Here is a 72,089-nt window from a genome sequence, read left to right as displayed (position 1 = left end):
GTCAGAGTGATGGCTGATTTGCAGTAGCCTCTCTGACAAGTGCCATTCTTGTTCGCTGACTACGTTTGTTTGGGCTGTTGTTCCATATTTCTTCCCCTTTTGTATGACTGACTGCACTGAGCTCCATGGTATGTTGCCTTTGAAATGGCCTTGTATCCTTCCCCAGATTTGTGCTTCTCCACAATTTATTCCTCACTCATTTTGAATGCTACTTTGTCTTCATTTTACATTCGTTTGTTCACAGGAAAATCCAACCATATAGTTTGATATTATAGCGAGGGAAGTTATACAGTACCAGTCAAAAGTTTTGAAACACTCATTCTTTATTTTCATTTTTTCATTTTTTTTTTTATTTTTATTTTTTTCACATTTTTGAATAATAGTAAAGTCATCAAAACTATGGAATAACATAAATGGAACTATGGGAATTATGTTGTGACTAAACAAAATCCAAAATAAATCAAAACTGTGTTATATTTTAGCATCTTCAGAGTACTCACCCTTTGCCTAGAATTTGCAGAAATGTACTCTTGACATTTTCTCAACCAACTTCTTGAGGTATCACCCTGGGATGCTTTTTAAACAGTATTGAAGCAGTTCCCATCTATGTTGGGCACTTATTGGCTGCTTTTCTTTATTATTTGGTCCAAGTCATCAATTTCAAAAACTTTTTTATTTTTTATTATTCATTTTAGTTTTATAATGAAATAAATTAATATGGTGGCACAATTATATTTTTGTCTACAAAACTAATTTCAAACATTTAAGCATATGCCTTCAGATCAAAAGATTTTTAAGATCATGAGAAACATTTCAGTCAAGTGTTTCAAAACTTTTGACCGGTAGTGTATATGCTCATAAAGTAATTGAAATCAGCTGATCCACTAATTTTCAACACTAGTGGAGACTAGAGCAACAAATAAGAAGACAATATCTTGCACCTGAGCAAGTTTAACCTTGTAATTACGAAGGGTATGAATATTTTTTTCTTGTTTGTTTTTTTTAATGTTTTTTTTTTTTTTTAACGTTTTTTTTTTTTTTAAGAGGTTTTGGACATTTTTGTTGTTGTCATGATATACAATACAGCTGGGAAAAAAAATATACTTTAATATATTCTGAATGCGTAATCTGACATTATTTTGTCACAACATAATTACCAAACTGCGATTTGTTTTTTTTTTTATAGTTTTGATGACTTTACTATTATTCAGAAATGTGAAAGTAGTAATTAACTGTTCATACTTTAAAAATGCATGCTCTCTTTGCTTGACTCAACTGCACTTTAGTGTTTTCTCATTTTCTCATGACAAAAAAGTGTGTCTGAACTCAACAAGACACAAACAGGATTCTGCATCTCACCCACACGCTCGAGAAAAGTTTATCAATGTTCTCTGCTATCCATCCCACTCTGCTCTTGTTGTCTGACACATATCTGTTGATCAGAGAAGATGACAACATCAAACCCAAACTGCAGTTTTGAGCAGAATGCTTAACTTGCCTAGTTCGCTAAACCTACTGTATCAATCGAAGATAACGGTTGCGGGTTAAGGGTTTTTGTTTGTTTTTGTTTTTGTTCTTTTTGCAGCATTGAGTGTCTCTCACATGAAACTGAAACAAAATATGTTTACAAAAAATAATCTTTATTCACTCTTTTACCAAAGTAATGAAACATCTTTGTTAGAAGAACATTTTTTGTACATAATATGGAATTTTAAGTTTCAAATTACTTTAATCATTACTGTAATGTTCATGGCAACAAAAATAATTATTTAAAGGCATATTTGCATGCATGAAGATAGTATAAATAAAGCATAAAGGCAGTAATACATTTTATAACTAAAAATATGCTACATTTTGTAGTATTTCTATAATTATGTTTGCTAATGTACTGCATTAAACACGGCTAATGTAGTAATTTAACCATTCTAATCCAAAATCAACCAAATCAAGTGCAATTACCTGATCATCATAAAATTAAAACATTTTTCCTATCAAAAATATTTTGTGTATTACATTTTTTTTCCATTAACATGTCATTTTTATTTGCAATTTAAATATTAAATCTGTATTTTCCCACATTGTGCTCACTTTTAGAAGTGAGATGTAGGCATGTCATATGGTTAATACTTCTATAGTACATCACCACAAAAATGGTTAACACTCATAATGCAACAGCACTCATGTATATCACTGCAGTGCCGTGACATCTAAAGGAGATCCATGACATTTGCAAAGGTCATGTTCTCAAGCATAAATTCGGGTTATTCCCTCTAAATTTAGTAATATACTAACTTTTCAACAAGTTAAAGTTAAATACAGTGAAAATACATGAACGTTCCCTTTGTTAAGGGTTTATAAAGGGGTTCATTAATGATTCATGTGTTTACAAATGCATTATAATTAATTTATATGCTGTTATAACAACATACAAAAAAGAGTGCAATACCTGACAAATAGTAAGCAGTTTTACCTCACATTTTATACTAGCTAAGTAACACTCATTCATTTATTTATAAAGGAGTTGCCAACATTAGTAGCCTATGTACATTAAGCTCAGTATTATTTAATGGTTAATGGTACAAGTACTGTATGTACCCAAAATGAGTTATGAACTTTAAGAAAAGTTCCCCTTGAGGGTACCACCCCATTGACGGCTCTTGTACCTTAATTGTTTTATTCTGAGAGTACAGAAAGTCTTCCAAAAAGTATTTCATGTCAACTACCCATGCACATAAACACAGGACATGCTTAAAAACACTTACATCATTTAAACTGAAGAACTGATTTTGTTGAATCTACTAAATTTGCTTTCAGTTGACATCACACATAATAGAAAGCCATCCGTGACGCTCTCTAAATTTCAGTGATTGAATGGTTTATGCTGATTCTTCTGTTTAAAGCGTACATGCTTTTAAACTTGCCCTGGATGGCACAAAGGATGGTTTTCCTGTATGCACTGGATATGAAAAAAAAGACAATTGGATCTAGGCAGCTATTTAGAGTCGATAGCAGCAAGGTACCCTCATTTAAAACGTGCAACAATTGTTGGCTTTGAAGATCCCCGATCACATTCAGTTGAGCCAGAACGTATGGGATCCGTACTATATGGTAAGGCAAGAAGCACAAAGTAAAAATTGTCGGAATCAAGAAAGTCTTTGTTATAATCCTCTTTTTGCGACTTTGTGCCTTAGGATCGCCATTACCCATGGACATAGTCCTGAGTTTATTAGTAATCTTCCCATAAAAACAAAGAAAAGCCAGGTAAAAAACAAGGAATAACACCACTGTAGTCAGATTAATTGCACCACCGAGAGGACCCTTTCTGTGGAAGTGGAAGCAGATCTTGTCGCATGGATATTTCAGATCATTGTTTTTTGCGAAGAAGGGACTTGACCCTAAAATGAGCAGCACCCAAATGGTGTAGCTTGCCATTTGGCTCCATTTCGTCTTCTGGATGCGGAACACCCAAACGGGCTTGATGATTTTCAAGTAGCGATCCAGACTAATGAGGCTGAGGAACAGGATGCTGGAATACATATTGATGTAGAAGAATATGCCCACCACCTTGCACAGGTAGTAGGGACCTTCTTTGTTGTGGTAGTAGACCCGTAGCGGCAAACACAGGACCAAGAGGGTGTCGGCGAGGGCAAGGTGACGCATGTAGATGGACATGGAAGTGTCTGTGTGCTGCCGGAGGAAGAATATGTAGATGGTGACGGTGTTGCACAGCAGACCAATGCAACAGATGACAATGTAGCCAGTTGGCAAGAAGGAATTCAGTACACCATAATGGATCTCACAGGTTTCATTGGTGGTTAAATTGCCTTCCTGTAACATTGTGACAGCCAAAACGTGCTGTACACTTTAATAAAGGAAAGGAAATTAGTAAGAACTCAGGACAAAAATGGCACAGAACATGACAAAAATGCCCCAAAAAAGCCACCTCCACCAAATGATGTTTTCTAACATTTAATATGTTTCATTATATTTTACTACTCTAGAGCTATCTAGTTATGCCCTCAATAGGAATTTTTTTTTAAAACAAAAAACTCCTAAAATCTATTCCATGTAGGGTTGCCAACTTTTAGCCTCGCAAATATAGGAAGTTTTGGCTAAAATATGGGATGTCCCGACTAATATGGGTTCCATGGGGCAAATAGTACCCCTTAATAAAAAAGTTAATTTCTGACACTTGACACATTATGTTCCGTATTTCAACTCAGATTTTTACTTGGAATCATAAGGCTAAAAATCCCTACAGGCAAAAGTGTTGAACTGTTTTCAAATGCTAAACTCCCAATAAAAAAACAGCAGTCTTACCTGTGCTACCGGTCTGCTTGAGAAATGCAGAAACGACTAAGGGCAGTCTGTGCTGTGAAACTCCACGGCACCTGTGCAGGAAATTATGCTCATGTGTGATGTAGCTGTGCCTGGTCGCTGTGGTTGACAGTTCTGCTAACCCCAGCAGAAATGCAAAGAAATTATAATTGCTCACCTCACATCCACCATTCTTAGAGCCCAGGAATTGAGCTGGAAGTCTATTATGTCATGCTTCCCGAATACACAAAGATCCAAATTAAATATCCTTGTTCCAGATTAAAAAAAGCACAGATTAGGATCAACATATAACCTACATTTAATTTGACATCATTGCACTCACACTATTGCATATCTAATTTTATAAAACAACAGACAGTGTCAAGAAAAAGTATGTGAACCCTTTGGAATTTGCTAATTTTCTGCATTAATTGGTCATAAAATGTTATCTTATCTTCATCAAAGTCACAAGTAAGCTAAAAACACACAAAAAAATTATAATCTTTCATGTCTTTATTGAACACATCCGATTAAACATTCACAGTGCTGTGGAAAAGGTAAGTAGACCCTTGATTTAATAACTGGTCGATCCTCTTTGGCAGCATTAACCTCAACCAAGCGTCTCTGGGAGCTGTGGATTAGACCTGCACAACGTTCCGAAGGAATTTTGAACCATTCTTCCTTATAGAACTTCATCAGCTCAGCCATATTCTTAAGATGTCTGGTGTGAATGGCTCTCTTGAGGCCATTCCACAGCATCTCTATTGGGTTAAGGTCTAGGCTCTGACTGGGTGTCAGAGTTTTTTGCTTTAATGTTTTATTTTGGCCACTAGAGGCCCTCATTGTGTTTCATTTCAGTTTCCCGCCATTTTATCATGTGTTATTGTTTTCACCTGTGCCTCCTTCTGGACTGTGTATTTAAGTTGATCACTTCCTTTGTTTCTTTGCTTGGTTATTGATGTTCTTAGCCAGTTACTGCCATAAGTCTGCTCTAGTTCCAAGTACTAAACTTTGTAAGCCTTTTGGTTTGTTCTTTCCCTGTGTTTATTTATTTTTTGCTGTTTTTTGATGTCTTTTTCCTGAGTTTTCTGGAGATTTTTTTTTTTTTTTTTTTTTTTTTTTTTCCTTTCGGATCCTTTTCTAGACTAAAGATTTTTCTGTTTTTTTGTGATTTGTTGAGCCTAATTAGGTTCAACTCCCTTCTGTGGCTCAGTGGTAGACATTAAGACTCTTGTGCTGGAGACCCAAGTTCAATTACAGTCTCTGACACTGGGCCACTCCAAAAGGTGGATTTTCTTTTTTGAAGCCACTCTGTAATGGATTTACTTCCATGTTTAGGGTCATTGTCCTGCTGCATCACCCAACTTATACTAAGCTTCAGCTGGCACAAAGCCACCCTGACATTATCCTATAAGTTATCTTGATAAACTTGGGAATTCATTTTTCCCTCAATGATGGCAAGTGATCCAGTCCCCGAAGCAATTAAGCAGCCCCAAATCATGATGCTCCATCCACCATACTTCACCATAGGGATGATATTTTCATGTTAGTATGTGGTGCCCTTTTTACGCCATACGAAGTGCTGCATGTTTTTCCCAAACACATCAACCTTAGTTTCATCAGTCCACAATTTTTTTTTCCTAGTAGTGTTGTGGAGTGTCAAGGTGGTCTTTGGCAAACTTCAGGCACGCAGGCATGTTTTTGTTGGAAAGCAGTGGCTTCCTTTGTGGTGTCCTGCCATGGACACCATGCCTGTTTAATGTTCTCTATATAGTAGACTCATGAACAGAGATGTTAACCAGTTCCAATGATTCCTTCAAGTGTTTTTCTGTCACACTAGGCTTCTTTTTTTTTTTTTACCTCATTGTGTGTTCTGCAGTGTGCCCTTTGAGTCATCTTGGCTGAACGGCGAGTTCTAGGAGAGTAGTCACAGTACTAAATCATCTCCATTTATAAACAATTTGTCTAACTGTGGACAGATGAATATCTAAGCTCTTCGAGACAACTTTGTAACCCTTTCCAGCTGTATGCAAAGCAGCAATTCTTGATCGTAGGTCTTCTGAGATCTCTTTTTTGCGAAGCATGGTCCATGTCAGCAGATGCTTCTTGTGAATAGAAAACTCAAAATGTTTGAGTGCTTTTTATAAGTCAAAGTAGCTCTAACCCACACCTCCAATCGTTTCATTTACCCGTTCCAGCCGGAGTGTTCAAATTTGGGAATAATTATTCCCATGGTTCCTGTCTCAATATCTTCACCGTCTAATCACCGATTTTATTTCTGAAAACTGACAGATACTCATGACAATATAAGCTAAAAGCACATATAATTGGTTAAGGGGTTACTGGGCGTGAATAATAAATGTATCGTCATCAGCGTCATCCTCCATTTGCCTGAGCGGAGCCAGCGATTACCTCCAGTGTTGGATTTACTGCTTCAAATTGACAACTGAGGTGATCTTTTGAGGTAAGACAAGTTATTTAACATGTGTTGTCAATATTGTCTATTGAAAGTCAAAACGTTTTAGTTACGAAGCATTTATATGTAGGAGTAACATTAGTTATTTCTGGAAAAAAATGACATGAAGGTCAGCGTTCATCAGACAGGCAGCTAGCCTCTATTTTTAAGCACATTTCTGTGAAACTTGCTAAATAAACATTAGCTAGCAATACTATGTACATTTTTAGCTAAATATCAGTAACTTTTTTTGGCCAATTTTGTCGCTTGTGAAAAATCCGCCTGAAGCAATATGAGGCAGAGAACAGACGCTGTTCAGAATTTTTTTTTTTTTTTTTTTTTGACGCTGTTCAGACCTGCCTGGAAACTGGCCTGCTAGTTATATAAGTTATCTAGCTTGTTGATCTTCCCATGTAATAAAAAAATAAAATGGTAGATATCTTTTTTATAATTTAGCAGATAGCCTTACCCATCCATCACACAGACATCAAATCACTTTTTATTGTCACACAACCATATGCACAAGTGCAACAGTGGGTGAAAGTCTTGGGTGCTGTTCCGAGCAACATAGCAGTCGTGACAGTGATGGATACCAATTTACAATAAACATCAGATTTACACAACACAATTTACATATCTAATATACACAATTACACAACAATAATAATAATAATAATAATATACAATGTACAGTATACAATACACACAATATAGAATACACATACACAAAAAAAATTGTGTATAAAATATATTTAAAATATACAGTAGGTTGTATTGTACTGTATTGACATTCAGGCTGTCGGTTGATAGTCAGTTGCCAGTGTGTTGTTAAAAGAGAATATAATTTATGACAGTCCAGTGTGAGATAATAAGATTAATAAAGTGCAGTGCTGATGTATATTGATCGTGAGAGATCAAGAGTTCAAAAGTCTGATTGCTTGGGGGAAGAAGCTGTCATGAAGTCGGCTGGTGCGGGTGCTGATGCTGCGATACCACCTGCCTGATGGTAGCAGTGAGAGTAGCCCATGGCTCGGGTGGCTGGAGTCTCTGATGCTCTGAGCTTTTTTTCACACACCCTCCAGGACATATATACCAGGCGGTGTGTGAAAAAAAAGCTATACTATAAAATACTTTTTTTTTTTTTTTTTTTTTTTTTGTATAATATGTATTCTATATTGTTTGTATTGTATACTGTATTGTACATTGTATATTATTATTATTATTATGTGTATATTAGATTTTAAATTGTGATGTGTAAATTTTATGTTTATTGTAGATTGGTATATGTCTCACTGTCATGACTGCTATGTTGCTCAGAACTGATTATTTTAGGTTGTGTGTAGCTTCCTGTTCACAAGGAAAGTGTGAGAGTGCTGTCTGCATTTGGACATTCTGGTTAGTCTGCAAGCCTTTGGTGACTATTCAGTGTATGGATTTGTGAAGAACACACTGCTGGCTACCAATTGTTGTACTTTTTTTTTTTTTTTTTTTTTTTTCCTGTTGTAGAGATGAATAGAGACTATGGCTCCCTGCTCAGCACCCTCAAAAGGAGGAGGCAGCTGACTGCTGATGAGCTTAGGTTCATAGCAGAGGAGGACGTGGCTCATGAGGGCATAAGCACACAGGAGTAAGATCTGCTGGACCAGGAACTACTGCAGGAAGACCCGGACCACGAGGTGATGGAGGATGAGATGGAACCTGATCCCCAGCCAAGACCATCAACTGGGTATGTATGAATGTGTATGTATTGTTTCTATTTCTCATATGACTGATAGTAGACTCTTATATATATTCTGTTCATGCACTGTGATGGTTGTATTTACTGTAGATAGTTTGAAAGTTTGATTTTGTATGTTTTGCTGTGTAATTGGTGTGTAATTCTAATGTTCAAATTAAAGTGTGTGTTTTATTGAACACATAAAATGTGTATTTCAGTGTTTGTGTCCTTCAATTTCAGATGCAGTCTCAATTTATTATTACAGGTGCTCAAAAGGAGTATTTGAGGAGTGGTCATGTGAAATGTATCTTAACATTCTAAATGTTTGTTTTATTCCGTTTTCCCACTAATCACTAGAATGGTCATAACTTTTAAACAATAGATTATATTTCTAGTCTGTCTGCTATTCTACATTGCCCACAAAATTATGTATATTTCATACACTAAGTTTCCCTCTAGCTTGTAATTAAAATGGTTGAAAACACAGTTGTCTGAAGTATGGTGGCTGGAGAAGATTTTTGTAAAAGTTGCTGTGTGAAATCTTATTGATAAAGGATGATTAGCCTCAAATAATCATACATCTATTTATATCATTTGAAAGCCCTAGTTCTTCTCTTCAATATGGTATAGACAGTTCAGGTGTGTGATGTTATATGAATATAATATGAATTTGGATATGAATATCATATTTTGGCACAGAATGGAATTTTCTGAATTTTGGGCTCAGGCTTTAAAGGGTTAATTGGACACCAGGTTTGCCAACTTCTGACTCTAATTTGCTTTTGCTGACATCATTAGCCTAGGGATTCACACACTTTTTCCAACCAACACAGTGAATGTTTGAATGATGTATTCAGTATGTACAAAGCACTAATTTGTGAGTTATTCAAAGCATATTGTGTTTGTTCATTATTGTTACTTAGATTTAGATCAAATAAAGACAATTTTACACAAATGCAGGTAATTCCAAAGTGTTCAGTTTTTCTTGTCACTGTAGACTGCATTTTATGTGATAATGTTTCCACTACCTTATTTGTGCATGCATATTTTGCTGCCTTAAATCCTCTAAAACTATATAAAAATTTGACACAGGTCAGTTTGAAGAATATTTGATCTGATAAAACGTAGGTACTGTACCACTCAAAAATACTGCAATGACTGGTTATTGAGTGAATTGGGTCATTACCTACAAAGAATAGTTTCATCATATTATATTGATTTGAAAATATCTGAATGAACTTATGTTCTTACGGTGTGTTTTTAAAGTCCATAAGTTGTTAATAAAAATGTGTTTAAAGCAAAAAGGAAGTATATTTCTGTATTTCATGCAGATTTTGATGGAATTGTAGAATTTCAGATTTTTAGAACCTACAACGATTTAATTGTTTCAGATTAGATTCTCTCAGTCCTTTAAGCAATTAAGTAGCTTGCAAGTGTTTATTTGTTTAATTGTCTTATTTTTATTGTTATTATTATTATTTTTAATAACCAAATAATGTGCAAATTTTCTCCAGGGCAAACATGATGTCAAGACATCTCATATATCAGGGTTTTTTTTTTTTGAGTCAATGTATTGTTAATAATAATAATAATGCATATCATTTTTAAAGGTTACCAAAATGTATTAAATGCATGAATTATCGCAATTAATTTAATTTCAAACTTAATCACTAAATCTTTGCTTCAGGAATTAGGACTAATTTCTTCTATCAGTTCTCAAAACAACTCAAAGACATCAACCCACTATGCAAATGTGTCGGTTGCAAAACAGAATAAAGTAAATAATCTTATTGCAGGTTCTTACGTACAGTACAGGTTTATTAACAAGAGGTCATTTAGGGTCAAAAGACAGTTGTGATAAATTCCACACCACATTGCAAGTTCAGCTGGTGAAAGTATCTTGTAGCAAGTTGATATGAACTTTGTGGGCTTAACTGGTTTGAGCTGGATTGTGATTTTCATATTCCGTGTGCAGACACCAAAACATTTGCTAGATTTTTTTTGTAGGTGTACATAACATTATATAAATAGTATAATGCTGCTTATATGTGGAGTATTTAACCATACTTCAGCAGTTTTCAGTAAATAAATAAAATTGAAAAGCAAAAATATATTTGTACGAAGAAGGTTGTTTGATAACATTTTACATATTTCCTGGTTGTTGTGGCACAGGAATAAGTGCTGCATTAAAAATGTATATGCACTTAGTGTGGGTATATATTATCTTCTTTTTATGGAAAGTAAAAAAAAAAAGATAAATAATTTAGTCCGAAATAAATGCATTTTAAATTCTGCTTCCAATAAAGAGGCTAATATTTAAACCTTTTTCTTTCCATATTTATGATATTTTGTATGAGGTTACAGTACATATTAAACAGTGTACTGATTTAAACTGTTTACAAGTTTATATATTTACTTTAACCATAAACACAGAAAATACAAAATCAACTACAAAAGTCATATAAATTCAGTCATCAAAGGACAGCATACACCAAAACTATTTCCTATACATTAACTGCAAAGCTGCACAAGCTCATGAGTGTTATGTCCCACAGGATGTGACAAAAGAGCCCTGTATCAAAACCAAACATTTGCATGCCAGCCAAACCACACACTGCAGTCATATGAAGTTTGAACTTTCTAACTGTTAATGCTCAGTGCTAGAAAATGACGACCAGGTCACTGAAACCATTCCAACCCACGCAACAAAACTCCCCTAGATTCACTTATGATACAAAGTTTTTCAAGACCTTTAAAGGCAAAAGCATCTTGTTAATATCTTAAACATCTTAAAAACTGAGTGTTACATAAGATATGGGGATTTCATATATGACTATACACTGTCTTAAAAAATGGTTGAATGTCCAAATATCCATGCACAGAAATCTTTTGCATTCATTAAAGAAGAATGCAAGCAAAAACATTACTGTGCGATTTAAATTCTGCCTTCCAAACATTATATCGGTTCCACTGCAAACGATTCCACGCCAAATCTAAACAAGCCTTTGGAGGTGTCCTTGCATGTTTTCTCAACTTTACGTTGCATATCTAAATGAACACATTTTAATTATTATTTGAATTATCACTCTGTGTGTTCATATTCACAATGCAATCCACACATAATTGCAGAACAGACTACATTAGTGCAGTAAAGTAATTTTAGTTTCTTGAATCACTGTTTTACTCAACTTCAGAAATGTCAATACATACACCTTTGCTTTTGTGATAACTTTTAAGACGTTGATTCACAAATATAACTGGTCTAATGTGTTCCCACACATGGATGGTGTTGGTGATGTCGAAATTGCCAGAGTAAGAGTGCCATGTTTGTTTAGCACACCTTGCAGCACATGTCCATAATTCTAGAAACTCTCCCATAAGAAATGCCTGTTAAACTCAAACATACAGTATTTAAGACTCTCGTTGATGGCGGGCCTAGAGATCTATCAGCATCACTGGAAAAAACATGCAACTCCCTTTGTATTTTTACACTATGTTAATACATTTGCAATCCATGCTTCACTCAGATGATTAGACCATGCATTTTCATTATAATTATGCAAGTAACTAAACACTGCTGACATATAACTGTGAAATACTATGTGAATATCATATACAGTGACCTTCACTAATGATTGATTCTGAAAGTCATTCCTATTTCTCCCCAATTAGGAATGCCCAATTCCCAATGTGCTCTAAGTCCTCGTGGTGGTGTAGTGACTCGCATCTCAGTTGCCTCCGCGTCTGAGACCATCAATCTGCGCATCTTATCACGTGGCTTGTTGAGCATGTTACCGCGGAGAAGTAGCACGTGTGGAGGCTTCACGCTATTCTCCACGGCATCCACGCACAACTCACCACGCGCCCCACCGAGAGCGAGAACCACACATTATAGCGACCACGAGGAGGTTACCCCATGTGACTCTACCTTCCCTAGAAACCGGGCCGATTTGGTTGCTTAGGAGACCTGGCTGGAGTCAATCAGCACACCCTGGATTCACGACTCCAGGGGTGGTGGTCAGCGTCAGTACTCGCTGAGCTACCCAGGCCCCCAAAGACAATAGTTTAAAAGATCTATATTTTCTAAATAAGAATAATTCACACCATCTTTTTCTGCCATCTTGGACCATACATTTAAGTTACAGTTTAAGTTAAAGTTTCATCAAACTCTAAGTGTCTTATTTCACTCAGTAACAGACAAATATCAAGTAAAACACAAAAATTAATATCTCAATTCTCATCATTTGATTCATTAAAGGGTTAGTCCACCAAAAAATGTAAATTCTCTCATCATTTACTCAACCTCATGTCATCCCAGATGTGTATGACTTTCTGTCTTCTGTTGAACACAAACAAAGATTTTTAGAAGAATATTTCATCTCTGTATGTCCATACAATGCAAGTGTACAATAAATCTCCTCTCTGCCCAGTAGGTGGCGATATGCTGAAAGAATGTGAATTGCCAAAAACAAAAGAAGAAAGTGGAGATTTACAGTTAAAATGGACTTAAATATTGATCTGTTTCTCACCCACATCTATCATATTAGCTTCTGAAGACATGGATTTAACAACTGGAGTTGTATGGATTCTTTTATGCTGCCTTTATGTGATTTTTGGAGCTTCAAAGTTCTGGCCACCATTCACTTCCTTTGTATGGACCTACAGAGCTGAAATATTCTTCTAAAAATCTTAGTTTGTGTTCAGCAGGAGAAAGAAAGTCATACACATCTGGGACAGCATGAGGGTGAGTAAATGATGAGAGAAATTTCATTTTTGGGTGAACTATCACTTAAAGTTTTCTTAAACGCATAAGCAACACTAAATGGCATATATTATCTACTCAAATGCATGTGACATCAAATAAATGAGAGTTAGGTCAGAGGTAATCCAAAATAAATCCTATTAGATTACTTTAAAATACAATCCAAGAGATTAGTAATTTATGTTACTAAATACAATTTTAGTCATGTAATTTTTAATCAGATTACAATTCAGAGATAATCTACCCAGCACTAGGCACATTTCACTTTGAAATGAATTACTGTGCTATCAACAGATCTGAGTTAGCAAACTCAAAAGAGCTGGATGAGGTACATTGTTCCAGAAAGCAAAGGTCATGCTACTCAAAATGTTTTTTTCTTCTGTTGGACGCAAGGGGGCATACATGCTCTTGAAAACAGATCACTGTTGATTTTCACACAGGCTTGCTGCCAATATCATAAATTGACTCATTGGAAAAAGCGTGGTATTATAACTGGTATTATAATGAAACAGGAGGTGTAGTTCGCGTATGTTCTAATATTCTTTGTTTATATATATATATATATATACAGGGTTGGGGAGTAACGGAATACATGTAACGGGGTTACGTATTTAATATACAAAATATAAGTAACTGTATTCCACTACAGGAAAACATTTATACATATAAATGATGCGATCCAAAGTGCATTTGAATAGCGGTGAAACACTTTCTTATGATGTGTTACATTCATACGAGCAGACAGAGAAGTAAGTTTGAAGTAAGTTTGGAGCAAAAGAAATAGAAATAAACCTTGTGTAAACTGTCAGCTTTACGCTAAGATAAAATGCTATTTCTAGCCATTTTACAAGCACATCTTACCAGGAACGATCATATTTTTTTATCAAGAAAATTTACGTTGGATCATAATTTATTTTATTCTATTAAGACCTTTGATATTAGGACAAAAATCGTATTCTTGATAATATTTTTTGTATTGTTTTCCTGTAAAAATATCTAAAAATCCTTAAAACAAGATCAACTTGAATTATCTTGTTTTAGAAACAACACTGCATAAGATATTTAGGTTTTTCAGAGAATGTATTTTTAACATGTGTATTTTGTCTTACTGTACTGGCAGAGTTTTCATAGTCAAAACAAGTGAAAAAATCTACCAGTGCTTAAGAAGTAATCCAAAGTATTTAGATACGTTACTGACCTTGAGTAATCTAACGGAATACGTTACAAATTACATTTTACAACGTGTATTCTGTAATCTGTAGTGGAATACATTTCAAAAGTAACCTTCCCAACCCTACATATATATATATATATATATATATATATATATATATATATATATATATATATATATATATATATATAAAAATACTGGATACTGGATCTAAGAAACTATGAAAAACATTCCAACAATCAGCTATTCGGCATCTATTCTTTTATAATTTTCTGTTTATTCTTGAGGAAACAACCCGAGCTATTCTTCCGTTGTACTTCCCTGCTTAGGTTGCAAATCCTACTACGACGAAGACTTTTCTCATGAATATTTCCTGGAGGGGGGGTTCTGTCGCCTTCTCCTTATTGGGATTCGTTGATTCGCCAGTTGTCTGGTATCCCGCCTACTAACGCCTTCCTTCAGCCAATCAGTTAGGACTTTTGCGCGTTAATTGATTAATATTCATGAGCGTAATCGTCGCTATAGTAGGAGTCGTAAATTCTCTAGCGCTGTAGGTTCTCTCTACGTTTGTCAACGAAAGTAACTACGTAAGTGCGCACTCACAAGCGAAGCTGCGGTGTGCCAGCCCCCTCCTCACACTCTTGTTTATGTGCTTTGTCAGCTGTGCCCTGTCTCTTGCGCAAACTCCGGACTTCGACTAAAAGCTTTATCTTGAGCTTTCTTATCACTCCGCTTCGCTCTCCTTACCGGCCCCTTTCGGACCTTGAACAGATCCAACTCGGTCCCGATAATTGTTCTTGTTTTTTTTTTCATCCCCACCCCCTCTAACTGTAAAACATGACATTAAATTCCAATAAAAACGAACCCGCTGTCACTCTCGAGCGTGTCAACAGCGCGCGCACTGCTCTCTCCGATCTCTATCTGGAACAGCTGCTGAAGAATAAACCAAAATCAGACAAGGTAAGAGGCTTCGCGTGGAACCGCGCGCTGATTGTACGATTACAGAAAACGACCAGTGTTTTTTTTTCTCGTTTCCTTATTTCAGCATGAACACGCGACTGTCGGATGTTGACAATGTCTATCGACAGTTTTATCAGCGTTTGGAGTTTCTTATATAAGGGATGAAGATGCGCTGGTCTGGACTGGTGCAACCCGGTTTGAGATCAGCGTCTCACTGCTGCTCACCACAACTTTCCACTTTATACCAGCAGACATTTAGACAATTTCCATTAAAATGGTTTGCATTAATAATTAACAGTAATTTTATCAGCAATTTTATGACATACATAACGGCGTTAAATATAAAGGCATTAAATAGATAAAATATTATTTTGTCGTGACGCGTCGTGACGCCATAATGACAGGTAGAATCGTATGTGTCGCGTTATTGCTGCTAGCGCGCGGCTAACTGTTTCCCCATCTGTTGCCCCCCAGTAGATCTGTATGGGGGAACAGTATCTGACGGTAACATTAGCCGCTGTCAGAATGCGTTCCCCCATGCACAAACCTAAGCCTAACCCTACCTTAACCTACACTACCCTACTTCCCCTAACCATAACCCCATACCCTATCGGGGCTAGGGGAAAACAGATTCCGACGGGGAACACAATTCGTTACAACACAGTTCTCAAACTATTTCTATGTTTATTTAATTTTTATATAGTGGTGGTAGTAATTTCCCCCCATTGTGACTAGAAACAAATTCTTTCACGTGATCTTCGCTCATTTGAGGGGGATTTTCTTTTTTTTTTTCTTTTTTTTTTTTTTTTTTGCTGTTGTCACACTCTAGCAATTTGATATGATGAACAGTTTTCAACCAATTTATGTTTATGCAACAGCAATATGTGACCTTCTGGAGAAAATGTTATTGCTTTAAGATTGCTCTTTCCAGTTATGGAGTTTCCAGTTAGGCTTCATTAAAATATAAACTTTGTGTAACACGTTAAATTCCCTTTACGTACACACTTCTTTCTGAAAAGCATAAACGCAGGTTTTTCTCTCTAAATTTAGCAATATATTGTTCTTTCAACAACAACAAATGTTAAAGTTTAATACAGTCATGAAGAAACACTATATTAATGTTTAGGGTTTATAAAGGGTTAATTAATGACTAATAATGAATTTACAAACATGCATAAAAAGGGTCTTTCATGCTATACTGGCCAAATAGTGAGCCATTGTACCTCACATGCTATAAATGCTTAATAACATATATTCAACATTAGTAGCCTATGAAATTTACCTTAATGTAAAGTGTACACATATGGAGCTTTTAATAAGGAGTAGCCAACATTAGAAACCTGTACATAAAGTTCAGTATGGTTTAAATGTAATACGGCTTTATTATATGATATATACTGTGAATGAGCATGAAGACCTAAAAAACGTCCTTTTTGTAGAGGACTTTAGGTAACTAGGACTAGTTACATTGGGACAGCACTCGGAGTAGCAGCATTCTTTTGACATCAACACGACAAGGAAAGTGACAACACAAGTGAGTCGTCATTACAGTAATAAATAGAAACACAAAAGTAGCAAAATGACACAATTCCTCCTTTTAATCTCTCTATAATTGAGTATTGTTGCTGCATTGTGACATAAATCATGAATTAAGCCTTTGTGTTTTTGAATAAGTGCACTTATTATGCATTTGTAACACACTGTAAAAACTGACTTTAAGGTTTAGTTGTATCAACTAGCTTATTTGAGTTGACACAACTAAATTTCATGCCAACTTAACTTGTTAAGTTGTGATTCTATTAACTTGTACTTAAGTTGGTAAACAATGGTATTTTCCATTTCAACTCATTTAACAAAGTTGACTGAAAATGCAAAGAATTGTTATCAACAGTGCTGGTAATAGTTTGAAATCCCTCTTTGAAGATCACAGACCTGGAACATTTAGTTCCAACATTTCCAGTTGTGAAGGTCTAGCACGTGAAGAGGTTAATGACCAAGGCCAGTCTACGCCTTCATGTTTCCTGAGATAAACTCCTCACACCACTGATGATCTGACAATAGTGCTCTGTAAGGAAGATGGGATTAGTGGCAGAAGGCACAATTGACTTGTTAACTTGGTTTTTGTCATAAGAAGTTATATTTGCGGTTGATCTTTTTGGTCATAGTAGCCTGTGTTGCCTAATGGTTTGATGGGGACCCACTGAAACTACTCATGCACTAAGAATGTTTGGTATGTGAAAAGCATATAGAAAACAAAAGGATTAGTATGATTTTTTTTTTATTCACTTCAGTCAGAATTTGACATTTAATGCCTCTTTCTGTCTCTATATAGCTGGAGAAATTGTTCCACTCTTTCTCAAAAGCCTGTTCTAAACATTTGTAAGTTGGAAAATACTCTTCCTAATTTTTTTTAGATATGGGTCAATGATGACTTTAACTGTATATTTATAAAGAAAAAAAAATGGAATTCATTCAGACAATCATGTGAATACACATTTTGAATAATGAGCATTTTTCAGTTTCAGAATTGAAATTCTATCAGATGTTTTTTTGCTCATTAAAATGCTAAAATTCCAACGTAGTCTCATGACAACTTGTAATAATTCATACAAGATAGCGAAAACATAATATATCATACGATAAGACTTTTAGACCGACCAATCAACCAACAGAATTTTAAATTGATACAATACAGGCATCAAATTTTAGCTAGCCTCCTATCCAACACTTTATTTAAGAAAGAAAATGTCAGTGAACAAATATGGTTACTCATTCCATATTTACTTACACAGTACAAATGACCAATGTATGTCAGTAACCTTTAATACGCTTACCTCATCTCGTTCCAAACCCCAATGGGTTTTTTCTTCCGTGGAACACAGAAGTTACTTTCTTATTAAAATCAAGGTTAGGTTTAGGGTCCCGTAAGAGGTTACACTTTATGGTTAGGTTTAGGTTTGGGTTAGGGGTTAAACGTAGATTTTTTTTTTAACATTGCTCGTTAAAAACCCAGATGTGTCTCTTTCTTCAATTGTTCACCAACATGATCACACATGAAGTCGGCATGTTGTTTCCGAGAGTTTCAGTACACAAGTGTCGGCCACATTATGTCGACAATGCTGACAAATTCCATCTCCTATCAGGCATTTTTGCATCGGCACAAATGTGTTTACCTTGCCCTGTGGCACAACTGGATGTATGTTGCATCATCAGTGTGGGAGACCTGGGTTTGGTTCCTGCATTAAAACCAGGAAGTAATCATGTTTGCATAAACATTAACAAGTGCGATTCGGAGGTTGCATTTTTTCTCTCTAACATAAAAATGTTTACTCCAGTGATGGTAAGGTTTCGGGTTTGGGCTGGGGGGATCAGTTTATAAAATATGGATTCCTATTTACTGTATTACAGCCTGTATAGCTAAAAACAACTCGCTTCACAACTCGCTTTTGGCGCCCCTCAGTGGACATTTCACCCGGAAAATGGAGCTCACGCATGACCGTACGCCCAACAACACTTACCGCTTTGACCACTGGGGGCAGTGTTTCAAAGTTTCGATAAGCACAGGCCGATTTCACCTAAAGAAATGCCAACCTACTGGTTCCCATTTCACTGTGAGATCAGTCTGGGTACACAACAATTTTCCTTTTAAATAGATTTAGGGTTTAGGTTAGGGGTTAGAATTAAAAAAAAAATTTTTTTAACCCATTTTCTCCCAATTATGGAATGCCCAATTCCCACTACTTAGTAGGTCCTCGTGGTGGCGCGGTTACTCACCTCAATCCAGGTGGTGGAGGACAAGCCTCAGTTGCCTCTGCTTCTGAGACAGTCAATCCGCGCATCTTATCACGTGGCTCACTGTGCATGACACCGCAGAGACTCACAGCATTGGGAGGCTCAAGCTCGATCCACGCACAACTTACCATGCGCCCCATTGAGAGCAAGAACCCCTAATCGCGACCACAAGGAGCTTACCCCATGTGACTCTACCCTCCCTAGCAACTGGGCCAATTTGGTTGCTTAGGAGACCTGGCTGGAGTCCAGGGGTGGTAGTCAGCATCAATACTTGCTGAGTAACACATTCGTTGGTTCATTTATTTTTCCCTATTGGAGTAAAAGTCGTACATTTTTGTATGAGCCTACCTCTGTACAATTTCTCCATCTCACTTTTAGTAGGACTTGTCATAAGTTTGTAAAATCCTTAAAATAGTTTCAGTAGAGAAGACTTGTTTTAAAATATTATTAATACTTATTTAATAAAAAATAAAAACTTTTATCCACCAAATCTAAGTCAGAGTGCTATAACCAACATAAAAAGGAGCCATTATGTTGTCATTTGACAACAAAACCATAAAACAGAAAATAACATCACAGAGAGCCCTCATGACTGTATCAAGGTCAGTAACTCTTTTAAAATACCAGGGCTTTTTTGGAGCATCTCATTTTGTGTGCGCCGCGTCATAAACAGCATTTTTAGGACCTGTGTGAAGTTAAACATAGTTTGAACTTAGAACTCATCTTGAGCTGTGTTTTATTGTCTAAAGAGATGGAGTTGCGCTTACTGCCCCCTGGTACTTCAAGCATGAATTGTTCCGATGGTTGGAAAATTAAAGCCTAGGGGAATAACTGTAAAAAAATTTAATACATTATTTTTTATACAATTATTAGCACTGAATTAACATTTTAAATCGGCAGCCCTAGTATTTTGTTAGATGTGATCAATTGCTAGATTACAAGTCATAAATTGTGTTGGTTTTGCATTGCATTATGTTTCATCTTGTGGCCACTCTCATTTTTTTCAAACAGTAAGCATCATTTATCACATGCATCCACATTGAAGAATAGGCAGATAATCAAGAAGAAAACTACTAAGGAACTTATGGTTTTTATTGCAGTTGGTAATTAAGCATAGATGCCGGCACCTAAAACATTTTAATGGGCATCTTTAAAAAAAAAAAAAAAAAAGTATACTTCACGCATTCTGATTCATTCATCAGAATACCACACCTGGGCATTATCAACATTTGCTGACAGGGGTGTTGATTCAACTTAGTAATGTGGGATGTGGGTGCTGGCTTGCTGGCAGCTGCCCACTCTAAGTCATAGACTATGTTGCTTCACTAGTCAAGCTGAAGAGCACAAGCATTCTATTAATAGAAGCCATAATTTTCTCTGCAGATAAAGGAGGGATGTCTAGAGAACCGTTTGAAGCTGCTTGTGTAAAACACAGTGTCCCTGGCATTTTGTTTGCTTTAGATAAAAGGTTGAAGCTTCCCTTTTCAGATAAGGCTGATTGTATGTGAAAAGAATCTGTGAAGAATTTGTTGTGCGCTTATGTGTAGCTGGTCCACGTTGAATTTAGTTATTCCCTATGTGTAAACTATTAAAAGCTAGCATTACCAACCCTGTCTCAAGACAACTCAGAATAAAATAATGAGATGGTGAAATTGTATGAGTTGGCTTGTACAAAATCCTTTGACTTTTACTCCCACAGAGAAAAATATACAAACCAACGAATGATGTTAAGCCATTTTTCCTTAGTTGAACTTAAACGTAAACCCAGCCATGAAGTCTAACCCCTTACCCAAACCCTAAACCGTATTATGATCAATAATACTAGTAATGGTTGACTTAATAAACCAATTGTCCTCAAGGCAGGCAGTTTTGTAAATTGATTGCATAGGCCTATCAGGCATCTTGGCATACACATGGTTTTGAAGATGACACAGCCTAAAACTTAGAGTTGTTTTGACTTATCTTCACTTAGTGAAGTCTTCATAGACCAGTAGTATTCTTTATTCCCCATGGCAAGAGACTGGAGAGTCAACATAGTGCAAAAATCAGCCTTCATTATTCTACCTCACTTTTTTTGCTCATCTGCATTGCACTGTGTATCTCCTTGACTGCCTGTGGGTGTTCTCTTGTTTGGATTTGCTTGTTTGCTTCAGAGGGGAAGATAAATCTGTACATGTTTAAATGACGAAAGTGTTGATGCAGGTTTTTTTATTTTATTTCATCAACGATAAAAAAGATGAGATGAAAAGGACGCATCATGACGATAATCATATAATTTTTTAATAATAATGAAATATTATTATTTGGCAGAATAAATTAATAGGTACTTAATTAATCTAGTTATGTTTATATGCTTATAATATAGCGACTTAATATCTATAGCCCAATATTTGTAATTTGGTGAGGCGGGCTGAAGTTTTCAGATGGTCCCTTACTACACCCTCCACAGTTTTAGCACAATGTGAGGACTTTTCAGATGGTCCCTTACCCACCGTAGGCACAATTTCCAACGAATATCAAGGTTAAATTAATGATCTTGAATAATTTAGTGGTGACGCCACTGGACCAGCTTAAATATGGGACAAACTGCGTCCCATTTTGATTCGATACTGGACGCATCATTTTATCTTTAAATACGGGACGATCCCGTATTTTACGGGATGGGTGGCAACCCTACTTGGGACTGCCACTCTGAAATGATTATGTCCAGAGATTGGATTGCATTCAGATTAGCATGGTTATGCATGGAGCTAGCGCATGCAAAGCTACGTAAAAAGACATTGTCCAAAAAGAACAATTTGCAGCATTGATGGATTATTGTAATTGTACAACTAATAATTAACGTCAGAGAAATGCAGCCTCTTACTTAAGGTCGTTTACATAAACCTGGAGATATTAACAAGATTCGACTGAGGTCACTGCCCCAAACATTGCAAATATACAGTTATATCCTTCTAATTGGTCATTTGTACTTATGATAGAATAAATCTCACGACCCTGCTAGGGGGCCTGGGTAGCTCAGCGAGTATTGACGCTGACTACCACCCCTGGTGCCGCAAGTTCGAATCCAGGGTGTGCTGAGTGAAACCAGCCAGGTCTCCTAAGCAACCAAATTGGCCCGGTTGCTGGGGAGGGTAGAGTCACATGGGATAACCTCCTTGTGGTCACGATTAGTGGTTCTCGCTCTCAATGGGGCCCGTGGTAATTCGCGGAGAGTAGCATGAGGCTCCACATGCGGAGTCTCTGTGGTGTCATGCACAATGAGCCACGTGATAAGATGCGCGGATTGGTGGTCTCAGAAGCGGAGGCAACTGAGGCTTGCCCTCTGCCACCTGGATTGAGGTGAGTAACCGTGACACCACAAGGCCCTACTAAGTAGTGGGAATTGGGCATTCCAAATTGAAAAAAATAAAAATAAAGAAAGAAACCCTGCGTACTGTTTTTCAGTGTCTCACGCCATGAGCGCTTCATTTTTTAAGATTTTGTGCTGATTTCAAATAGTTTAACTTTTAAAGCATCTCGGGACTGTTCTGTTCCATTTCATTCTGCTGCATCTAGCTGTTTTTGAACACAAGGCTTGTGCCCACTTACATGCTTTTCAGCAGAGGCTGCTTCAGCTAAAACGAGACAAGCATCATCATTGAGAATTCAATTAATGTGAATAAAGAAGAACTCTTGCCAATCTTGCCTCATCAAACCAATGAGTAGGCAGCTCAGCCTTCCACAGATGCACTTTTGCACTCAAGACAGATGGACCATGACGATCAGAACACGGGGATCTCGAGACACACATTTCAAAGTTTCAAACTACGTTTAACTTGACACAGCATCCTAAAAACACAGCACTTATGACTAGAGACGCTGTAAAATAGTCAAACTAAACTCCGTATTGGCAGATGTTGTTCTAAATAATTGGAAACAAATTTTGTATCGTGCATCCCTGCTTTCAGCAAATGTTACGTCACCTAAATAATATTCATGAGCAAGGATGATAAGGTTTATAATGTGTCCTCGCCACTTTCTAGATCCTTCCTGTGCCCCCGTTTTGAAGGGATACATTTCAGAAGGTAGTACCTGATAAAGGATTTCAAATGATTCAGTGTTTTGTCTTGGATATTGCTATGGTTCCTCTTTGTGGCAGAGTTCAGTAGTGAAAAACAGGCTGAAGTAAAACTGCTCAAGTCGCTCAGTGAAACTGGTCTGAAATCAGGTGATTTTCTTTGTCTGTTGAGTCACATGATAGTCCTGACTCAGTGATACTCCAAAGTAGGAAGTACAGTAGACATAGTGCAGCAATCAGAGATGGTCTTACTATTACGATTCTATTACGATCAATATTTCTGATCTGAGAATATAACCTCTGGCCATTGTATCAAACTGGTCCAGCTCAGTCACACGATTATTATACATTGAATTCTGCATTGAAATCATTCTACTTGAAGTGTTGATGTCACAAGACCTTAATCAACCAGTTTATCTGCATGGACACACATTAGTAAGTTCTCTTTAGCTGATCTGTGCATTGATGTTTTATCAAGCCCAATCGTGGCATGCAACCTTTGGTCAGGATGTTTGGCTGTTTCCTATATCGACATGTGACTTCCCTCTAATGAAGACAGCTCTGTCAGCAGTAAGTGAGCTCACTGGAGGCTTTGCTGATGTTTCAACTCCAGGCTTTGGTATCAACTGGTTTGTTACACAAGACATAATGTGGTTCCTGGTTCTGAACCGATCTGGAAAATGTACTCTTCAAGGCCATATGATATATTTTGCATTATCTAAGCTGCTCTTTTCTGTACAACAGTAGCAGAGCTCAAAAAGGACAAAAAAGCATCATAAAAGTAGTCCATGACACATGTTCCAAGTCTTCTGAAGTAGTACGATAGCTTTGTGAGTGGTATAAACTGATATTCAGTAGGGATGCGACCGATATATTATTGGCCGATAACTGGGAAAATCAAAATAATATTATCACGTCGACAATGGAATTACCGCCGATATTTTCGCCGATAATTTGTGACGGTTTATTTGCTTGTGGCTGAGAATCTCTGACTGCCTACAGTGTCTTTTCTTCAGGCAGGGACTCGGGCAGCCACAAGCAACAGTGTGCGTGCGCACACACAACGTCTCTGTGAGTGAGAGCCAAGCTCGTGACCCACCGTGATGATTATTTCAACATCTCTGCATCTTGTTACATTGTTTTGGTTACATTTTAGTCATCTGCTTTAAGTAACAACATGCCATTTCCCATATTCTGTTTGTTTCATGAGGCAATAAACAAAAATGTGACAAAAACATGTATGTACTGTATGTTACTTGGTGGCGATAATTTTTGCTTATTACTTCATGAAACATAAACGGAATGTGGGAAATAGCACATTGTTACTTACAGAACAGCTTGTGATAAAAACAAGTCCAAAACAATGTAACAAGATGCAGAGATGTTGAAATAATTCTCACAGAGTGACTCGAGATGACTTAAAACAAAATTTTGCGAGTGAAATTAATGTGCTTGTTATGATTTACAAGTTGAGAGTTTTCTAACATTATGACTCATGACTATTCGATCTGTATGATGTTATCTATTCCCATTATGATTGTTGTGTTCACATTTTATAAGTTATACAGTGGAACTGTTACAGATGAGCGCTGTAACAAGCGTCTGTGAATGAGACAGGCATGAGCACACTTACATAACACACACAAACCTCCACTGTACTTGCAGTCTGGCTGCTAGCATAAATATTACGCCATGTATACTGAGATTAGTGTTAGTATTGAGTGTTTTGTTGTTTAATGTTCGTTACATGCTGTTAATAATTTTGGTTTAATGCATTATTAAACGGCTGGAAAAGGCTGGAAAAATCACTCTGGACGCCACTCACCCTGCCCACTACCTTTTTGAACTGTTGCCTTCTGGCCAACGCTTCAGAGCTCTGAGCACCAGAACCATCAGGCACAGGAACAGTTTTTTCCCTCAGGCTATCCATCTCATGAACAGTTAAATTGCCCCATTGAGCAATAATTATGTGCAATACACAGTTTAGTCTTTCTTATATTTGTCCAACACATCCAACCTCTTCTGCCATTTCATTCCTCTGAAAAAAAAAAAAAAAAAAAATAACATTTGCACTGTACATAACAGGTTTGTATTTACACTGTACATAACAGATTGTATTAGATTTGCACTACCCATGTGTATGTGTATGTATGTATGTGTGTGTCTGTACGTATGTGTATAATTAGTTTTTTTTTGTATTTTTTATTATTATCTATGTCTTGCTGCTGTTTTTGTATTGTTTTTGTATTGTACACTGGAAGCTCCTGTCACCAAGACAAATTCCTTGTATGTGTAAGCATACTTGGCAATAAAGCTCATTCTGATTCTGATTCTGATTCTGATTCTGATTCTGGCAGCTGGAAGAACTTCATTCTCTCTCTGTGACCGAGTCATCAGGATTACAATAAACACTCAAATAAATGGGCACCATAAAATTTATGCAAGAGTATTGTCATTTATTTGCCATTCAAATCAGCATTCATCTGTAATATAGGCACATTTCTGGTTCATGTTACATCCGTCAAACCTTAAATAGCAGCAAGTCCAAATTCCAAGCTTTTAAATGACACCTATTTTTCAAAAGGGAATTTATAATGAATTAGCTAGCAGTTCCAGATTAAAGGATTAAAAATGAAAACCTTTTTAAAATATCAGTTATCAGTATTTGCCACAACGTGCTGTGAATTATGGGTTATCAGTATCAGCCCAGAAATTCCATATCAGTGCATCCCTTATATCTAGCTATATACTTAGCTCTCAAACCTCATTCACACTTGCACAGAAGATATCAAATATAATGCACAACTACTTTAATGGTGCTTTTATAATACTTTTTGTCCTATTTGAAGTTTGACAGACATAGTCACTATGAACTGTGTGAACATTCTCCGAATTCTCATGTTTGTGTTTGTGGTTCTAGCACACATACAGTACATTTACTTAGGATTACATAGACACTAAAATGTACAATACTGACCTATTGGCAGCAGAGGTGGGTAGAGTAGCCAAAAACTGTACTCAAGTAAAAGTACAGTTACTTTAAAAAAAATAACAACTCAAGTAGAATAAAAGTACTAATATAAATAATTGAGTAAGAGTAAGAAATTATCCAATTAAAAGTGTACTCAAGTAGTGAGTAACTCTTTACTTTCACAAATGACATAATGGACATTATCTACCCTACATTCTTAATTGCTAAATTGCTGGTGGTGGTTGAGGAGAGTCCCTTGTTCACTGTGTAAAGCGCTTTGGTTGTAGTGTCAGAAAAATGCTATATAAATGTAATGTTCATTCATTCATACATTCCATTACATAATACACATTTAGCATGTATTACAGAATTATTATTATTATTAATGGAAATTCTGTCATCATTCACCATCATGTTGTTCCAAACCCATATGACTTTCTTTCTTCCATGCAACACAATAAGGAGATTTTAGACAGAATGTTAGCCTTGGTCACCATTTACTTTCAGTGAATGTGTTTTTTTTTTTTTCTCCATATTTTGAAAGTGAATGGTGATGAGACTGTCAGTCTTTAACATTCTGTCTAACATCTTTTATGTTCCACAGAAGGTCACATGGGTTTGGAACAAATGAGGGTTGGAAAATGATGACAGAATATTAAATTATGGCTGAGCTATCACTTTAAATGGATAGTTCACCCAAAAATGAAAATGATCTCATAATTTAATCACCCTCATGCCATCCCAGATATGTATGACTGCGTTTCTTCTGCAGAACACAAATTATGATTTTTAGAAGAATATTTCATCTTTGTAGGTCAGTACAATGCAAGTGAATGGGTGCCAAAAAAATTTATGTTCCAAAAAACACATAAAGTAATCATAAAAGTAATCCATAAGACTCCAGTAGTTAAATCCAGATCTTCAGAAGTGATATGTTAGGTGTAGGTGAGAAACAGATCAATATTTGTCATTTTTTGTTAGACACAAAATAGTCTTTTGTTAGACTACTCTGCATATTGCCCCCTGCTGGGCAGGGAGAAGAATGTCTAACAAAAAATGACAAATATTGATCTGTTTCTCACCCACACCTATCATATCACTTCTGAAGATATTGATTTAACAACTGGAGTCTTATGGATTACTTTTATGCTGACTTATGTGATATTTTTTTAGCTTTAAAATGTTGGTACCCATTCACTTGCATTGTATGGACCAAAAGAGCGGAGAAATTATTCTAAATATCTTCATTGAGTTCTGCAGAAGAAAGAAAGTCATACACATCGGGCACGAGGGTGCTTAAATGATGAGAGAATTTGCATTTTTGGGTGAACTATCCCTTCAAGGGCTCTTGCCAGATCTAGATGAATTTGTCAATAAGAAGAGAGATTTGGAAACATTTCAACGCCAGTCGCGGAACACTTGCTGTCTCTGAAAACACCCCCTATCCACTATATAGTGCATTATTTCGAGTGAACGCCATTTTGTAGGAGTGTCTGAATTCTAAGTGAGCCACTTGTTCTCTACTTTTGTTCACTCATTCTTACCCACAATGCACTATAATTTTGAGTGTACATTTGATGTACACTCGACGATGATTAATTGCCCATAATCCACAGTGGGGAAGATGTACAAGCTGAGAGTTTACTGCTTCCTTCACTCCTGCAATGTTTTTGTTTCATGCTGAATGTAGTAAATTACTTTTTGACAAATCATTACTTGATTAAAATAACATAACATATAGAGAGGCAAAACATACAAATACATTTCAAAATGTAGTCTTTATTTATATTTATGCAGAATTTTGCCATTAAGCTGATGAATTCTTTATTTACTAAATAATTCACTAAGGTGATATTATTTTAACTCAGGAGACTGCACACAGTGGAAATGATAATTCTGTGGATGATTTAAATGTTCTGTTATAACATATAGGTTATGGTAACTTTGGTGCTGTTTATGGTCGGATGACCATTGCGGTGGCTGGCCAGGACCAGGCTCGGCTATGCGATTCAGTTCACCAGGCGCCCGCCCCGGTTCAGCGCCGTCCGCTTCATCTCGGTGCAGGGCAAGAACGCCGCCATCCTGCGTGCGGAGATTGCGACCCTTCTGCGCAAGGGCGCGATAGAGCCTGTCCCTCCAGCCGAGATGAGGAAAGGGTTCTACAGCCCTTACTTCATCGTGCCAAAGAAAAGCAGGGGTTGCGGCCAATCTTGGACCTGCGAGTTCTGAACTGGGCCTTACACAGACTTCCGTTCAAGATGCTGACGCAGAAGCGCATTTTGGCGTGCGTCCGGCGTCAAGATTGGTTTGCGGCAGTAGACCTGAAGGATGCGTACTTTCACGTCTCGGTTTTACCTCGACACAGACCCTTCCTACGGTTTTCTTTCGACAGCCGGGCGTATCAGTACAAGGTCCTTCCCTTCGGCCTGTCCCTGTCCCCTCACGTCTTCATGAAGGTCGCAAAGGCAGCTCTTGCCCCGTTAAGGGAAGTGGGCATCCGCATACTCAACTACCTCGATGACTGGCTGATTCTAGCACACTCTCGAGAGTTGCTGTGTGCACACAGGGACCTGGTGCTCACGCACCTCAGCCGTCTAGGGCTTTGGGTCAACTGGGAAAAGAGCAAGCTGTCCCCGGTTCAGAACATCTCTTCTACCTCTACGAGGCAGCTTTATGCCCTGAAGTAGCGTGTATGCCCTAGTGTATATGAAATGCATGAACACCTATGAAAAATAATGAGATCAGACTGGTATTTTCAACTTTAAAAAGAAGTGTGGCATGAAACACAAAGCAGTGTTTTGCTCCACAGACAGGTTTGACCAGCAGCAATTGTGGCAGTTAAATTTCTAAGTGACAACTCTTGTTTAGGGCATTTAAGAGTAAGTTCACACACAAATCTTTGTTCCGTGGGGCACAAAAGGAGATGTTTGATTATATGTTAGGGTCTGAAAGCCTCAGCCACCATTTTCATTGTATGGAAAAAAGATACAATGAAAGTGAATGGTGGCTAACATTTTAACATCTATTGAGTTCCACAGAAGAAAGAAAGTCATATGGGTTTGGAACAACCTGAAGGTGAGTAAATGATGACAGAATTTTCATTTTTGGGTGAATTATCCCTTTAAGATAGTATCAGATAGTACATTTGCACCTGTTCTTCTGAGTCTGATGTACCCAGATGCTATATTTATACTGGATTGAATTAAGTGTGAATGCTTGTGAGAGAACAGGCACTTCAGGATCACATGTGTAATGTGTGTCTGCTGAGAATCCATAAGATCAGGAAGCACTAAAGCACTTTGCATGATTGGATTTCCTTAATGTGATTTTCCAGGTATTCCCCATTTGTCCTGTTATCTTGGTTCTTAGACTAATGGACCCAGTTGCATCCCGGGCACGTTACTGGCTTTTTAATTCTGAGTACTGCTCTCACGGACAAGGGATGTGCAAATCTAAATATTTTCATAATCAGCTTGATAGGTTGTCTGAACTACTAGTCGACTAGTCCATGTTTAGAAAGACCTGTATAATTGGCTGATTTAGTGTCATATCCACCACACTGCGATCAACCATTGCTTTTGAGGCGTTCACATAGAATGGCGTGTTATGTTCAAAACAACTGGACGTAGTGCAGTAGATTGAAACAGAATGCAGGGGTCTCGAGACGCGAGATGAAGTTTCTATCTATCTGTCTGTCAGTCAGTTTTGGTTTATGTTTATGTGAACCTAATCCTAATGTTAGTAATAGGCTTTATGTGCCAATGGAAGTGGTCAGGGATTACAAACTATGTGGAAACCTCATGGAAACAGTGGAGTTCACAGTGCAAAACAGCATACTTCATCACAATATATAGCTGACACCAGATTGAGCCGGTCATCAAAACCTGATGTCAGCCCCTTTGTAAATCGTCACGTCTTAAAGATCATCTCAAAGCCAAGGTCTAAAGTCCCGATCATGTAATGGTAGTCATAAGAGTGTTGTAATCTTTGTACTGAGCTATGATGATGCATGCATTGTAATACATTAGCTGAACATCAAGACGTAAGAGCCATTATTAATAAATCCTTGTTAAAAGGGTTGTAAAAGTGAGATTTGGAATTGTTGTGGCATGCTTTTGTAGCATGATTGAAATGACTGAAACGACTGTACATTTGAAGATGATTGACAAGTTAAGCATCTCTGTGACATCCCTTAGCTCATGCACAATAAATGAGGACTGGTTTCAGTAACAGGTAGTCCTGAACTATAATTTTTTAAAAACACAGCCGGTTCATAATGACTGTGTGTAATTTATGTTGTAGAACAAGACGGGAACGTGTCTTCAAGTAATTTTAACCACAGACTTTATTTTACTCATAAATCCAAAACCTCCAGTACAAAAACCCATAGGAAACTAAACAGCTTTATACTGAAAGGGATAGTTCATCCAAAAATAAAAACTCTCTCATCATTTACTCACCATCATGCCATCCTAGATTTGTATGACTTTCTTCTGCTGAACACAAGCAAAGAATTTTAGAAGAATGTCTCAGCTCTGTAGGTCTATACAATGCAAGTGAATGGTGAAAAGACCTTTTGAAGCTCCAAATTTATTATGCAAATAAAGGCAGCATAAAAGTAATCCATATGACTCCAGTGGTTAAATCCATATCTTCAGAAGCGATATGATAGTTGTGGGTGAGAAACAAATAAATATTCAAGTACTTTTTTTTATAAATCTCCACTTTCACTTTCAAAATGTGGAAGTGAAAGTGAAAGTGGAGATTTATTTAACCACTGGAGTCATATGGATTGCTTTTATGCTACATTTATGTGATTTTTTTGGAGCTTTAAAGGTCTGATCACCATTAAATTGCATTGCAAGGACCAACAGAGCTGAAATATTCTTCTAAAAATCTGTGTTTGTGTTCTGCTGAAGAAAGAAAGTCACACATCTGGGATGGCATGAGGGTGAGTAAATGATGAGAACATTTTGGGGTGAACTATCCCTTTAAATAAATACTTCAATGCATGAATAAGGGAAACAGTAAAACTGGGTGTTTCTTCAACTTCTCTGTGGAAGCTCTGTGGATATTTAGATAATATAGTATTGTTAAAACATCTCAAATTCTGTATTGTGTTCAATAGAATTCTGTGCTGGAAATGACGCTGATAGAAATGACATTTTTAATGTTTTGAAATAAAATGCTCAATTCCTTTGTCTTGCTAAGGCTGATTTCATAGCTAAAATTTTATGTATCTTAAATGTACACAATTAAATAATATTTTCACACTTTTTGCAAAAGTACAGCTTGATTGCAAATGACGCCTAAAAAAAACTTGCGGCAAAATTGTTTGATGTGGTGGAAGTGATGCCACAACAGTGGGACAGACACAGTTTAAAAATTTTTCACACAGTAAGTGTTGAAATGTTTTGTTTATTTCACTCTTTGTTTAGAATATCATAAATTAGTTTTAAACGTAATAATTTGTATATTTATAATGAATTTTCATAGTTTAATATTGAAAGTCTGGGTCTGGGACAAGGTTAAAACAACAAAATCTGTACATAAAAGGAATTTGAAAAGTACCAAAAATAATCGATGAAGGCCTGATAAAGAGCTTCCAAGGCCATTTTAATGTTAACTTCTTTTAATTTTTTTTTTTTTAAATCTGTTCATTTTAAAGAATTAGTTCACCCAAAAATGAAAAGTCTCTCATCATTTACTCACCCTCATGCCATCCCAGATGTGTATGACTTTCTTTCTTCTGCAGAACACAAACAAAGATTTTTAGAAGAATATTTCAGCTCTGTAGGTCCATACAATGCAAGTGAATGGTGACCAGAACTCCAAAAGCTCCAAAAAAAAAGAGTTAAAGTCAGCATAAAAGTAATCCATATGACTCCAGTGGTTTAATCAATGTCTTCTGAAGCAATCAAGTTGGTTTTGGGTGAGAACAGACCAAATTTATAAGTACTTTTTCACTATAAATCTAGACATCAGCAGTCTCCTTGGTGATCATGATTTCAAGCTACACTTCCCACAGAGCCATCTAGCACTCTGCACATGTGTCAATGGCAAGATGTATAGTGAAAAGGGAGTTATATTTTGGTCTGTTCTCTCCCAAAACCAACTGAATCGCTTCAGAAGACATTGATTAAAGCACCATTCACTTGCCTTGTATTGGCATATAGAGCTGAAATATTCTTCTAAAAATCTTCATTTGTATTCTGCAGAAGAAAGAAAGTCATACACATCTGGGATGGCATGAGGGTGAATAAATGATGAGTGAATTTTCATTTTTGGGTGAAGTATCCCTTTAATAAAAATCAAACCCCTGGGACATGAAAGAAAGTTGAAGAAAACACCCAAGTACCAAACTGTTTCTCTTACAGTGCAGATTAATTCTTCCCCCATAAGAACTTTGCATTGGACCATTCTATTTAACGGGAATCTTTTAACATCTCAGAAGGTTCATTTAAACATCTCAGCTGAGTTCTTTGAATTCAAGCCCTCTCTTCAGACAACATAACCATGCCAACCATGTCAGTTGTAGCTCAGTCCATTTTTCATCAATGCAAGATTTAATGAAGTGTTACAATGTGAGCGTTTAATCGTTAACCCAGAACAGATGTCCACATTGATTTGTTAATTCTCCTCCTTACAATTATTTTTTTAACACATAGAAAAAGAAATAATTTGTTGTTAACTTTTGTTTATAAACCATTTCACATTAAACACAGAGATGAGCACCGTGTGAGTACATGAAAATGATTAATCATCTCTAATATTATGTCACACATACATGGATTTAGCTGAGACGAAGCTAATTATTAGGATCTGAAAGGCACAGTTCCTGTTATACTGAGTTAATGTGTTTTGTGTTTACATTTGCAGGCCGCCATGCAGACATACGACAGCAAAGGACAGGAAGTGTACACCAACGGCAGCGGCGGTCACATGAATGCCAAAGACGTAACCAAGATGCGAGAGGTGGCCTTTGAGAAACACCCCTCTGAGCCACTGGTATTATTCTTCATTCATTTTTACATACTACATATTACTCCTGTGTAATTTGTTCCCAAAGTTCACTGACGATGAAATACCACTTCATACTCATAACTTACATTGCTGAAGGGAAGAAAAATAGTTACTATTTTTCAAAAAGGATAGTGTTATTTACAGTATATATTTTTATTTTTATTTATTATTATTATTTTTTACATATTTTGTGACACCCACCTGAACACTTTTGTCCAAACTAATGTGACATGTAACTTTAAAAAAAGTCTCTGAACAGCTTAAGTGTAAATTTGTGCCGTAAATGTGTGTCCTGTGTCTTTTCAGGGTGTAACTCTTAAGCTAAATGAAAAACAGAGGTGTACAGTGGCGAGAATATTGCATGGAGGGATGATACACAAACAAGGTACAGTGAATTCTTTTCGTTCCATTTCTATACAGCTCACTGTATCACTGCTGTTCACACACATTGGTGTTCTTTTGGGCAGGTTCCTTACATGAAGGAGATGAAATCACAGAGATCAATGGCAAAAGCGTGTCAAATCAAAGTGTAGACCAGCTGCAGAAGATTTTGGTGAGTTTAAGTGTCATCTCTGGACCCAGTCTATTGTCCACAGTCAGTGTCCATTTACATGCACATTAAAAGTTCAGTTACAGTTAGACTTAAGAATAATTTGTCTTTTTTAAACGTCATGTAAACACTAGTCCAATTTTTGTGAAGTCTTACTAAAAGACTTAGATAATGCGATTGTATTTCTGCTGTGACCAGCATGTAGGCACGTTAATCGGACCACACTCGGCCTCGCCGTTGTGCACGTGCTGCAAAAGACGAAGTTGATAGGCGGCGGGTATTTAACACTTCCTCAGCCGATGTCCTTGACATCTTAACTTGATTATAACTGTGTATGTAAACGCACTGAGGGCAGTGTTGGGGAGTAACTAACTAAAATTAGCGACATTACTAACTTTACTGCATTTTACAGTAGCTTGACAGTGTTGCACTGATTTCAAAATATTATAGCTTTTCCAGTAACAAGCTACTTTTTCCAACAGGTAGCGTGACAAAGCACTACATAACTGCTTTTAAATTTTTTTTGCCATTGTTACATTATTTTCACAACAATTAAACCCACTTTGCCATTAAATTCTCATTACCGTAATGCAAAAAAGTCTCATTCTTTCTTCTGTCATGCAAAATAAAAACAGATATCACACTGAGTAGTGAACACTGAATAAATGCGTTGATGGCGTTAAAAAAAAATGCCATACAGAAAAAATTCTGTATATATATATATATATATATATATATATATATATATATATATATACAGAAGTGTCAATTATCCAGGTCCGAGTAGTTTGGAAAAGTGGAGAAAATGACCAAAATTGCCAAATTTGAAAGAATAGATCTGTCAGGAGCATTCATTTAATTGCTCATTTTGGTCATTTCATTAATAAGTACTCTACGTTGTAGGCATTCCGACAACCATTTTGAGTTTTCTCCTCCTAGACCGTTTGTTCGATTTGCATGAAATTTTGCATGTATTATCTAGAGACCCTCATGACAAAAAGTAAACAATTTTTATTCGTCAATGGTAGCGGAGCCAGGAGTTTTTTACAGGGGTGGCTGGGCAGGGGCCAGTGATCAGTCTATGCGTCTCCTATGTGTTGCGGTTGTACAGAGACGGTTCCAAACTAAATTGTGCCCAAGACAAAAAATGAACAATATGGCAATTGTAAGTTGTTTGGCCAATGGGGTGACCAGGCTTCGGTCCATGATGGCCACAGCCACCCCTGGTCACCCCCTAGCTCTGCCACTGCAATGGTCTACCAGGAGTATGACAAATTAAGTTTCTCAGAAAACTTAAAATGGATGAAATTTATAGACGGAACTCAAACCGGAGATAACCGTTTTGATTGTAGCCCATACGGTTGTGAAGATTTTTGCGAAAACCTAAAAGTGAGAATAATAGCGCAACCTAGGGTCGGATGGGGGTGTGTGTGTGCACCTGAGTAGTGGTAGGGATTTGGAACCATTCTACCAATTTTCAGGGGTGTAAAAATACTCAGATATTATACTTAAGTGAAAGTATGGATACTGAGTGAAAATTTTACTCAAGTAAAAGTCCAAGTATCTAGCCAAAAACATACTTGAGTGAAAGTAAAAAGTATTCACATTAAATTGTACTTAAGTATTATAAAAGTAAAAAGGAACTTTTTTCCTATAGCTAGAATGAAATCAAGATAGGAGATTTTGTTAAATTCAATTGGTTTGTTAAATCACCTTTTTACTGTCTCTGATGACTGTCATATTTCTCCCCCAGTGGCATTCACAACCTGGTCATAGAATCATGTTACAATAACTACATTTTTGCAAAATGATTTTTATGTGGCCTGTTGTACATATCACAGAATTTTCCTGGTGGAATGAACAATAGAGGCACTAAAACAGCAATAACTTTTATCCCCTTTCACTCAAATCACGAGTAAAACAGCAGATTATCAGTTCATAAACACTTACTTGTCACCCTGTTCCGCACACAATGCAATCTTATAACATAAAAACACTTTTACAATAGCGGATAACTAATTTTAACGTTTGCATCACATAACTAACTATATATACAAGTGTTGCATATGCAATACAAAGGACCGGGGTCCTGAAGAGCACGTGAGATGACACGTGAGCCAAAAGTGTCATAGAAGCACCAAAAAATGATATGGTTTCTTCAGAAATTGTTTTCATGTCACATTTGCTTTTTCTGACACTATCAGTTAGGTTTAGGTTTAAGGTTTAGGGTAGGGAGGTCGGTTTTGTTGATTTTAATCTCGATAAAACATTAACATTTAAAACTTCATCTATTCAGGACATTTCACTCGCTTTTAGCGCCATACAGTGGACATTTCACTTCAGAACTGCCTTGAGACGTGTAACCACATCATTTAATTTTGCAACAACGTTGCCACAGTCACGCAATGTTTGTTGTATGGGAGAAGGCACTCACGAATTGCGATGTCAGAGCACCCAGCCCCTTGAGACATTAAGAAAGATAAAAAAATAAAAAATAAAAATCTAAATAAGTTTTGAAGAAAGTTAGTAATGTTGTTTGTTTTGTGAATTGTTTTCTGAGGTTTGCTGCAAAACCTTGCTGTTGAGCAGATGAAACTCATAATTAACATTTGCTCAGATTCAATTATTTGTATTATCATTATTATTTTCATCATTTTCATTGCTGGTTTTATAGTTATTATTATAATTAATAGTTGCCCAACAACAACAAAAATAATTCAGCAAATAGGGAGTAGAAATTCATAGATATGATTTAAATATGAAGGTCAGTGTAGAAATTAATGAGATGTACACATTTAATTACAAAAGCCTTTTGTATTTATATATATATATATTTGCAACGTGAATTATCATTTTTGACTTCATAACTGTCCAATCGGTTGAAGTAGAAGGCATTTATAATAAAGTTTTGGACATAAACTGTCAGTGTTTCTCACTTCGTGCTCATAGTTTTGAATGAATACATCACATCAGTCGAGCGGTCACATTCGGTCTAGTCGCACAAATATTTCAACGTATTTGAAGTTCAATTCAGATCCAAAATTTGGCCTCTGCAGATGGTCGGAACTCCATACAGCAGACCGTGTGACACTCCGTTTGAAAATGACTGACCTCTGGTCTGTCATCTGTCGTTTGCCGGATGCAGTGGCTTCAGTCCAGTAAGACGAAAGAAAATGATCTGCAAAAATGTAATGAGTACTTTTCAAGCTTAATTGCTTAAAACTGTAAGGAGTAAAAAGTACTATTTTTCTTTGGAAATGTAATTAAGTAAAAGTACAAGTATTCCGTTTAAATCGCATTTGAGTAAAGTACAAATCCCCCAAAATAATACTTAAGTATAATACTTAAGTGTTTTTACTCAGTTACTTTACAACCCTGCCAAATGTGGTGTCTCTACCATGCTGGAAATACCAGAATTGCTGGTCACCAGCTTATGTTGTGTTTTGGGTGCTAGTCCCAATGGGAAGCTGGTGTGCTGGTGTCCCCACCAGGCTTTTAAACTAGCTTAACAAGCTTCATCAGACAGACCATAAAGTCAACCAGCTTCACCAGCTAGGTTTTGCTAGTGAAGAGTATGGCTATGCTGATCCTGCACCAAACCAGCACTAACCAGCATAAAACAGCCTCCTTAAATAGCTTCAGTGTAGCAGTGTAACTACTTTTTGTTTGTGACTTTTAATATAGCTAACTATTTTATCAAAAAGGATAGTTTAACTGTTGTTTAAATTAGTAGCTTGTAAGGTACTGTAGCTTCCCCAACACATCTCACTGTGGCATGCTATGTTGATCAGTTTTTTAGCACAATTTGTACCCTGTTATAGTGTTTATGATTGTATTACTCTTGATTTATTGTTGTATTGGATGCTCTCTAACATTACAGAAAGACACAAATGGTGTTGTCACATTGAAAATCATACCCAACCAGCAAAATCGCTCTATGGCATGTGAGGTGAGTGCAGTAACAGTGAATTTTGTCGTATCATACCAGTTACTACTTTTCTTTTTTTAATGGTCATAATCTACTTATCTCCCTTTGTCCTTTTGATCTTTAAATATGAGCCTCAGATGTGATTTGATTACTTCTTTCTTGCTTTTGTCTATTCTGTATCCTTGATTAAATAAGGTTTGGAAATCCTGTAAGCCAATAAAAGGAAAAGGTGACTATCCAACCATCAGTAGAAGCTAACTGTAGAGTATATTACTTTTCTCATTAGATTAATCATCTTTCTACTGCCATCTGCTGATTGTACAGTGTCATAAGATCTATCCATCCATCTATCTATCCATCTATCTATCTGTCTATCTGTCTGTCTGTCTATGCAGTCTCTAGGCATTTCCTCCTATCCAACTCGTATGTAGATAAGAGATGCACCAATAGGATCCTATTAGGGAGGATATGGAATACTTTGCCACAGCGATTTTAGCCAACAAACACGGGGAAAATTGTTACATGTTAATGTTCATGATCTTAAACAGGAGATGCAAGTTACAGTTTTACTTTATGTTGACTTTGATAGGTATGTTTAAGAGGAATTGTTCCTTGTGAAATTAGTTGACGTTATATTTATACTTTTTACAGTCACATAATATTTATATGCACATCTTTATGCACAACATATGATTTGGTCATGGTTCAACATTCATTGTCGTTCCAGGAAACATTCCTATCGACTAATCACAGCGCCTACCATACCCTTAAAATGAAAATGATTTTAATTGGTTGATAAATCATGTATCTTTATGAAGCACACAAGAGGGTTTTGTATAAAAATTTTCTGGGTTCTATTTCTTATTTTATTTTTTACAGATGTATATGAGAGCACAGTTTGATTATGACCCTGTCAAAGATGACCTCATCCCGTGCAAAGAAGCCGGTCTGAAATTTCAAACAGGTGACATCATTCAAATTATCAATAAGAAGGATCCAAACTGGTGGCAAGGGAAGGTGGACAGATCCTCCACAGACTTTGCAGGACTCATTCCTTCTCCAGAACTTCAGGAATGGTACGTTCTGAACCACATTGCCATTGTCCAAAATGTAATGTCAGATTGGCCTTCTTTGAAGAAACAGATAAAAATGAACCTTTGTGGCTTGTTTGATTATGTGCACAATTTAATGCACACTTAAAGTTCCCATTAAATCGCTTTAGACACTGCAAAAATGACTTTCTTAATCAGTATTTTTGACCTTTTTTCAATTAAAAATAGCCAACTATCTTTAAAACAAGATAAAATTTACTTGATAACAAAATTGTGTAAGATAATAAGACTTTTTTTTTTTCTTGTCTTGAGCATAAACCTTTAAAAATAAATTAGACATATTAGATTTATGCTTAAAACAAGAAAAGAAAAAAAATGACAATGAGGTAAAAAAGATCAACTTAAAAAAACAGTACGTTCTCTGAAAATAAGTTTTTATATTTTATGCAGTTTTGCTTCTCATCTCAATCTTGTTTTAACCCTTAAACTCTGTGGGGGCCAGGAGTGTGTGATAATTTTACACTTAAAAGTCCCCGGATACATAAGTAAGTCATATGTGGTACCATTTTAAAGCTTACAATCTGAAATTTTCACAGAATTACATCACTTTCCATTTATAATTCCTAAAATAACAAGATAAAATCGGAAAGCCTTGCATCGCAAATGAGCGCCACCTTGTGGTTATGATGTAGAAATTTAATATAAACGTTTTTCAAATAAAATAGTGAAGTCATATATCTAATGAAATCTGTCATCTTCTTGATTGTGACTATACTATTTATTTGCCATAGAACCACAGTTTGAATGATTATCAAATGAATCATTTGAAATATGATCTCTGTTAGACAACAAATACAAATGTCTCATGTCTGCTAAGATCACTGTTTCTATAAGACCCAAATAGCCACAAACTCTATCAACACTAACCTTAGGCTGTTTTCTTCTTAATGAGCCATTTTTGCTTGTTTGTGAGCTCGCTTATGTACTGTAAACAATCTAATGTTATACTGTATCTCAGATGTCCAGAACAAGATATGCAGTCCAATAGAAAAAGCATGATAACTCATCGGCAAAATATGTTTTTGACTATTGATGATGAATATTATACATCAGAGGAACTCCAACGATACTTGAATTAAGCTTCCATATTTGAAAAACAGTGCAAGGTGTGTGGCATCACAAAATAAACTATGCTTATAGACAAGCACATGGTGACTGCGTTAGAGTGCCACCTGCATTTCAGATCTATATAATGTGATGGAAAATGATAGAGAAAAAATAATTTTTCCTAGAACTAGTGAATCTAGTGGAATCAGATCTAGTGGAATGAAAAAAATACTTTTTGGCAGGGACAATCGCAAACAGATCCCAAATCACATGCTGTCAAAGAAAGGACAAAAAATAACAACAGCATTCCAAATGTATGTTCATCATAAAATTGTTAACATGTACAATATTAATTATGTATTTTTATGAATAATTTATGAATTACTGGAATCTATTTTTGAAATGGGTGGGGGGTATTTGAAATCTGTAAAATGAGACCAATATTTTGCAATTAGTCCACTTAGTGTGTATGGTAAGCTTTTACATTTGTCTGTGAAAAACTGCAGGAGGCAGCCAAAAAATGCAGAGTGTAAGGGGTTGAGGATGTTTAGATATTTTTACTAAAAAACAAGACAAACATAATGTAAAAAAAAAAAAAAAACATTATTTTAATTTTGCAGGTTTTTGATAGGCACGGTTTTCTTTCTGTGTTGTTTTATATCCTATTTGAAAGAGGAAGTTGGGGTGGGACCCCTTGATTTTTAAATAGCCAATAGCATTTAGTTTACATCACAGCTATGAACTTTAATTTGCTACTTGCTATTGCCAGTCAGCAATAGGTGTTAAAGGGAATGTTATAATTAGAGAGGATTTTAATTGGACAAAAATGTTAATACATCCTTAAGTGAAAGATGTGTCATCAATGTTTTTGGTTTGTTTTAAATGCAAACGCATGATTTAATTGGATTTTAAGGACTTAAGAACTGTTTCTCCTGCACAAACTAATGAATTGTGATATCTCTTCAGGCGAGTAGCAAGCAAAAGCAAAGCAACACGGGAAGCGGGTCAGTCCTGCAGTCCTTTTGGCAAGAAGAAGAAATGCAAGGACAAGTATCTCGCCAAACACAGCTCAAGTTAGTGAAGCTCAACTTAGCACAACTTTATAAACACAGCCCACTGAGAAGCACTGTGTTGTATTCTTAAGGTCAAACAGCTAATGCAGTTTTGTTCTCTCCTCAGTATTTGACCAGCTCGATGTAATATCCTATGAAGAGGTAGTGAGACTTCCTGCATTCAACAGAAAAACTTTGGTTCTCATTGGTAAGTACCTAAACACCTTTTAACCTATAAGATTAGGTGAATCTCACAAAAACTCCCAAGAGTCTGGGTTATATTTAACAGCAGAATCAAAAGATAAAAATAAGATATGTTGCATAAAGAAAACAAATGTTCCCTTTCAAGAAGGTAACTTCGACGCTGTGTCAGAAGCTTATGCTATGGGAGAACCCGTTAGGGAGCAGGACTTTGAAACCATATATCATCACACCAATTCAATTGGCTGGTTAAAGCTTAGCGCTCTGCCTATGTTGACATCATAGTGAGCATATAAGCCAGAGCCCAGCTTCACACTGCCAGAATTTTACTTTTTCAAGGCAGTGTAGACATCTCTCGTGCTACTGGAACCCTAAACCAACACTTAGCTTACTATCTTACAACTGGTCAGCAGGAATGAGCTCTACTCTTTTCTCTGCCTGCGCTGACAAAGAAGTACCGCTTTGGAAGCACTTCCGTGTTGCAGTGTGTTTACATTGCACTCCAGAAAGAGCAAATTGAAGCGAATGAAAAGAGGACAGTTGTTGAAACACATCTTTTTAAAGACCGCTAATGTTTCGCATGTGTTTTCCAACTTGTGAGCGATCCAACCCCATGTCCAATGGACACGAGCGCTGTCTTTTATGCTTGGGCCGACCTCACACTGAAGTAGTGCTTGTGTGGTCTGACTGTGTTCATTGTGAATGCATGAAGTTCAGGATTTTGCGCTCATGGTTTGCTTTATTGGGAAAGTGGAAACTGAGATGCTGTTCTTCTCACCACAATTTTACAGAGTGGTTATCTGAGTTACCTTAGACTTTGTCAGTTCGAACCAGTCTGGCCATTCTCTGTTGACCTCTCTCATCAACAAGGCATTTCCGTCCACAGAACTGCCGCTCACTGGATGTTTTTTGTTTTTGGCACCATTCGGAGTAAACTCTAGAGACTGTTGTGCATGAAAATCCCAGGAGATCAGCAGTTACAAAAATACTCAAACCATATTTATCTAGGTTATCTAATGTTAGAATGAGCGGCCATGCTAAGTGGCTAATGTTAGGCTACTTACATGTTTCAAATGATAAGCCATGTTTGAGGTCGAAGAATGATTTTGCCTGTAGAGTTTGCATGTCACCTTCTTGGGGTCATCCTTTACCCTCTCGAAATGATCCCACACTTTGGATTTCCTGCCCGACATAATTACCGCATGGACCAGCCATGTAAACGATCATGTCTGTCCATCACTGACTGCGTGACTTCAGCACTTCCTGTGGAGGTTTTTTTTTTTTCTGCGACCAACCGACCAATCAAAACTTGGTCGACCAAGACTCTTCTCATCTACTAAAGTTTGGTCGACTATTAGGGGGTAGCCCTAGTGCCCAATGTGTGTCACGAACAAATAAAGTTTGCCAACCTTGCTGCAGTTGCTCGAGGCACAAACAACTTCACAAAAATTGCCAAATTTCCAATTCTAACCAACCTGGTTATTCTAAACGACCGCCCCCTGAGGGCAGGCGAAAATCAGACCACACTGGTTACAGACCAACTTTTGTATCCCCTGACTCGCTAACTGGACATATGGTGGAGTCTTCTGGGAATTTCCAGCTGGGTACTGAGCACAGTTTAGACTGGATATGTGTTTCAGTTAAAAAATCATTTTAAAGGTGTTCACTCCTCCACTGTAGAACTGCAGGGAGAACTGGTGGGACATGGCAGCTCTACGCTAAGAGGTACAGATTCTCCTTGACAAAAATGTGTTGGAGAGCGTACCGACAGGCGAAGAGCAGAAAGGCTTCTACAGCCGTTATTTTCCAATCACCAAAAATAGCGGTGGGTTCTGGCCCATTTTGGACTTGAATCAGTCATAGGAAGTCTCTGTTTGAGACGGAAGATGGTGACTCAGAGACAGATCTTGTCTCATGTCTGCTCTCTGGACTGGTTTGCATCCATCAACCTGAAAGTTGTATATTTTTATGTGCAGATTGCCCCTCATCACAGATCATTCTTGAGATTTTCCTTTGAGGGGACTGCATACCACTTCAAGGTCCTACCCTTCGGGTAGTACCTGGCTCCTCGCACATTCACAAAAAGTGTCGATGCAGCTCTGGCTGCACTGAAGCTAAGCAGCGTACGCATATTGAATTACCTCAACAATTAGTTATTACTAGCTCAATCAGAGGCACAGGCGTGCAAGCACAGAGATCGATTGCTCATGCATCTGGAGCAGTTGGGACTCAGGGTCAGCTGAACAAAGAGCGTGTTGGTGCCCAGTCAGCAAGTTTCCTTTCAAGGAATGAAACCTGATTCGGTATCCATGTCAGCTCATTTGACCAAAGAGCACATTCAGTCCATTATCCTACACCTTAAGAATTTCAAGATAGGGAAGACCCTGCCATTGCGTCATTTCCAGTGAACGCTGGGTTTAATGGCCGCTGCTTGCTACAGATGAGACCCCTCCAATGCTGGCTCACCCCGAGGGTCCCTCATCATGCCTGGAAACATGGTCACTCCTAGTGATTCATCGCTGTTTAGCCATGCTAGCTATTTGGAGGAAAACAAAATTTTATCGGAAAGACGTGATACTCACCAAGATGGGCAGACACAAAGTTGTCACCATGGACACATCTAACACGGGCTGGGGAACCCTGTGCGGGGGACATCCGGTGTTTGGCACCTAGACAGGTGCACAAGCTAGGTGGCACATACATCACCTCGAGAGTCTTCTTGGCTTTGAAAGCCTTTCGATCAGACATGTTGGGGTCCCATGTACTGATCCATTTGGACAACACAACAGTCGTAGCATACATAAATTGCCAAGGAGGAGTGAGGTCACACCCGATGCTGAACCTGGCAAACCAAATATTTCTCAGGAGCGAGTTATGTCTCCTATCGATATATGCTCGTGTCAGGGTGTCAGGACGGGGGGAATGTAGACGCCACCCTCAGTCAGTTCAGAGGATTTTGGAGGGATTCGGGATTGCCCAGGTAGACCTGTTTGCCTCCCCAGAGACCAGAGCTATGGAGACTGCATATTTGGTCTCTGAACAGGGCTCGTCTGGCAAAATAGGGTTGATGCAACCAGTGTTAAACACCATACTACAGGCCAGGGCCCCCTCAACAAGGCAGCTATATGCCTTAAAGTGGCGATTCTTTGCAAACTGGTGCTTCTCCCAGGGAGAGAACCCAAAGCATTTAACTGTGCAGATGATACTTTATTTTATACAAAAGCATCTGAATGCAGGACTCAGCCCATCCATGCTCAAGGTATATGTCGCTGCCATAATAGCAACTCATGACCTCATTGAGGTCTTGTTGGTAGGCAAACACCCTGTGGTTTTTGCATGGTGCAAGATGTCTGAGACCATCTCGCCCTGCTACTGTCCCGGTCTGGGACTTAGCACTGGTATTAGCTTAGAGCAGTGTTTCCCAACCAGTGTTCACTAGTGTGCCGTGAAAGATTGTCAGGTGTGCTGTGGAAAATTATCAGATTCCACAAAATAAAGCAGGGCTCTGGACTGAAACTCAACCATTTTTCCTAACAGTTCGATTAAACTTTGCAAGAGGTCGCATTGGTGCGACTACAAATTTGGCTGACTCTCTGATTGTGCTCTGTCATTTTTTGTTCCGTATGAGAAATATCAAATGGCAAATGTTCCAAACGCGAAAGGAAACTTTCCGGCTTTACCCGGATCAGTCAGCGCTGCTCAATGGACAGATCAGCGCAGAGACGTGCATTTACACGTGGACCGGTCTCGAGCGATCAGCCGCGCAGATCATCATAAACAGAGCTGCGAGAAGCACGGGCTGGGTCGCGAATTCAGCATTGATTATTTGTTTAAAACCTCTATTAAAGCCCATAATGTGTCGATGATTAAACCAGTTTAACATTTTATTAAACGGCCCCAACATTCTAAACAGCATTGAAAAGGAATAAAAGAGAAATCTGCACAATGAACAGACAGAAACTGTAAGGTTTCAATCCACACATCACAGATATTAAAAAAAATATTTACTATGAACTTATATCACTATAGTAGTGAGAGAATACAGTTTAATTTCAGAATGTTTTTTCCATACGAAAATGCCATAATTTGTTTTATGGTTACTGCTAATCATGATTTTACTTATACTTTTGGTTACTATGATCTTATTGCAAATGCCACAGTTAAAATTATGGATACAATGGAACTTACCTTCTGTGTAAAATGTTTTCTGATGCCCTCTGATTGTAGAAAAAGCCTTTGTTTGTCTTCAGATGACTGTATTTTAATCATCAAGATCCTGATAAAAAGAAAGAAACCATGAAAGAAAACACATTTTCTTTCAGTTGGACCGGCGCGACCAACTCAAGTGCTGGTGCGACCATTTGTAGAATTTAACACCGGTGCAACCACTCTTAAATGTTAGTCTGGAGCCATGTAAATAAATAGATAAATAAAAAATTATTTGCTGTGGCATTGCAAGAATTAATTTGCAAGAACAAATCTAAAAATAAGAAAAGATGCAAATTTGTTGTTTTATTCATTACCAATTAGCACACTTGCCACCTGTGATTTCATTACTGTACCGACGTTACTTGCATTTTGCATAGCCGAATTTCAAACATTACGAGTAAACACGCAACTAAAATGGACAGAAAACATTGAAGTTCTTGAAAAGGAAAACTATCAACAATGGTTATGTGGGACAGTGTGATAGAGGTGTGCCATGGTATTTGATTAATTGTAAAAAGTGTGCCGTGGCAGAAAAAAGGTTGGGAAACACTGGCTTAGAGGATCCCCTTTTTGAGCCACTATAGGTGGTAAGCTTATGCATTCTCTCACTGAAAGATGTGCTGCTACTCACTTTGGCATCAGTAAAACTAGTTAGAGACCTTCAGGCACTTTCAGTCAGTAAATCCTGATTAAAGTTCAGACCAGGCCTTTCAAAGGCCAATCTTAAGCCCAGGGAAGGTTATGTGCCCAAAGTACTGGCAACTCCCTTTTAGCATTCAGGTTGTTAACCTACAAGCATTCTCTCCTCCCTTTGAGTCGGACAAGGCTAAGAGTCTACACATGCTCTGCCCAGTGAGGGCATCACACATGTACATTGATAATAGGGTTCAAAACTTTATGAATGCAAACTTTAATACAGTGAAAAAGACACTCTATAAGCATAACATAAATATATATAAATAAATAAAAATTTCCAACATTCTTTTGAATGTCCATGTACTAAAATAAAATATTTGATATTTTTTGTGCAAATCTTCTGTAAATTTGCACTTTCGTTTGGGCATTGTTTCCACTCTGTGTCATTTGCTGCTACTCTCAAGCAACTGTTTGATGCCGAACACAACAGCGCTTCGCGCGTTCACGGAGAGATTGACAGGCAGGAATTTGGCAAATAGTTGCTGCAAGCCTCTTATAATTGACCAATTGGTGTGCGAGAAGGTGGGACTTACAAAGAGGGGTTAAAGCAATGCAAATATGCACGCACACACAATGAAGTATTAGACCAGATGCACATCATAATGCAACTAAAGTCGAATCCCGGACATTTTCGCAAATTTAGAAATCCTGGCCGGACACTTTTTTAAGGTCTGAAAAAGAGGACATGTCCAGGAAAAAGAGGACGTATGGTCACCCTATCCATAACACTCTTTTCCAATTATCTGTTGTCCAATGTCTGTGTTTCTTTGCCCACTCTATGCTTTTCTTTTTGTTTTCTGTTTCAAAAGTGGCTTTTTCTTTTAAATTCTTCCCATAAGTCCTGCACCCCTGAGTCTTCTCTTTACTGTTGTACATGAAACTGGTGTTGAGCAGGTAGAATTCAATGAAGCTGTCAGCTGATGTGAGTCGTCTATTTCTCAAACTAGAGACTCTGATGTACTTATCCTCTTGTTTAGTTGTACATCTAGCCTTCCACATCTCTTTCTGTCCTTGTTAGAGCCAGTTGTCCTTTTTCTTTGAAGACTGTAGTGAACACCTTTGAATGAAATCTTCAGTTTTTTGGCAATTTCAAGCATTGAGAGCCTTCATTCCTCAAAACAATGATTGACTGACGAGTTTCTAGAGAAAGCTGTTTCTTTTTTGCCATTTTTGACCTAATATTGACCTTAAGACATGCCAGTCCATTGCATACTGTGGCAACTCAAAAACAAACACAAAGACAATGTTAAGCTTCATTTAACAAACCAAATAGCTTTCAGCAGTGTTTGATATAATGGCAAGTGATTTTTTTTGCACAAATTAGCAATTTAGTATGATTACTCAAGGATAAGGTGGTGGAGTGATGGCTGCTGGAAATGAGGCCTGTCTAGATTTGATCATAAGGGACTTTTTTCAAATAGTGATGGTGCTGTTTTTTTACATCAGTAATGTCCAGTAATGTGTTGAATTAAAGTACCAATTTCCTTCCAAAACAGCAAAATCTGCACATTATTCCAAACTTTTGAGCACAACTGTGTATATATATATATATATATATATATATATATATATATATATATATATATACAGTTGTGCTCAAAAATTTGCATACCCTGGCAGAAATTGTGAAATTTTGGCATTGATTTTGAAAATATGACTGATCATGCAAAAAAACTGTCTTTTATTTAAGGATAGTGATCATATGAAGCCATTTATTATCACATAGTTGTTTGGCTCCTTTTTAAATCATAATGGTAACAGAAATCACCCAAATGGCCCTGATCAAAAGTTTACATACCCTTGAATGTTTGGCCTTGTTACAGACACACAAGGTGACACACACAGGTTTAAATGGCAATTAAAGGTTAATTTCCCACACCTGTGGCTTTTTAAATTGCAATTAGTGTCTGTGTATAAATAGTCAATGAGTTTGTTAGCTCTCACGTGGATGCACTGAGCAGGCTAGATACTGAGCCATGAGGAGCAGAAAATAACTGTCAAATAACCTGCGTTACAAGTTAATGGAACTTTATAAAGATGGAAAAGGATATAAAAAGATATCCAAAGCCTTAAAAATGCCAGTCAGTACTGTTCAATCACTTATTAAGAAGTGGAAAATTCAGTGATATCTTGATACCAAGCCAAGGTCAGGTAGACCAAGAAAGATTTCAGCCACAGCTTCCAGAAGAATTGTTCGGGATACAAAGAAAAACCCACAGGTAACCTCAGGAGAAATACAGGCTGCTCTGGAAAAAGACGGTGTGGTTGTTTCAAGGAACACAATATGACGATACTTAAACAAAAATGAGCTGCATGGTCGAGTTGCCAGAAAGAAGCCTTTACTGCACAAATGCCACAAAAAAGCCTGGTTACAATATGCCCAACAACACCTTGACACACCTCACAGATTCTGGCACACTGTAATTTGGAGTGACGAGACCAAAATAGAGCTTTATGGTCACAACCATAAGCACTATGTTTGGAGAGGGGTCAACAAGGCCTATAGTGAAAAGAATACCATCCCCACTGTGAAGCATGGTGGTGGCTCACTGATGTTTTGGGGGGGGTGTGAGCTCTAAAGGCACGGAGAATCTTGTGAAAATTGATGGAAAGATGAATGCAGCATATAAATGTATATGAAATGGATGAAATGTGACCTGGACATGTTTTCATGAGATTTCATCCTTAAATATAATGAATCCATTAACTTTGACAACGAGACCAGCAGGGAATTCTTACTGGAAGAATTAAAAGGAAGTACAAAACATCAGCAAACATTTTGATCCAGAAGCTACCTCAATATTTGGAAAATGCGCATAGGTAGTTAAATGTTTTCAGCCTTAAAAGTTATTTGCTTTTTTCCTGTTGTTTAAAGGTGCACCTGGAGTTGGAAGGAGCCATATTAAAAATGCACTTCTGAGCAAATATCCAGAGAAGTTTGCCTACCCTGCTCCACGTATGTATAGCTCAGCTGCATCTCGACAACTGTTTCTTTATTATTTGAACTCTTTCACCTATGCTTATGGATGATTATCTCTGTATTTAAATTTCTTTATGAAAAATATAATTTTATATTTTGTTCTTTGATTTTGTGGTGAAATATAACCTGGACATTCATTGCCCCATTAATGAAGTTATGATAAGGTGATTTTCATTCACCTTATCATAGGTAATAATGATTTAATTTCAAGATTTTCTTTAGAAAGTAAAAAGTCATTTCAGTTTATTCAATATGAGTTTTTACACCATAACACCATTTTGACCATTCTTTTCTGATAGGCAAAGATTTTGCTAAGACACAGATAAATACTCTGAAATAATCTTAAATCTATGTTTTCAGACACCACCAGACCTCCAAAGAAGGATGAGGAAAGCGGCAAGGAATATTACTTTATTTCTAATGATGAAATGACCAAATGCATAGTTGGGAATGAGCTGCTTGAGTACGGCAGTTATCAGGGCCACATGTTTGGCACCAAGATCGAAACTGTCCACAAGATCCATGAGCAGGGCAAAATTGCTGTATTGGATGTGGAACCGCAGGTAATGCCATTTTTTCCAGTGTTGCAGAGGACTTTGGGTCTCATACATGTTCGTAGAAATGGTTTGCACACACACATAAATTTGTTCTCACTCCTCGTTCAATTGTTGATGAATCTGGATTATTCTAAATGATGGGAGGGCATGCTAACAGTTAGTAATTCGCATAAAACACATCAACACAATTTCTATATAAGGGCTTTTCATTTCATTATTTAAGGGCTTGGGATTACATATGGTTTAAGTTGTTCTAAATTGTATAATATATAAAACAGTATATAATATTTTTTTCTAGTAATTTTATATTTTTTAAATGGTTTCTGTTTTTGTTTTTTTAGACTTTGAAAGTGCTCAGAACGGCAGAGTTTGCTCCTCTTGTGATGTTCATCGCTCCTACCGACAATGCCAATCAGGTTAGAAACTGTTTCTGATGGATTATCACATGAAGGTTATTACAAAAGCATCTTTTGTCCTTGAAAAACTTTGGTAAGGGAGTAAAGATCAGAGCTACAACCAATGGGTTTTAATGATTAATTTGGAATACAATAGAGCCTGTGTGTAGTCAGGTGAACAAGCATTATTAGGTAAAAAATAACAATTACAGTACAATGCACATACCATAACCATTTGTAGCCTAAAGATAGACATGAAAACAATTTTAAAACATAACATTTCACATATGCATCTAAACTCAAATTAATATTAGCACTTTGGCTGATGCCATAGATAGATAAATTAACCAGCATAATTTGAAACTGAAATAAGTTTACTTCACATTTTAAAGTAACATTAGTAAAGATTGTTTTAGCTGTTTAAGTAATGAATTTAGCATCTTAAATAAGCAAAAGAGAAAAAAGGAGAGTCCACAATTAAATTATAAGCAGATTAAATCCAATATAATATATCATAAAGATACATTTTTAAAAAGGACTAATATCAGCCAATAACCAATATGGTTACAATATATTGTGCATCTCTAATTTGTAACTTATTTTTCCATTCTCCTTTTCAGTCAGAGGCTGTACAGGCCATCCAGAAAGAATCAGACACAATCCTCGCTGCATACCGCCACTTCTTTGATGAAATCCTTGTGAACAACGATGTCGATGAGAGCGTTAAGGGTGTGGAGGAGGCAATCGAGAGAGCCTCTTCAACCCCACAATGGGTACCGGTGTCTTGGGTGTACTAAAAACCCCAATCCCTTTCCCTAATCTCCCCTTCAAACCAAAACCATGCAAGTGAACCACACTCATATGGTGGCCTGGCTAACACAGCTGTCATCAAGACAGTTTGCACATAAAAAAGTGTTTTATAGAGTGTTAGAAAAAAGCAATAAGTTTGTTCTCTTTGTTTAATATGTTGATGGGATTTTCAATGACAGAGTTGTAACCATGCCAGTATATAGCATTAAGCGATGACGTTGTAGATTGTTAGCGATGCAAAAAGGACCTCTACTGTGATGTGCTTTTTTGAACCATGTGACATGGTGTTCCTCTTAAATAGAACTAGATTTAAAAAAAAAAAAAAAAAAAAGAAACATGTTAAAAACAAACAGAAATCACATCAACCAGTATTTGGAAGAATGTTTGTCATGTCCTGAAATGTTTCTTGTAATGAAATATGGATTTACCTCAAGTCATAATGTAAGGCACTTTTAAAATAACTTAATAAACATCTCCTGACACTCCAACTGTGACTTTTTGTTTCAACATGTGTCATGCAATTAAATAAGCCAGGCCTGGGTGAAATTGTGAATAGGTGGTTCTAACAAAAAAATTTAACTATTCCTTTAAGTGATATGTTTACATTTTGGATAACATTTTACAATAAAGTTCAATTTTTTTTTAAATTAGTTAACATGAACTTACAATGAATAATACCTATACATCATATACAGTGCATTCAGAAAGTATTGAGACCCTTTCATTTGTTTTTTCACATTGTATGTTGCAGCCTTATCCTAAAATGCTTTAAATTATTTTATTTTTTACATCAAATCTACACGCCATACCCCATAATGAAGAAGCAAAACCCAGATTTCTGATAACTTTTCAAATTTATTAAAAAGAAAAAACTGAAATATTACATTGACATAAGTATTCAGATCCTTTGCTATTACACTTGAATTTAGCTCAGGTGCATCCCATTTCTCTGGATCATCTTTGAGATATTTCTACACTTTGATTGGAGTCCACCTGTGGCAAATTCAATTGATTGGACGTGATTTGAAAAGGCACACACCTGTCTATATAAGGTCTCACAGCTGAAAATGAATATCAGAGCAAAAATCAAGCCATAAGGTCAAAGGAACTGCCTAAAGGGCTCAGAGACAGGACTGTGTTGAGGCACAGATCTGGGAAAGGCTACAAAAAACAAAACAAAAATCCGGCTGCATTGAAAGTTTCCAAGAGCACAGTGGCCTCCATAATTCTTAAATGGAAGAAGTTTTGAACAACAAGCAATCGGCGGAGGAGGGCCTTGGTAAGAGAGGTGACCAAGAACCCAATGGTCACTCTGATTGAGCTCCAGAGATCATGTGTGGAGATGGGAGAATCTTGAAGAAGGACAACCATCACTGCAACACTCCACCGATCTGGGCTTTATGGGAGAGTAGCCAGACGGAAGCCTCTCCTCAGTGCAAGACATAAAAAAGCACCTAAAGGACTCTCAGACTGTGAGAAACAAGATTCTCTGGTCTGATGAAATGAAGATTGAACTGTTTGGCTCAATTCCAAGCGTTATGTCTGGATTAAACCAGGCCCCGCTCATCACCTGCGCAATACCATCCCAACGGTGAAGCATGGTGGTAGTAACATCATGCTGTGGGGGAGTTTTTCAGCGGCAGGGACTGGGGGAATGGTCAAGGTTAAAGGAAAGCTGAACTCAGCAAAATACAGAGATATCCTTAATCAAAACCTGGTCCAGAGCGCTCTGGGCCAAAGGCTCACCTTCTAACAGGACAATGACCCTAAGCACTCATCTCTGGATAGACCTGAAAATGGCTGTCCACCAACGGTCCCCATCCAACCTGACAGAGCTTGAGAGGATCTGTAGAGAAGAATGGCAGAAAATCCCCAAATCCAGGTGTACAAAGCTTGTTGCATTATTCGCAAAAAGAGGCTGTAATCACTGCCAAAGGTGCTTCAACTTACACCGATCAGCCACAACATTAAAACCACCTACCTAATATTGTGTAGGTCCCCCTCGTGCCGCCAAAACAGTGCCAAACCGCATCTCAGAATAGCATTCTGAGATGCTATTCTTCTCACCACAATTGTACAGAGTGGTTATCTGAGTTACCGTAGACTTTGTCAGTTCGAACCATTCTGGCGATTCTCTGTTGACCGCTCTCATCAACAAGGCGTTTCCATTCGCAGAACTGCCCCTCACCGGATGTTTTTTGTTTTTGGCACCATTCAGAGTAAATTGTAGAGACTGTTGTGCATCTCAGGAGATCAGCAGTTACAGAAATACTCAGACCAGCCCCTTCTGGCACCAACAATCATCAATGTAATTATCTAATCAGCCAATCGTGTGGCAGCAGTGCAGTGCATAAAATCATGCAGATACGGGTCAGGAGCTTCAGTTTATGTTCACATCAACCATCAGAATGGGGGAAAAAATGTATCTCAGTTATTTGGACTGTGGAATGATTGTTGGTGCCAGATAGGGCTGATTTGAGTATTTCTGTAACTGCTGATCTTCTGGGATTTTCACACACAACAGTCTCTAGAGTTTACTCCGAATGGTGCCAAAAACAAAAAAACATCCACTGAGGGGCAGTTCTGCAGACAAAAATGCCTTGTTGATGAGAGAGGTCAACAGAGAATGGCCAGACTGGTTCGAACTGACAAAGTCTACGGTAACTCAGATAACTGCTCTGTACAATTGTGGTGAGAAGAATATCATCTCAGAATGCTATTCTGAGATGCGGGTTGGCGCTGTTTTGGTGGCATGAGGGGAACCTACACAATATTAGGCAGGTGGTTTTAATGTTGTGGCTGATCGGTGTAGTACTGAGTTAAGGGTCTGAATACTTATGTCAGTGTGATATTTCAGTGTTTTCTTTTTAATACATTTTCAAAGTTATAAAAAATATGGTTTTTGCTTTGTTATTATGGGGTATGGAGTGTAGATTGATATGGTAAATAGATATTTAAAGCATTTTAGCATAAGGCTGCAACATAACAAAATGTGAAAAAAAAAAAAAAAAAAAAAAAAATTAAGGGGTCTGAATACTTTCTGAATGCACTGTATTAATCATGCATGTAACTGCCATCTGGTGGTCAGAATGTGCAGATGAGCCACAGCCCTGTGGTCACTGTCCACGCCCACCACAGGGTTGTGTCTAGAAGGTAACTGTTAGGCTAGGGAAAGTCTCGCAAGAGTTGCATGTGACATTCATACTCTGTGTTTATTGGAGACCCACAGAAAAACTACACCAACTCCTAAACCTAACCCCTAACATTAGTGACAGCAAATGCAACTCTCATGAGCTACCATTCCACAGTCAAGCTGGTCAAAATGCATAAACATCCTTGTAAAGAATGGTTTGTCTCATTCACCTTTGTGTGTGTATTTATGCTCATGAGCCATTTAGGATTTGGACCCAGGTTCAATAATGATTGATAATCAGATTTCAAAGCTGATAGGTGTGGGTGAGAAACAGATCAACATTTAGGTCCCTTTTTTACTACAAATGTCCGCTTTCACTTCCATATTCTTCGTTTTTGTTTATTCACATTCTTTGTGCACATCTCCACCTACTGTATAGGGAGGAGAATTTGTAGTAAAAAAGGACTTGATCTGTTTCTGAAGGTATGGATTTAACCACTGGAGTTGTTTGGATTGCTTTTATGCTGTGTTTGTGTGCTTTATGGAGCTTCTAAGATCTGGCCACCATTTACTTGCATTGTATTGATCTACAGAGCTGAGATATTCTTCTAAAAAATCTTTGTTTTTTTGTTCTGCAGAATAAAGAAAGTTATACACATCTTATACACTATCCCTTTAAGCATGTGGATATGCTGCTGCACAATTAGAAAAACACAAGACATGCTGCTTCAAGTGTATATGACATGCTGTTGCACAATTAGACATAAATACAATCCCCCAACAAAGCAAGGAAGCTGCACAAATGCATAACACAAAACACAACCCCCCAAACAAGCAGAACAACCACCATGACTTGTGTACTGTATACTAGCTAGGTGTGCCTTGGCCTGCTTGGCCAAATGGCATAACACTAATAAACACAATCTCTATGTGTGCCATAGCCTGCATGGCCATAAGACTTAAAGTAATTTAAATTATAATGTGTATATTGACCAGAAAAGCTCAGAGCTTATTTAACTAGTGACTTAGCCTAGCTATGTGTGGATTTATTTAAACTAATGACCAAAGATATCGATGTGTGACAGTGCCTGATTTGGCTCAGGCTTACCTTGATAAAGACTCGCTTCTATGTGTCATGGCCAAAAGCAGATCTTACCGTGCAAGCTGTTAAAGCCCCAGCAACCAACTGAGCAAATAGCATTTTGAGAAAACTTTTGCAGTGTGCTGCAGTGAAACTAGGTTATTTGCAAATTGAGCAAAATTAAATGTTAAACAAAGAGAGAGTACAAAAGTTGATTGGCTACCCGATTACAGATCAAAGGACCTATCAGCTTACACCATGTAAGCCAATTGGCTTGACATATCACAACAGATAACACGTTCAAAGAATCTATCAGTTTGCACCATTCAGAATTTCATACCTCAACTTAGTAATTTACTCTTACGTAACAAATCGTTTCAAAGTACAAAGTACTCGGCACTAAACAAGGAACACGGTGTAGTATAAAACTACAGTAAGAGTTGGCACAAACCATTCTTACTGTACTAGGCACAGAGAGACCATTGTCACTTGCAAAAATACAGTACGTGTATGAACAAGTTTTTCCAATAGACCTTTTTCACACTGCGGGTTCTGGAATACAGAAATAAACGTTTGCAGGGTAAACTTCGACAGCTGTGAATGGGAGATCACAGCAAATATTATTTTCACTTCCCCATTTGCTCCAAGACTGAATGACTTTCCAGAAGCGGAAAAAAGTAGAGGGTGGTGGATTAAGAGAGTAAAATGGGAGAAGATGCCAAATTTACTGTCACTCTCTCAGCAGCTGTAATAGAAACCTCCTAGCAGCTGTGGTGATTCGTTTTTTCAAACTAATTCCAGGGTAATATAACACAAAGCAAAATGTTATCAATTTACACGCAATATTTAAAAAATGTATAATATAAAAAAATTGCTGAGATTTACGCTGATAAATTAGATGGAAACACATCATCACAGTCTGTGAAAAAGGTCTATAGAGTCAACAAATGTAGTCTTAAAGAAGTGTCTGAGGTTAAAGTTTACAGTATATGATTATCAGTTCTCTTAAGAGTTCTAGGGCCAGCAATAAATATGGAATGGATTCCTCTTTTCTTAAAACTCAAATCATTTTTTTTATTATTATTAATTATGTCCACTAACTCAAGTTATTAATTTTCCCATGGAAATATTAAGTTATTGCATTGATTTAAAAATCTGGTAAAACATACATCAGCAATTACAGACTGATAAGTAAGTACTGGGTTATGTCTAAAATATAGTTGTTTACCAAACAGGCAGAACCGGAAATACGTAAACAAGGAGAGAAGCTTGAGAATAATTCTACTTACTTGGGAAATATTAATTGACTCTGCTTTCTTTTAAGATGTAAATACAGTAAAAATTTATTTGTTTAATTTTAGATTTATTAAATGCAACTTGACCGCAGAGGCAGCAATACTGAATGCCTGAAATGTGGTGTCTGTTATGACACTAGTCTGGGACCAACATAAGAAGTCGTCCAAATATAGAAAAACATCACATCGCAATGGCCAGTGCAAAAAAAGTTAAAGCTTCTTATTTATTTGTATTAAAAAAAACAAAACCAACATGTGACAGGTCTCAGGTCAGTCTCAAGGAAAATGAGGCAGTGGGAACCAGCTCACACTCTTTAGCATCGTTTATTATAGGTCGCTTTCCAGACACACACACCAACACAAAACACTCCGTCGCTCAAAAATAAACACAAAAGTACTTCTCCCTCCAGCTCTCACTGTAACACAAAACAGGTGTCAGAGATAATTTTCCCCAGGTGCCAATCCTTACCACTTTCGTCTCCCAAACTCGCTCTCCATTCACAAACCAGCGCTCAACCACGCCCCCACCACCACATACCCCCATTGCCTGACTCAGACCGGGGAGCCATCCGGCCTGTCACTTACTCCCCACCCCCCCCCCCACATTACTGGAGAGGAAATCCGCTACAGCCATCTACGTCCCCGGCCTGTGGACCACCTCGAAATTAAAAGGCTGAAGAGCCAGATACCAATGGGTGATACGCGCGTTGACATCTTTCATACAATGGAGCAACTGGAGCAGAGCGTGGTCCAAACAGAGGGTGAAGACCTGTCCCACAAGGTAGTACTGAAGGGTCAGGACTGCCCACTTGATGGCCAGACACTCCTTCTCGATGGTGCTGTACTTCGCCTCCCTCACCGAGAGTTTCCTGCTGATGTACAGCACTGGGCGCTCCTCCCCCTTGACCACCTGGGACAACACGGCCCCCAACTCCCTGTCCGACGTATTGATCTGTAAAACAAAAGGAAGGGAGAAATCAGGAGAGTGTAACAGCGGCCCGCCACAAAGTGACTGAGGGAGACTGGGGCCGGCACCGCAGGGGAACAGCTCTGGTGAGAAGCAGATGGGGTGCGGGACCTCAGTAGCCTGAAGGCGGCCGGGTCAAACTGCGGCAGGATGTGTTTAACTGCTTCCTCACCGTCGAGAACTGATGAGCAAAATCCTTGTCGGTGTCACCAAAAAGCCCCCCTTGGGAGATGGGCGCATCAAGAAAGCGGACTTTCTCGGCATCTCGCATCTCCGTAAGGTTGAGCCACAGGTGCTGCTCGCCGTGACCTGCGTCGCAGTTCCTGCATCAGCCCTGGGTCGGTCCTACCCTCATGCAGATCTTTTAGTGCCTTGGCCTGGTGGACCTTCAGGATGGCCATGGCATGCAGGGCAGAAGCGGCCTGGCCCGCGGCCTTGTAAACCTTCGTCATTAAAGAGGAAGAGAACTTACAGGCCTTGGAAGGGAGCCTTGGTCGGTCGCACCAGGTGGCTGCGCCCTGCGGGCATAAATGCATCGCTATGGCACGCTCTACCTGGGGGATCTCGACATATCCCTTAGCAGCTCCACCATCTAGGGTAGTCAGAATGGACGAGTCCGCGAAGCGTGTACGGGCAGTAAAAGGTGCCTTCCACGAATTTGTTAGCTCCTCATGCACTTCCGGGAAAAAAGGCACCAGGGCGGGGCGCGGCCGTGAGTCACACTTCGAACCAAGAAACCAATCATCCAGATGTGAACGCTCAGGGCAGGGTGGAGGGTTCCATTTCAGCCCGATGTTCACAGCCACCCGGGCAAGCATGGCTGCCTGGGGGATGGGAGGTCCGATTGAGCATCAGCCCAGGACGGACCAGGTTGGGGAGCAGCCCCGGTGGCTCCTTGCTTCACAAAGAAGGAAGTGAGCCACAACCACAACGTTCTCATGGGCATGTTCTCGCAATGAGAACACAACCCTTCCATGAAAGCCGCCTCGGTGTGCTGGCGCCCCAGACACTTGAAGTAGATTTCATGGGTATCCGGAGGGGAGAGATAACGGCCACATCCAGTAGTGCACGAAGACGCTCGAAACATCTTTAAAAAGACGGCAAGCGTTTGCGCGAGCTCTTTTAGAAGGAAAATATACTCTTTCTTGAATATATTCCTTTAGCACCTGCAGACTCAGGCTGCCAAAGCGCCCAGGGGAAGCACAGCACTCAACCGTGCGAGGGTGACCGCTGATTTGCGGCATAAAAATCCAGCAACGTAGCAAGAGGTGAGAGGATGAACACACATGCATTCTGCATTCGAAGAAAAAATCTGAATGAGTGATGCACACCATCTCCTTTTATACCCATATGTCCGGGGCATGCAAATTCCACTTGCCAATTTTCATTGGCCTTTTCTATTTTAAGCAAAGGTGATTGGGGCTCTCAAGATCGAAACCCTAGTGTCACTACATCGACACAACATCGAGTGAGTGACATACATCGAACATCCAGATAGGCAGCGGTGTAAGCAGTGTGCAGTCTGAGGATTCTGTCCATGAGCCGCTGAAACATAGCCGGGGCCCTGAACAAACCGAAAGGAAGGGTGACAAATTGGTGTAATCCAAACAATGTGGAAAATACAGTTTTTTCACGTGATATGGGAAATAAGGAGATATGCCAATATCCCTTAGTTAAATCCAGTGTTGAATAGAAGCGAGCCGCGCCTAACCGATCGAGCAGTTCATCAATCCGAGGCATCGGGTATGCATCAAATTTAGACACCGCATTGACCTTTCTATAATCCGCACAGAACCGGACCTTTCTATAAACCGTCACTCTTTGGAACCAGCACCACCGGGCTGGCCCAGTCACTGTGGGATTCTTCTATTACCCCCATATCCATCATGGCCTTTAATTCTTCCCGAACCACCTTTTTTTGTGTTCGGGTAATTGGTAGGGACAACTACGTACCACTAACCCTGGGGCCATTTCAATATGGTGCTCTGTGAGATTCGTATGACCGGGAAGATGCGAGAACACGTCGGAGAATTCTCCTTGCAACCTGGCCACCTCCGTAACTTGTAATGGTGAGAGGTGGTATCCGCAAGTGACTCGATCGGTGGCTTTTAAGTTCTCCATCACTAAAGTCACAAGGACTGCCTCTCTCCATGGTTTTACGAGATTGAGGTGGTAAATCTGATGTGCTCTGCCTCTATCCGTTCGTTTAACCTCATAATTGATTTCCCAAACTCGCTGAGTGACCTCAAAGGGCCCTTGCCACTTGTCGAGTAATTTAGAGCTCGATGTGGGAAGTAATACAAGGACTTTATCTCCCGGTGTAAATTCCTGTAGCTGAGTACCCCTATAATACAGCCAGCTTTGACGTTCTTGAGTCTGGAGCAAATTATCCTGTGTCAATCCCCAGTGTGTTCTCAAGTCAAGAACGTATTGAATTTCATTTTTTTTGTTTGAAGGTCCCTCCTCCCAATTTTCCCATAGGACTCCAAGCACGCCGCACGATCGATGCCCATACAATAAGTTAAATGAGGAGAACCCCATGAAGGCTTGTGGGACTTCTTAAACTGCAAATAATAGGGGATCGAGCCACTTGTCCCAGTTTCGAGCGTCTTCATGCACAAACTTATGAATCACATTCTTTAGTGTCCGATTAAATAGTTAGACCAAGCCATTCGTTTGGGGATGGTAAACACTGGTCCGAATCAATTTAATCCCCAATAATTCGTACAGTTCGCATAGTGTACATGACATCAACGTAGTGTCCTGTTCAGTGAGGATATCTTTCGGAATCCCCACTTGGGAGATTATTATTCAGAGAATGCCTCTGCAACACTACATGCTGAGATGTTGCACACAGGCACTGCTTCCGGATATTGCGTTGCATAGTCCACCAGAACCAACACAAAGAGATGCCCACATGCCGTCCACTCTAATGGCCCGACGAAGTCCATGGCAATTCTTCTGAAGGGGAACTCGATCAATGGAAGGGGTGCACAATAGCACTTTTTGGGTGGCTGCGGGATACACCAGCTGACATTCACAGCATGCTGCACACCACCTGCAAACATCTCTGTGAATGCCAATAGAAGCGGGCCATCAGACAGTTTAGTGCACTTTCCTACCCTAAGTGACCCACCATTGGATTATAATGAGCCATCTGGAATAACATTTCTCGATGGCTCTTCGGTACTAACAGTTGGGTTGTATCGTCTTTTGTTTGAGTGTCCTGCGTCACTCGATACAACCGATCCTTAATAATCGAAAAATACGGGTATGATAGCACAATATCTGGCTGGAGGCGTTGACCATCAATTACTTTCACATAGTCAAAGGCGTGCCTAAGGGTTTCGTCTTGCATCTGCTCCAGAGGGAAATCCCCTGCAGGGAATCCTCTAAGGGCACGTGTAGCCGACGTTGACGGCCCTGGCATCACCTCCCCAGCCAGCGAATCACCCATCACACACAGATACACTTTATTACAGGACCCATCCACACAAATTCCCATAAGTAAAGTTGTAAATTCCGGCCAATTCGTACCCAAAATTAGTGGATGGGTGAGGTGGGGACTAACCGCAGTCTTGACACTATGCTTTTGTCCCCGAAACTGAATTATGACCGTCACTAAAGGGTCATTTTGTACATTCCTATGTACACACCTTACCTTCACCCTTCGGCCTGTACACAAAGCCTCGGATTGAACCAACCTTTGTTGAATGGAGGTTTGATTACAACCTGAATCCACCAAGGCTTGGTATGTGTCCCACTTAATACTCACAGGTATCTGGTATGCTCCTGCTCGATCGAGAGCAGCATGTGGTGCATCGGAAATCCAGACCAATGTCCCCACCTCCATTGCGGAGCATCGCTCCTGGAAGTGCCTAGGTTCCCCGCAGCTCCAGCAGACCGGCCCAGGCTTCACGCCCGCACCTGCGGCAGCGGATTCACCAACCTGGGGAAGAGAGCGGAGAGAGATAGGGGAAACCGGTGGGTTGAAATATTCCCGGGCCCGGGGAACCGGTTTCCTGGGAGTTGGAACAGGACAAGGACAAGAGAAAGGGGAGGGGGGAGGAGAGAGAGAGAGAGAGAAAAGAGGGCTCGTCGGCCCCATGAACCGCCACCAAGTGGTCCACAGCCAGCTGGACGGCTGCATCTAGCAATGCTGGGCATTGGCACTGGACCCATGACACCGTTCCTTTCGGTAGCCAGGTGATAAACTGCTCCAGCACCACCCGATCGACTACTGCCACGCCGTCGCATTCTGTTGCCAGCAACCACTGCCGGCAGGAGTCACGGAGCTGTTGAGCAAAGGTAAATGTGCGGCCAAGCTCTCCAAGCATCAGAGACCAGAAACACTGGCGGTGCCGTTCGGGGCTGTGACCAACCCACTGCAGGATGGCTCATCTCAGGTTTTTGTAGTCCAGGAGGTCTGTCACCAGAAGCTCTTGGGCCACAAGTTTGGCTTCCCTGGTCAATAGCAGCAAGAGGCGGACCGCCCACTGGTTGTTGGGCTATCCCCAGGATTCGGCCGTCCACTCGAATAGCTCGATAAAGGCCTCTGGGTCATTTTGTGGGCCCATCTTGATGAGTGTGACATGGCGGATGGCTGAAGCTTTTGCTGGGGTCGTGATTGATGTTCCTCCTGGGGCACCAAGCTCCATATCACTTGCCAGTTCTCAGTTTGGGCCTGAAGGAGCACCTGGAACTGCTGCTCCTGCTCCATGCGTAAGTCCAGGAGGGCCCAGTGCTGTGTTTGGTGGATGCCGGCGAGGGTCTTAATCACTTCAGCCAACGGCGAGGACTCCATGGCGAAGATTCCTTCCTCGTTTCCCGGGTTTCGGGACCACTGTGACAGGTCTCAGGTCTGAGGGAAAATGAGGAAGCGGGAACCAGCTCACACTCTTTAGCATAATTTATTATAGGTCTCTTTCCAGGCACACAAACCAACACAAAACACAAAATTAATTCTCCTCTTTAACATAGACAGCATCATCTTGGGACTCTGGCTGCTTTCTCTCTCTCCACTGCGGCTCTGGCTGCTCTTTTATCACCCTACAGCTCTCACTCTAACACAAAACAGGTGTCAGAGATAATTTCCCCCAGGTGTCAATCCTTACCACTCTCGTCACCCGAACTCGCTCTCCATTCATAAACCAGCACTCGACCATACCCCCACCACCACAAAACAGTAAATATAAAAAAAATCAAAACTTAAACAAAGACAGGTGAGCCAGCTAAATTAACAAGAAGTAATAAATAAAAACAAACACAGAAAATAAGTCTTTTTGGGTCAGCATCTGACCTGAAACCAAGTGACATGAAAATCAAGTGCAAATGCAGACAGCACTGTTAATAGGTATGACTTGTACAATAAACTGCTAGAGCTTCTGCCTCCCACAAAGCAAGAGAACATGTAACAAGTCTGGAGAGAAAACAGCTTAAGGATCAAAGTTCCTATCCACACATTATTTCTAAAATGTAGTTTTCTCTGAGTTTTTGGAATACGGTGACATCATGAGCTCAATTTGTGTATGGCAACACTTGTCTCTAAATCTTGTGCATGTGCTGGAATTTGACAGCAAAGGCAGAATGCTGGTTTGTCATAAAACATATTTACAAGTCAGAATAAATTGCTTAATTATTACACCTCTATATGGAGGCGCATGCATATACTGTGTCATTTATAATTAAAGTGCTCCAGTCACAGTTCATAGTGCATCAGGAAGTCACTTTAGGAAAAGGCCCTGTCGAACTGGTAACTGGTAAGTAGAATATCTAAAATGGTTTGATTATTGCAGAGGAGTGAAGGCAAAATTTTCACATGTCTACAATGTTCATCTGTGTTTTTTCTTTATTTTTAAACTTTACAGCACAATATCACCAAATCCTGGCCTCTGGTTCAGGTGCAGCTGGCTCATCTAAGGGTCTGGAGGCTTCTTCCTCCACCGCTGCCTCTTCAGACTGGGCAAGGGACATGAAGAGGCTCCTTGATTGTGTTACTATTGGCTCAGCTGAGGGGCTGGAGGCTTCTTCTTCCTCCACCGCTGTCTCTTCAAGCTGGGCAAGGGACGTGAAAAGGCTCCCTGACTGTGTTAATATCAGCTCAGCTGAGGGTCTGGAGGCTTTTTCTTCCTCCACTGTAGTCTTTTCAGGTTCGGTGGGGGATGCGGTGCCCTCTGGTGGTGATGAAACCTGCTCAGCTAAGGGGCTCGAGGCATTCTCTTCCTCCACCACTGCTTCTTCAAACTGGGCGAAGGAAGTGGAGACGCTTTCTGGTTCAGGTGCAACCGGCTCAGCTAAGGGTCTGGAGGCTTCTTCCTCCACCGCTGCCTATTCAAGCTAGGCAAGGGACATGAAAATGCTCCCTGACTGTGTTACTATTGGCTCAGCTGAGGGTCTGGAGGCTTTTTCTTCCTCCACTGTGGCTTTTTCAGGTTCGGTGGTGGATGTGGAGAATCCCTCTGGTGGTGGTAAAACCAGCTCAGCTGTGGGGTTTGAGGCATATTCTTCTTCCACCACTGCCTCTTCAGGCTGGGCAAAGGAAGTCGAGACACTCTCTGGGTCAGGTGCAACCTGCTCAGCCAAACGTCTGGAGGCTTCTACTTCCTTCACCACTGCCACTTCAGGTTTGGTGAGGGACGTTGAAAAGCCCTCTGGTGGTGGTGAAACCTGCTCAGCTAAGGGTCTGGAGGCTTCATCTTTCTCCACTGTGGCCTCTTCAGGTTCGGTGGGGGATGAGGAGAAGCCCTCTGGTGGTGGTGAAACCTGCTCAGCTGAGGGGAGTGAAACAGCATTAGATGTCTTTGGTGATTCCCGCACTGTCACGGATTCCATAAAAACTTTTGATGCCTTTTACCCTTGTATTTTATTTACACTTTACATCTGTTAGGAGAGCAGCTCTGGTGTATGTATCTCTTATACTGTACACCTCTTTGATCACTTGATCAATGGTGTATTTGCAAATCAAATTGAAATCTTTAATGACAGATTTCATAGTATCCAGGCAAACAAAAGACATGGGTTCCACCTGCGTACATTTACAATAGTGCGCACTATGTCGCTGACAAGCTGAGGTAAAATTTAGCTCAATTTACCTTATAAATGATGAGCAAGTGTAAGATGCTGCATGCTAGAATCCTAGAGTGATCAGCAGGTCTGCTAAGAACAAGCGACCTCTTCTGGTCAATAGTTGTAATAACATCATAAACTGAATGCAATCTTTACATAATCCCTTTTTCAAAGAAATAAAATCAATCCTCAGTCTTGTCCGACGGGTCGTATTCAACGATACAGAGGGCTGTAGACCCATCCCTGGTCTAGAGGCTTCTTCTTTGTCTACAGCTGCCCTTCTGGTTTTGGTGGGGGGAAGTGGTGTAAAGAGGCTCCCTGGTGTTGGTGGCACTGGTTCAGCCAAGGGGTCTGTTTCCTCCACCTCAGCCTCATCACACTGGACTGGGGACATGGAAAGGTTCAGAAGTGCAGACTGCACTGAGCTCTCTGGTTGTATTCGGATGGGCTGAGTTGACAGTTCAGCTGCCTCCACTTCTTCCACCTTTTTAGACAGGGAGAATTATTCTTCTGACCTGTTCTGACCTGATCTAATCCAGTGTATTTGGATAGAAGTTGAGGACGATCCTTCCTCTGTTCCCCCTGCTCCTGCATCTTGGCCTCCTTGCAGATACCTTTGATGATCTTGGGACCCAGATCAACCCTTCGAGAGACCCAATTGTGCTGAGAGGATTAGAGAACAAGGTTTAGATTGATAAAGTTTACTCCCTCAAGTTCCACACACCTTCACTATTGGAAACACATTTAAAAGCGTAAACAACTCACCAGTCACAAGTCAATGACATCCTGCAGCATGAAATGAATCCGTGAGGATGTCTTTTGTTCCATGACCAACCTTTCCAAGTGGCTCATGTACCGATCCATTTTTGGTCTATGAACTCAAAAGGCTTTGTTTCATCAAGATAAAATTGTATTTTTCAAGTGTAAAAATGTAAGATAAAAGGGACAAACCAATACTCTTCTGATTCTTCGGCCTTTGAAGACCACTGGTTGATCTACTGGACTCATGGGCAGTCAATTTACATTTACCTGCAAAAGCAGCCGATCAGAGAAGCAGTAATTAATTATTATTTTTTAAAACAATAATATTTGGTATGTTGAAGCACCTATGTGTATTAGTAACTGACCTTATCCAAAATACACTGATAATCAGGAAGCCCCTCTGGCTTCAGCAGGCAAGGAGGCATGAACTGCAAGCTCAGTAAGAACTTGCGGTCATACTTCCTCTTCTCTGCAGAAGCTGGTCCTGGTTTAATGGATGAGGAGGGGCTTGCAGGTTCTTCTGCCTCAACTGCTGTTGCATGCATAGAGGCTGCACCAACACACAGAGCTGTATCTGGGTTGAGGGGAGAGGTCCCAAAATGGGGTCTCTGGCTCTGGCTTTGGCTCGGGCTTGGACTCAGCTGAGTGGCTTGATGGTTCCTCTCCCTCCAATGCTGAGGCAGGCATGGAGGCAGTAGCCACACTTAGAACTATTTCCAGGCCTGAAGGGAGAAACTCCATTTCCTCCAATGGAGCCTCAGGCTCAGACTCTGGCTCAGCTGAGGAGCCAACAGGTTCTTCTGTCTGAAATGCTGAGGCAGCCATGGAGGACATAGCCAAACATGGAGCCGTTTACAGGCCCAGTGGCTGCAGTGTTTCAGGTGGGCTCAGGTTCCAGCTCCCTGTACATATCTTCTCCATAATATCCATCCTGTTTAGGGTCTTTGATGCAAATCTTAGAGGATATTAAACAGACACAGAATTAATCGATGAAGTACTAGCATTTATGATTGCTTCTTGTTCAGCATTCAGCTTTACTTTTAAGACTTTTTTTTAAATATACTGAAAATGGTTTAGTATGTTGGTTTTAAACACCATTCTAAAATTATAATATTTTTGCAATAAATTTGCAATAATCAAGTGATAATAACAAAAACACACTGTCATACATCAAGGCATTTTTTAAACAATTTCAGGTTTGCGACAAGTTAACATATTTGTTTGTAATTACAATTTCTGTTGGACAAAGACTACAAGCTATATGTCTATAAAGTGGCTTCCAAACATAAACCTACTTTGAGAAACATTCAGTGGAGCAAAAACTGTGAAAACTAGACCCAGTATACACTTTTTTTCTCTCTCTCTCTGCAGATTTTTTGGTTAAGTTATTATATAACACATTTTAATTTACATACCATATTTAAGAGTGTTTATGGAGGGCCTGGGTAGCTCAGTGAGTACTGACGCTGACTACCACCCCTGGAGTCATGAATTTGAATCCAGGGCATGCTGAGTGACTCCAGCCAGGTTTCCTGTGTGTTTATGACACAGAAGAAGCTTAAAGCAGTGTGTGTATCCTTACCCTTTTCCTCTCCCTCACAACCGGTGGAACAGCAGAGGAAGATGGGATGGTCTGTCCAAGAGTATAAGGAATTCCAGGACAGAAAGCATTCCATTAAGACTCCACAAATGGAAACGGCATAGCCACAGTATGGTGGCATTTGTGGGAAATAGACGGGCATGTGTTCCATGCTCATGATAGTATACACTGGCGGCCAAAAGTTTGGAATAATGTACAGATTTTGTTCTTATGGAAAGAAATTGGTACTTTTATTCACCAAAGTGGCATTCAACTGATCACAATGTATAGTCAGGACATTAATAACATGAAAAATTACTATTACAATTTGAAAAAAATGTTCAGAACTTCTTAAACTACTTCAAAAAGTTCTCATCAAAAAATCCTCCACGTGCAGCAATGATATCTTTGCAGATCCTTGGCATTCTAGCTGTCAGTTTGTCCAGATACTCAGGTGACATTTCACCCCACGCTTCCTGTAGCACTTGCCATAGATGTGGCTGTCTTGTTGGGCACTTCTCACGCACATTACAGTCTAGCTGATCCCACAAAAGCTCAATGGGGTTCACTCTTTTCCTATTATCTGTTGTCCAGTGTCTGTGTTTCTTTGCCCACTCTAACCTTTTCTTTTTGTTTTTCTGTTTCAAAAGTGGCTTTTTCTTTGCAATTCTTCCCATAAGGCCTGCACCCCTGAGTGTTCTCTTTACTGTTGTTCAATGAAGCTGTCAGCCGAGGACATGTGAGGCATCTATTTCTCAAACTAGAGACTCTGATGTACTTATCCTCTTGTTCCCTATCTGTCACTCACTCGAAGTTGTGTCGATGTAGTGACACTAGGGGTCACTCTTGGGAGCCCCAAACACCTCTGCTTTTTGAAAAATGGAATTTGTATGCCACTCCCCTGGACATACGGGTATAAAAGGAGCTGGTATGCAACCACTCATTCAGATTTTCTCTTCAGAGCCAAGCGGTTGTGTTCAGCGAGCTGAATTACTCTGCCGATCCATTCACCTCAAAAAGCTTTGATTTACGGTGCATTACAGCGGCTTCTCCCCCTCTTGCACTGGTGAAGTGCAGAGAACACCCCTGGGCGCTTCAGCAGCTAAAAGACTAAATTCTTCCTACTAAAAGAGTATATTTTCCCTTCTTAAAAGAGTGGCATTAATGGAAAGCGTCTTTTTAAAGATGCCTCTCCATTTGTGTATTTCCTGGTTGCGGTCGTTACTTCTCCGCTTCCGATAGCCACGATCGCGGTCTTACGTGCTTGGGCGCTGCCCACACAGAGACAGCTTTTGTGGATGGGTCACGTTCTCACTGTGAGAGCGTGACCATGGCAATGTTGCGGTCATGGTTTTTCCTTCGTTGAAAAGAAAAAAGACCACCCCAGCGACTCCCCGCCTCAGTCCTTCTACCTATGGGTTTGAGGCCGCGTCGGTTAGCACTGGGGGCGATTTGGAGATCCCAATGCGAGCCACTCCACCGGGTAATTCCCCACGGACCTCCCATTCCCCAGTACGCTCGTTTGCCCCGCTGGGATGAGAACGCCGGCTCGTCTCAGGGCGAGTTCGCGATCTCGTTTCGGTGCTCGCGAAGTGGATGAGCTCTTGATTGCAGCATCGGAGAGTGGGCTGTCCAGTCTGACGTTGAGGACTCTACTGGGCTCCCACCTTCAGGTGTGTTCGCCCAGTCGCAGCCTGATGCGCAGCTGGCAGCCATGCTTGCCCGGGCGGCTGCGTGTGTCGGGCTGGAGTGGAACCCTCCACCCCTCTGAACCCTCGCAGCCTGACGATTGGTTCCTGGGCCCCAGCCCCTTTCTTCCCGGAGGTGCATGAGGAGCTCACGAGGTCGTGGCGGGCACCTTTCACTGCCTGGACCCGGTCTCTGAGCTCCTCCTCTCTCACTACCCTCGATGGTGGGGCTGCCAGGGGGTACTCGGCGATCCCCCAGGTGGATAAGGCAGTTGTGGTGCACTTGTGCCCGCAAAACGGCGCCACCTGGCGGGGCCACCTTAGACCCCCATCCAGTGATGTCCACCCTGGTGGTCTAGGAGTGCCACCTATGGCCTGTTCGGCGACACCGTCAAGGACTTCGCCCAGCAGTTCTCGGCGGTGAAGCAGACGGAGGCTATACAGCACATCCTGCCCCGGCGCGGCTCAAGACCCCGCACCCCGTCTGCTCTTTGCCAAGGGCATCCTCCTGCAGCAACAGCACCGGCTATGCCGCAGCCCGCCCCCGCAGCCCAGCCCCGGTGTGGAGCCCAATGCAGGAAGCAGATGCCACTCGTCTCACGGCCAGCCGCCAAGAACCCTAGGAAGGCTTCAAAGCGCCCCTGAGACGGGCGACCCAGGGACGAGGAGATCCGCTTCTACGGAGCTGGTAGACAGACCACTCCATCCCCCGGTGGAGGGCCAGGAGGAGAATCTTTTGTTTAATTTTTTGCCACATGCCCAAGAGGCTGCAGTACCCAAAACTTCAACAAAAGAGTGGTTTCCTTGTTCTCTGTGTCACATGTCAGGTGTGCACGGCCGTCGTCATGACCGCCATCCACCGTCCCATTTCGGCAGGTTTGGCGCTCCAGCAGCAGACCCCCCACTCCTGCACGCCCAGCTGTGGCACAAACTCCGCCCCGCCATGAGGCCCCACCCGCCGGTACGTCCGACGTGATTATCCCCTTGGTCCCCCTCGCCCGGAGTTTGGACGCGTGGCTTGCGCTTTCCAACCCGTCGCGATGGCTGATTCAGACTGTCCGACTCGGCTACGTGATTCAGTTCGCCAGGTGCCCACCCAGGTTCAGCGGCATCCGCTTCACCTCGGTGAAGGGCAAGAGCGCCGCTACCTTGCGTGTGGAGATCGCAACCCTTCTGCGCAAGGGCGCGATAGAGCCTGTCTTCATCGTACCGAAGAAAGGCGGTGGGTTGCAGCCAATCTTGGACCTGCAAGTTCTGAACTGGGCCTTGCACAGACTCCTGTTCAAGATGCTGACGCAAAAACGCATTTTAGCGAGCGTCCGGCATCAAGATTGGTTCACGGCGGTAGACCTGAAGGACGCGCACTTCCACGTCTCAGTTTTACCTCAACACAGACCCTTCCTGCGGTTTGCTTTTGAGGGCCGGGCATACCAGTACAAGGTCCTCCCCTTCGGCCTGTCCTTGTCCCCTCGCATCTTCACAAAGGTCGCAGAGGCAGCCCTAGCCCCGCTAAGGGAAGTGGGCGTCCGCATACTCAACTACCTCGATGACTGGCTGATCCTAGCTCACTCTCGAGAGTTACTCTGCGCACACAGGGACCTGGTGCTCAGGCACCTCAGTCGTCTAGGGCGTTGGGTCAACTGGGAAAAGAGCAAGCTCTCCATGCCAGTCTAATGCATACTGTGGCAACTCAAAAACAAAGACAATGTTAAGCTCCATTTAATGAACCAAATAACTTTCAACTGTGTTTCAACTGGCAAGTGATTTTCTTGTACAAGATTAGCAATTTAGCATGATTACTCAAGGATAAGGTGTTGGAGTGATGGCTGCTGGAAATGGGGCCTGTCTAGATTTGATCAAAAAAAAAATTTTTTTCAAATAATGATGGTGCTGTTTTTTAGTACCAATTTCCTTCCGAAACAGCAAAATCTGTACATTATTCCAAACTTTTGGCCTCTTCAAATAGTTGAAGATAGGTAGTTCGAAAGTGAATATAATTGCCTTGAAACACTGTGAAAACTGTGAGAGAAAGAGTGAGGGAAGAGATTATCTTTGAACTTCAGTTATTATTGACACTTATATCTTGCTCCAAACACAGAAGATTTTAAATCAGGAACACAATGGCTCATTCTATAATTTAGGGTACATTTAATGTCCATTGATAATTATATATTTTCTAACCATTTTATTTTTTTTCTTCCAGAATTATCCCATTTTATCCATTAAGGGAAAGCATGTTATAATATCACACAAATATTTTGTGCATGCCATGTTTCATTTTCCGTGAAATTGCCATGATGTTTCTTAATTGAAAGTTTTGCCATTGTCCATTTTTGAAGTAAGTGGGTCTTAAGTTCAAAACAATGAATAAAAAATGTTAAAGTCAAGTTTATCTATTTTTTATTTATTTCTAAATTCTAAACACTTCAGAAAAATAGTATTTTTTTAGATTAAGTTTGACATTTTAATAAAGAAAATATATTATTTTACTCATGTCTACAAAAGTTCTGTCAACTATGTTTCTAACCAAACACACCCCTGCAATTAAGAAATGGTGTATCCCAAAACCATGTAACCAGGATCATGTGGTCATTTTCCTCTGTGGCGGACATTTTGAACACATAATAGTCAGTATCCTTTCATTCATTTCAATATTTTAACCACAATAACAAATTGTCAAGAAGTATATTAATTGACCGTCAACTATACATACTATATGTATACTATACAACTATACTTGGGTACATTGTTATGGTTTGCGATATTTTTATGATTTTAACTCAAATATATATTCAAAACTGAGGTTAACCTGATCAAGAACATGTAGTTGGCCAGGCAAGGCCAACCATTGAAATGATGTGTCAGAATGGTGGAATTGTCAACTATGTTACTTGTAACAACTAAGTTACCCTCTATGGCCAACTAGAGGGTAACTCTATTGTGCCCGCTGATGTCCACTGATGCTAATGAATTAATTTCCATAGGTCAGTTTTTTTTTTTTTTTTTTTTTTGTTGTTGTTGTTGTTGGTGTTGTTGTTGTCATAATTTAAGCCTGTATGTGTCACTGAGGGTGTGTGTGCCCTCGTGCATGCGTGTGCGTGCATGCGTGTGAATCACGATGATTAGGGATTAAGGGACATTTAATTGATTTTACAAAATTAACTAGATATTGTTCCTTTGCAAGTTAAAGCAGAGATCTTCTTATGTAAATGTGTCATTGTATTTTGTGAAAAAAAAAAAAAAAAAAGCAGGATATTGCTTTTTCAACTATGATACTTTCACTGTCAACTACGTTAAAGCTGCTTTTTTTTTTTTTTAACATTTCAAATAACAAGTATGCTGCTTCTGATATCCTTTGAGGTATATTTTACATCCACAAATCTTGGAGTTTTTCATAACATCTCTTAAAACTACCAAAATTATATTTAAGGCAGATTTATGATAAAAAAAAATGTTACTGTCACTAGTGACCATGCTGAAAATATCACATGAATATCTGCAAAAACATGCATTAACAATTCTTAAAATTATTTTAAAAGAATGACTTATTGCACATATGGCAGAATAGTCAAAAGAACCCTTAATTGTGTGTGTTACTTGAAGTATAGCATTTTAATCAGTGTCTGTAATGGCATGCAGTCTGTCCGTAACATAGTTGACAGACTCATTAGGGAAAACATCCTTTCACTTACATCATCAAAAAGGTGTTTAATGCTTAAGCTTTGCAACTAGCAGATATGTTACTTTGAAG

The 72,089-nt window shown here is 39.3% G+C and overlaps 2 protein-coding genes across 3 annotated transcripts; one reads left to right on the top strand and one right to left on the bottom strand.

The window, feature by feature from the left end:
- Positions 1 to 1,675: 1,675 nt before the first annotated feature.
- Positions 1,676 to 4,537, bottom strand: LOC127429359 (P2Y purinoceptor 14-like). 2 transcript variants are annotated; one of them, XM_051678343.1, is made up of 2 exons: positions 4,321 to 4,537; positions 1,676 to 3,862 (listed from the first exon to the last, which is right to left on the bottom strand). In XM_051678343.1, exon 2 carries the CDS (start codon positions 3,835 to 3,837, stop codon positions 2,854 to 2,856), a length of 984 nt encoding a protein of 327 aa, XP_051534303.1. In that variant the 5' UTR covers positions 3,838 to 3,862; positions 4,321 to 4,537; the 3' UTR covers positions 1,676 to 2,853. The 2 variants fall into 2 exon arrangements, with proteins under 2 accessions (XP_051534303.1, XP_051534304.1); XM_051678344.1 differs by having other exon boundaries at positions 1,676 to 3,687.
- A 10,517-nt stretch (positions 4,538 to 15,054) lies between these two features.
- Positions 15,055 to 51,256, top strand: LOC127429348 (55 kDa erythrocyte membrane protein-like). The gene is made up of 12 exons (XM_051678331.1): positions 15,055 to 15,385; positions 33,088 to 33,216; positions 33,538 to 33,616; positions 33,699 to 33,784; positions 37,662 to 37,730; positions 38,589 to 38,785; positions 40,835 to 40,941; positions 41,048 to 41,128; positions 48,902 to 48,982; positions 49,367 to 49,569; positions 49,905 to 49,979; positions 50,579 to 51,256. The coding sequence occupies exons 1-12, from the start codon at positions 15,263 to 15,265 to the stop codon at positions 50,753 to 50,755; spliced, it is 1,407 nt and encodes a 468-aa protein (XP_051534291.1). The 5' UTR covers positions 15,055 to 15,262; the 3' UTR covers positions 50,756 to 51,256.
- The last annotated feature ends 20,833 nt before the right edge of the window (positions 51,257 to 72,089 follow it).

The sequence above is a fragment of the Myxocyprinus asiaticus genome, chromosome 38 (assembly GCF_019703515.2).
Source record: "Myxocyprinus asiaticus isolate MX2 ecotype Aquarium Trade chromosome 38, UBuf_Myxa_2, whole genome shotgun sequence".
Classification (NCBI taxonomy): domain Eukaryota; kingdom Metazoa; phylum Chordata; class Actinopteri; order Cypriniformes; family Catostomidae; genus Myxocyprinus; species Myxocyprinus asiaticus.
This window is presented reverse-complemented; position numbering and strand designations above follow the sequence as displayed.

Coding starts and splice junctions, on each gene's coding strand:
- LOC127429359 (XM_051678343.1), bottom strand. CDS start 3,837: ATGTTACAGGAAGGCAATTTAACCACCAATGAAACCTGTGAGATCCAT.
- LOC127429348 (XM_051678331.1), top strand. CDS start 15,263: ATGACATTAAATTCCAATAAAAACGAACCCGCTGTCACTCTCGAGCGT. Junction 33,785..37,661: donor ACCAGCTGCAGAAGATTTTG/GTGAGTTTAAGT, acceptor CTAACATTACAG/AAAGACACAAATGGTGTTGT. Junction 49,570..49,904: donor TATTGGATGTGGAACCGCAG/GTAATGCCATTT, acceptor TTGTTTTTTTAG/ACTTTGAAAGTGCTCAGAAC.